The sequence below is a fragment of the Eleutherodactylus coqui genome, chromosome 1, assembly GCF_035609145.1.
Source record: "Eleutherodactylus coqui strain aEleCoq1 chromosome 1, aEleCoq1.hap1, whole genome shotgun sequence".
NCBI lineage: Eukaryota > Metazoa > Chordata > Amphibia > Anura > Eleutherodactylidae > Eleutherodactylus > Eleutherodactylus coqui.
In genome coordinates, this window is record NC_089837.1 from 459,857,558 (window position 1) to 459,929,646 (window position 72,089).

The 72,089-nt window shown below is 42.7% G+C and overlaps 1 protein-coding gene across 1 annotated transcript; it reads right to left on the minus strand.

The window, feature by feature from the left end:
* Positions 1 to 14,366: 14,366 nt before the first annotated feature.
* Positions 14,367 to 52,193, minus strand: MAP3K12 (mitogen-activated protein kinase kinase kinase 12). The gene is made up of 13 exons (XM_066593809.1): positions 51,779 to 52,193; positions 46,986 to 47,169; positions 44,146 to 44,337; positions 39,731 to 39,889; positions 27,921 to 28,079; positions 27,413 to 27,521; positions 24,068 to 24,177; positions 23,105 to 23,221; positions 19,655 to 19,780; positions 19,118 to 19,550; positions 18,268 to 18,338; positions 16,258 to 16,531; positions 14,367 to 14,441 (listed from the first exon to the last, which is right to left on the minus strand). Exons 1-13 carry the CDS (start codon positions 52,191 to 52,193, stop codon positions 14,367 to 14,369), a joined length of 2,424 nt encoding a protein of 807 aa, XP_066449906.1.
* Between the last annotated feature and the right edge of the window lie 19,896 nt (positions 52,194 to 72,089).

Below are 72,089 nucleotides of genomic sequence, written 5' to 3' on the forward strand. Positions count from 1 at the left end.
GCAATGTTTTCCAAGACACTACAGACTGAAGGACTGAAATCTTAGCAAATTCTTGCTCCTTCCCTAGCCTGCTCCACTGTTGTGAATGTGTATTCATTCACTGCCTTTCCATTAAGCTATTACAGAGGGCTGTATGTCAATGCCAAGAAACTGACGAGATCAGGAGGGCAGAGAGCAGAGAAAGCTACTATTACAGAGGGATGTAATTCACTCCTAGGGAATTTTCTACTCTTAGCAGTGAGGAGGAGCAACCAGCAGGTATCAGAGAGAGGATGAGATAGCTGTGCAGTATTGAGTAGGTGTGGTTATACTACACAGCCTCTGATAGAAGGGAGAGGCAGCTGAGCTTGTGCATGCTCATGAGATAAACCAGCTGATCAGTACTAGGAAAGTACTCCAGCCAGAACCTTGAATGTAGTGGAACCTGCAAACTAAGTATGAGGCTGATACGTCTTTGTATCAACTCCTGGCATCATGGTGCTCAGAATGTCAGCACTGATGCCAGGAGAGCGAGCAGTCACCTGACTTCTGGTGATCACATCTGTCACAACAAACGTCTGACCACAGCCGTGGATCGCAGCACCTGTGAACAGGTCAGTACATTTCCTTTTCTTATTTTAATGCTGTGGGTGCTAAACTGGGTATGCTAAGCCTCAAACGCCATGATTGTTGAGGAAGTGAGACGCCACTTAAGCCACACCACAGTGAAGCTCACACATGTAGGGCTACTGCATTCTACGAGAGCTTGACAAAGGCCAACATGGCCGAAACGGTGCCTGTTTTTCTGTGATGGGGGAATAAAACTTTGGATATCAATTTGCACCCTGGATGCTGCCGAAGTCTTTTTTCATTGCAGTGTGTGATGCAGTAAATTTTGAACTGTCGATGGGTAAAGAGTCCTCCCGCAAGCTATAGAGCCGCAGCAAATTGTGAGCGTGGTGGATACTGGTGCTGCAGGTGGTGAGTAGAAACTGGGAGCTCTGGTGACTAAGGAATCCATAGGCAGGTTAAAGGAAGCACCTCCCGCAGAAAGAGACTACAAGCATGCTGTTAGGTAGATCCCCTTTGGGTGGCACTGCTGCATTAAGCTGGACTGAGATACCCCTGCAACATGCAGAATTGAAATAGTGCATCTAAGGCCTCATTCACATGGGCGTCGTTTTCACGCATAATAGGCGCGTGGAAAAAATCGCTTCTATTACAACCAATGATTTCCTATAGAAACGTTCAGAGGAAAGAATTTTAGCTGTGCAAAAAGCTCGCACCTTAAAAAGATAGGAGATGCTTGACTGCAATGCACATATTTAAGGTCAGTGCTGCGAGAAAAGATAGAACATGACGTATCTTTGGTGCGTGATGCACAGCAGTCTCCATAGACTACTGTGGGAGCAGGAGTTTAGCTCTGTCCAACACCCCCGAAAAGAAGGCTACAAGTTCATAGGGGGATTTCTGCTGACAGAGGAACAGCAGCAGCGCTGCTACACCCAGAAGTACATTTTAAATATCCCGCTGTAAACTCCTGTTAGTCCCCGTGGGGATGAGGGGAAGCCCTGAGGGTTCCATTCATCTCCCCAGGGGTACCCTTAATCCCCACAGGGACTAACGAGTTTACAGTGGGACATTTAAAATGTACTTCTGGGCAGCAAGTTTTAATTGTCCCTCTGTAAGCAGTGGGCAATTCCCCAGCAGCGGGGTGCAGTAGGGGACTCTCTCCACTTCTCTCCCCAGCATCGGGTTCCCCAAGGGATTTCTCTAAGGTGGGGAGAGAGAGAGAAGGGGGTGGGGTTAGAGGGCTACCCCGAGATCATGGGGAAAAATGATGGGGCTAGAGGAATCCACCCTCCAGTCCCACACCCTCTCTCCTTACTATGGGAAAGCCCTGTAGACCCACCCTTTTTTGCACTATGGGATATCCCTCAGGAATCTCCTGTAGCCTCGCCCTCTCTCTCTCCCTGCTATGGGTATATCCCGAAGCCCAGCAGAGCTTCATCACTCTCTCTCTCTTCCTGGAGCATCTGCGTTTTTTAAATGGGCAATTTTTCACACACAAGGAGCTCGGATCTTCTGCGCATGAAAAATTGCCCATTCACGCAATTTTTTCATGCGCCTATACTGCGCTGAAACACATCCATGTGAATGAGGCCTAAAGAGGAGGAACCACAACTGCCTCATATGGAACAGTCCTTAAAATGATTGTGCAATGTTTAAGTGCCTCTGTTCAGTTTAGACGATTTCTCTATAATTTCTCTAGCGGTCGACCCCTCTGTTACGGCCATATTTAATAAAAAAGTCTGCTCGTTGCATTTTCTAGCCACCTATTTCTGCGCCTATAGTCTGCACATGGCTGAACCCTTGGTTTATCACTGTACCCAGAAATGAACGTATACAAACAACAAAGTTATTAATCGTATAAATAGAAAAGAAAACACAGGAGCCTTTATTATTTTCAATACAAAATGCTTGATTTTAATAGGTAATGTGCAGGGAGAGTTGCTGGCAGCATCAGCGTCCTGCCATTATCATAATACATACACACTAAGATGTACCAGTCTGGTATGGAGTAGCACTGTGGGTGTAACATGTCAAAGGTTTCAACCTCATGGGGCGTGTGTACAAATCTCCTAAAATGTTAGTATGTCGTCTCTTAACTTGAAGAAGCAAAACGTCAGAATAGTACAAGACGGTGCAGTCAGCAGAAAGGATGCAAGCATACGAACGTCTAGTTATCTCTCTCTCCCTTCGTTGCAGATCTTGTAATGGTGGTTATCATCAGCATATACAGTATGTGGTCTGGTTGCTCTTTGGGCCAGTGAACTGTACTAATCAAACACATCGGAGTTATGGTAATGATCATGAGTATCTGGTTGGTTGCTATAGTTTCAGTGCCCGATTGTAAACTCTGCACCATGTTACAAAAATGGTCTTGTCCCTTCCAAATAATGGAAACAACCGTATTGTAGGCTTCACCAGTATTTATGCAGTTGCAGTCACGGACCTAAAATCCTCATTCTGGCCGGCCAATTTTACTCACACCCCGAAAAGATAGATCTTGTCCTATAATTTGCATGAATTTTCCGTCCGGTCCCATAGACTCCTATGGGAGCCTATGAGAGCAGCCAGAAAAGGGAGGCCGGAGGGAGTTTAAAAGCAGCTTGCGCTGCTAAAGACCCTCCCCTTGCTGGCAGCTCCCATAGACTGGGGAGGGAGGGGAAGAGACTAGCTTTGCTAAGTCACCACCCACCCAGAAAGTGGGAGGGATTTTAGCGCAGTAGCTCTGCTGAGCTACCGCCCCCTCCCTTTGCCGGCAAGGGGGAGGGAGTTTAGCATTGCTGAACTCTCTTCCCCCGGCCAACCATGTTCCAGGCTGTGGTGTATATACGCCACACCCGGACGTCTGAATGGGTGTTAAAAAGGGAGGTGCAGCCATGATCAAGTTGCGGCTGCCTCTCGCTAATGCGATTTTCACCTAGGACAGAATGATGATCGTTCAGTTTAAACGTGAAGCAATGACTGAACGACGAAGGAAAATCATGAGCTGCTCGTTCATCGTTCAGTTTCAGTTGGCTCGTTGGCTTCAAACACTGAACGAGAAGCTCACAATTTCCAACGATGATTTGTTGGAAGGCTGCACAACCGCGAATTGTGAAGTTTTCGTTAGGCGTTAAAGGGCCATTATAAGTCTAGAATCAGAAGACCGCTGTAGCGCAGATATGAGGATGCAACTGAGACAACCAGGATCTGTGCACCACAAAGCCACCATGCAACATATACAGTATCTTCTAGGTCTCCTTCAAAAAGATGTATTATACTAGATTTCAACTGATCTGGTTGTTGCGCTCAAATTGTGGCCTCATTGATATTCCAAGTAATTTATTCAAGCATAATGCAGGTTCAGCCCATAAAATGGTTATTTCCATTGCACTTAGTCTTTAATCACCTTTTAGTTCAGTTGTCTCCAACCTGACGTGCTGGGCGCTGGAGTTTTGCAGCTGGTAGGAGACTATTGATTTGATGTAATGGTTGATAACATATTACAATCCTACACAAGCACCTTTCATAGTGAAAGAATAAACATTTTGTGTGAGCTACGAGAGGAATACCTCCGTATAAAGGTCTTTCTATACATTAAACCTCCATTTAATAATATAGATATTTAAGTGACTTCATGCACCTGCAGACCAGGATTCATGCCCTGTCCAATCTACACTCCATCCATACACATAGCCCATAAGATGATTTAGCATTTTGTAAGCATTTGCTATTACATGCTGTCATTCTTAATTCAAACTATGCTTTGTCTTCTCTTATATATCTCCTCTTTGGTCTGCATAATAAATACATTCTTTAACACATCAGGTTCTAGTGATAACCACATTCTAGGTGAAGGGTCTCTTCTACTTTGTTCTAAATACGTTTTCTTTCAACCATAATATTTCATGCGTTGCTCAAGGATTCCACGTCGGAATGTCAATATGTCACTTTAGAGGCTACGTATGGCTTTCGGTATGGTTAGCTCTTATTTACATCGTAGCACTTGTGAGAATATATTGTGGATCAAATTAAAAGGGTTGTCCGATTTAAGAAAACCCATTTTCAAATACCTTATTAGAACAAATTGCTGTTAATACAGGGGAGACCCTCATTCAGTACCTTCATCAATTATTTGGGGCAAAAAGCAGCTTCAGAGAGCAAGGTTTGGAGGACAAGCACTACACGAACAGCTCATTGATTTCAATGAGAACTATGCAATGCATCACTTGTCCTGCGGGGGTGCTATAAAAAAATTAAACACAACTGATCACTGGACATCCTAGCAGCAAGAAACTCTGTGATCTGCTTACAATCATCAACCCTTTGAACTAAAAAAGGAATTATCAAAAGCAGACAACCTATTTAAGGTTAAAATGCTACAAAAACAGTACATGAAATGAATAGAATTGACTAAAAATGCATATTTAAATAAATTAAATAAATATTTAACAGTAATAAACAAGTATAAATCAAAGAATGATAACAACAACTTTCCTTAACAAATGGATATGGTATGTCATGTGTCCCATTGCAATATGTACATTTTGATATGTCTGGCAACAAGTTATCAAGATTAGAGCCACATTGAGGTCCATTGCTAAAATGTATTTTTTTCTGTGGGTTTGATAGGCAATCATTAGAAATGAAGTCAACAAAGTCTTATTCTGAATTTGAAGAAATTCCTTGAAGATTCCTTTAAGAGAAAATATTTCAATAAAGCTCTCTGTGGCAGGAAGTATTTAATTTTCACGTAAGGATCTATGAAAGTATTAACTTAATAGAAAGTCTAAACTAGGGCTCTAAATGTACAATGGGGTTAGATGCTGTAATCATATAATTATATGCTGTCTGATTAAGGCGCCCTGACCACACGCGTTGCGAAGTCCTGCAGCGAATCTCCGCCGCTCGGGAGCAGGAGTCGGCAGACAAATCTCCGCCGGTCAGCCTATCTGACAGATAGGCTGACCACGGAGAATCGCAGTGATTCTCCGCTCGCGGACACGGGGCCGGCGCTTTCCATAGCAACGCTATGGAAAGCTTTAGACAGCGTGATTTGCCGGCGAAATCACGTCCGTGGACAGCGGGCCTAAGGTTAGGGGCACATGTCGTAGAGTCAAAGATCGCACTGTGGCCATGCTGTATTGCATCCTAATATAAGTAAATTGTGACCCCCCAACTTGCAACAACACAACAATTGTAAAAAAAGGTAAATCTGATGGATATCTTGCAATTATTAGGTCACGACAAGTGCAACACAGCTACATTCACATAGTGCAATCTTTGGCTTCATGACATAGTCCATGGCCAATGTCACTATGTAGCCTTAATCTTAGTCTGATCACACCTAGCAATGATTACTACATTACATATATATATATTTTGTTTCAAGTTGTGGAGAGACACAGCTGCATGCTGGGAAGTTAGATTGTGGAAGCAACTATTTGATGCCCAAGGAGTATTGAGTTTAGTTAATTACAATATGACCCATGTGCAATACTTGCAGGCATTGGACAATTCCCTTGGCAACCCAACCACTTGGCATGCAGTTGTATCTCTAAATGCTGCATCTCAGATCAAGCAGAGAATATGTTTGGACAATCCCTTTAAGCTTTTTCTGCATTGAGGTCAATTAGCCTGAAGTCCATACTGCAGAGTCTTCAGATTGCTGTGTGCCACTGTATTGAGCCTCCATATGGCACAGATCCAATGAAATGTCGTATACCGCTGTTTGAAATTGGAGGCATATATAATTACAGCATTAACCCTTAGATTTCTATATTACAGCTCCATACAACTACGAGTTGTGGTATTAGGCTTCCATTAGTAACCTCCGTTGGTAGTTTTGACAGCAAGAATATTCCAGCATGCAGTGCTACTCTTGCCATTAAAAACGCCCCAAAACTCTATATGAAGGGAAACCGCCAAACAGACATAACTTTTTAGTTCTGGACACCCACTTAAATAATAATAGACCTGTTGCATCTTAAAATGCATTAAGAACATCTTCCAGAGTGCATTACAAACAAACAAGAGCAGCATTGAGTATAATCTGTACCTGGCCTGTGACATGGTCACTAAGCACAGTTCCATCAGCAAGCATCGAAACCCTGAAATCTAACGACTGCATAGAAAGTAACGGAGTTTCCAGTTCAATGGGAGGACTAGAGAGGTTCAGCTTAAAATCTTCATTTTAGAGTCTATTAATAAAAATAACCGAAGAAGTAGAAGTACAAGGCTGGGGACTGTACAATCATTTAATATGAAGCTTCTTAATAAAATGTTCTATTCATGACTATGTATGTTTCAGTGATACACGGAGGCCGCATAATTAAATGCTATATTACGGTGACAGTAGCTGCCTCTATGGGATCCGGATCCCGTTACTAGCTAGATGATGATATTTGGTGAAATCTTTCATTATAATCTAAATGCATCCAAGTGCTTCCTTCCTCCGTATATAAAAATCAGGACTCACCTATGGCCTACATATATAACTAAATAAGGGAGATGGAATACATCCTCCACAGTGCCACCTATTGAAAGGCAGCATTCCTTCAAGCCAAAGTCAGACCTTCCATACAAGTCTTGTTAAAATAACCAGGAAATAAAAAGATAACGTTTCTGACCCCCATCCCAGGCCTCTCACTAGCAAAGCCAGACTCCTACTGTACACTAATGAGGGGCAAAAACCCTGAAACAGCTGTATGTACATGGAGTCTGGCTTTGCTTTTATTTCCTGGTCATTGTAACAAGACTTGTATGGAAGGTCTGACTTTGGCTTGAAGGAATGTTGCCTTTCAATAGGTGGCACTGTGGAGGATTTATTCCATCTCCCTTATTTGCATATTACCCAGAGGAGCGTGCTTGGCCATTTGAGTCTCCTCACTTAGTTTATAATATAGTTGCTCTCCCTAAGGAGAAAAGATAGCATATATAACTAAGGCATAGCACCTTGAATGTGTCTGCTTTTTCTAGCACCCTTTGCAAAAATTTGCTCTGTAACCAAGTTCCTGCATAAAAGCCTCACGGAGCATCCCGAACCCAAAGAAATCTCTTGAAAATTGTACCCAAAAGTACATTATAATGTGCAAATCTATACCAATTTTTCAGGTAGAACTTTGCAGAGTTTGAATAGAAGAATTTGTCGGCACTTGTTTTTTGAACGAAAGCCAGGAGTGGATCCGGAAGTGTAAAGAAAAAACTTCTATGTCCCTTCTTTATTCTATCCATGCCTGTACTTGGCTCAAAAAATTGCATGCGCCAATCCAGTTCACACCATGCTTCCTCAATCCACCAATGAACGATAACTGGCCATTCACATTGGTCAACTATGGTTATTTAGAAGTGGGCAGACTAAATGAACCATATGGGTTTTTTTCTGCTTCAGTATTCTATGTTACTATGGAACTGTAAACAACTGGGTGTAATAAACCGTTGGCACATTATACGAGGATGAGTCAAAAATTATCCGCACTCTATTATATTAAAACTTCTGTTGGCCACATTGTCTTATCAAATCTTACTGTTGTAGCTAGCTGTCTACCCAGACCAGTGTTTCCCAACTCCAGTCGTCAAGGCACCCCAACAGGTCATGTTTTTTTGATTTCCTCAGTATTGGGGTCCATGAGGTCCATGAGGACTGGAGTTGGGAAACACAGCCCCACTCACTGCTGTACAGGTTTGAATGTGTTATGTCAGTTAATTTGTGACTGCAGTGCAAGAAAAAATGGCTGACCACCTTAGATTTGCACGAAAGAAGAGCAGCATGCAGTGATTTGTTTTTTGTGGTCTGAGGGTGTGTCTGGTGCTAATATGTATCAAAGACTTTATGCATAGTATGGAGAAAGTGTTTGGTTGTAAAGAAGTGTGTATGAATGGACTGAGAAATTCAAAGAAGGAAATGTGAGCCATGGAGAAGGAGTCGCCCATCCACATCCACATCTGATGACAATATTGAAAATTTGGATTAATACACTATGGAAGGTGAAAGTTTCTTAAAAAAAAAAATTGATGGCGAGACATGAATTCTTCACTACAAGCCTGAATCAGCGGTGCATTCGTGGCTCACAACTCAGCCGAAAACATTCTTTAATGAGGAAATACAAAAGCTTGTTGAGAATTGGACAAATTGTATTGAAAAGCAGGAAGATTATGAAAAATAATGTATTTGACTTTTCTGAAAGTTGCTTAAAAAGTTTTTTTGTCTCACCCTCGTAATTCGCCTTCAATCTCTACAGTGCGACAATATTTATTGTGTTATTGCTCTCAATAAGAAAAAACAAAGTAATCTTGCATATATGTTGACCTTGAATGGCTAACAGAAAGAGATGATGTTCCAACAAGCTTTGGAGGCGTCTTGGCCTCTTCATTAGGCTTGACAAATAGGTCAAGGAGCCTCGAAAGCTTGCTGCAACATCATCTCTTTTTGTTAGCCATTAAACGGTATCCTATATGCAAGATTAGTTTGTTCTCTTATTGAGAACAATAACATTTTGTTCTACTGGCTAACGGGGTCCGAAACTTTTTTTTGTTACAAAATTCATTCGATTGTAGAATGATCAGGAACTGTATGTGCCACTAAAAGGAATTTTGGTCCAGTCCACCAGAAAATCTCTTTCTCCTTGGCTGAGTATAATTTCATGTATGGGGGGAAAAAAAGAATCTCAATAAGAGTTTTAATGCAAGGCTGGTTTACAGAGCATAGCACCAATGGGAATTTGTCACAAGATGTCTATTGTACAGAGTGACTTGTAGGACATTTTAAAGGACTTCTAAGACATAAGGTCCATTTCTGTTTATATAAAAGACATGCTTGGAACAATCACAATTTACTTATATTAGCACAAAATAAATCGAAGGCAGTGATCTGTGTGCCTATAACTCTATAGCAGGACATAGTAGGGAGCCACTTGGGGTTAAAGAACAGTTCTGGTACTCATGCATAAATACAGAATTAGGGCTATTTAAGCTCACCTCCTTTTTTATGTTCCAAATATTGGCCTTTGTGCCACTTTCAAAAATTTCTTAAACTGAACAGGTCTACTGCCCAATCTAAGGGAGTTCCTAGACACTGTAACCTCTTCTGATATAAAACTGTCCCCCTATTTGCCCAAAACTTAACCCCTGGTATTGATGAACAAATCTTTGGCTCTGTGAGCTCTAAGTAAAATACTGTTCAAGCAAACCATAGTGAGCATCACGAAACCAGTGTTAGAAACCATTCGATAGTCTGACCAGTTAAGACATGTAGCAAATAATGATCCAATGCCTGTGAACCAGAGGCCACTTGGCATGAGCAAGACTTTACTTCGAGGTCTCTGACTGCTCAACTGAAAAAGCCCTTATTGTGAGTATACTTGCCAAAATAAGCTCTACAAGGTGTAGTAGAGAAATTAGAGTATATTTCTTAGTGCTGTATTTGTGATTTGGTTTTCCATAATGCAGTGATGTAGTTAGAATTTCATTCACCTGGAGCTTGCAACCCTAGCTTGTATCTAAATATACTTACCAAGGTAAAGCGGCTTGTTGGTGACACCCCTGGCACCCAGTACACGTGCCCCGCCAGCCCCCCCCCCCCCCCCCCCCACAAGCTAGCTTCCTGATGATGGAGATAAGGACAGTACGTAATGATGCAAAAGCATGTGCGAATTCTTATAGGACATGATGTCATAGCATGATCCTATCACAAATGACAGTCACCTCTTGCTTTGGTATAGGAGTTCTGCAGTTGACAGATATTGGCTTGTGTATATGATAGCATTCTACAGATCCAGGTGGGTAGCCAAACTGGTCAGGTCATGCAACACGACAGTCACAACAGAGAAGAGATTTACTTGACAAAGAAGCATTTGTTTCAAATGGAACCTGCATAAACTGGTAGAAAGCCCTTTATGTGAAACTGTTCATAAGAAAGCCAACCGATCCATCAGGAAGACTGAATCTCAACGAAATCGCTAATTCGCTATTAGTAGGCTAGATGGTGGAGAATATGGAATACGCACACAATAAGCACGCCCTGACTATGCAGGAGATACAGTATGTACACTTTAACCTTTAAGTATCCTACGTCCCCTGGTATTTGCCGTTTATCCATGGCAGCAAATTTTATTGGATAGGAAAAGGTTGGAACATGACCTATTGTTTAAATTTAGAATTTACGAAGAAAATTTGTGGCGAAAGTTTTATTGATTTTTATCTTTAACCAATTATTAAATAATTGTGTTTTTTTTTATTTTCCATGTTACTAGATATGGTTTAAAAAACATCCTAGCATGCAGTTTTCACTCTGGCCATTAAGGGTAATAATAGTCTGACACTATTTCTATATAACAGTCTCATGGACCATAGAAACAACAGACTGGAGGCGACTCATTGACTTCTAGCGCGTTCTTGTTTTTACAGTGTACTCACTGCAGGAAAAATGACATAAGTTAATGCCATGGGTCAGTCCAATTACAAGATACCAAATTTATTTAGTTTTTTTTTTTTTTGCTATACTACTTTTAATAGTTAGAATATATATTTTTTTAGATCATTTTCTGTTGCCATCTTCTGACTGCCGTAATAATAAGGGCTGCGTTCTTATAGGGTTAAACACACATAGTGACATGGAAAGTAAAACAGATACACCCGAAATGAAAAAAAAACAAAAAACAGTTTAACCCTTAATTAATATCACGGTGTCTCTCAGACACCTGCCCATCTTTGTTACCTTTTAAGAGACACCACAATAGTACTTAAATGCACTTTAGTGGGCTAAGCTGCATTACCACACACAACCTTATGGACAAGGGTGGCGCTGTGTTTGAAAGAAAGCAGCCATGTTTGTTTGTTTTTTTCAATCCTGGACAACCCCTTAAAGAGTTAACATAAAAACTTGATTTTTACACAATAAATTTAAACAATAGGTCACTTCCTGATGACACATTCCCTTTAAGGAACCTTTAAAAAAGGGTCATATTTTACAATAACTACATGTCATAGTCAGGATGTATTTCCTATCCCAAGAAATACTGTTTCAATTCACGTTGTGCTACCTGTTCCTATTCCTTTGGGATTAGATAAACCCATGTGAATGTTACACCTTTCCATAGTTTATCCACATTCATAGGAGGTCCAAGCCATTTAAAGTAGTAGTAACTCCTTACTATCAATCTCATTGAACCTTCTCGGTAGTACTACCCTTAGAAGCAGTAGTGACACCTATAGTACATTGTGCTGCCGCATAGAAGCCTTCTGCAAAGCAGCTCACAATAGAAGAGCTTAGTTACTAAAGGTACAACAGCTTTTCTGATACAGAGCTTCAGATCACAGGATACAGTTCTGAAATGTGTACAGCTGCCACTAGGGGGAGCTTCCTTCATAGCGTTTGTATATTGAACTCAATAAAGCTGGGTTCCCATTTGTCTGGCCATCAGGTTTTTCTTTCCTACTGATGTGGTTGGGAAATGTCAATGGAAATCTGATGCCAAAACAAATCGCATAGTTTTCTATAGGATCGCTTATGGCATCTGGCCCAATAGATGAAATGCCGTATATCTTTGTTATATCTACATTGCATGTAGCATTTGTCTGTCCAGCTATGGACCAGTGATAAAAATGGCATCAGTTGTGTCCAGCCTAGGCATAAAACAAGGGACATAACTAATGTAAGTGCATCCAGTCTAATCAAACAGTATGCAGTAAGATACTAAGTAACCCTTAGGATGTCGGAAATGCTATGGAACAGTTAGACTCGCTGTGGGAAGCCTGAAGTGAATGCGCCATATGTGAAGGTACCTTTAAGGGCCTTAATGTTTGTTTCACCGATCATTGGGATGTGTAAAATGCAAATGATCCACTGATGAATGAAAAACACTCATGCGTTGGCTGGTCATCTTGTTTAAGTTGCACAAAAAAATTCTTGTTATCGGCAGCACATCTCCCCGAATGAACAGTGGATATGCTGCCGATAATGAGAATACTGTAATGGAGAAGAAGGATAGTATTAACTATCATTCATCTCCAATACAGCCGGCATTGGACTATATAAAGGCCATTTAAAAGACTACCGATCTTGGTGATCAGCGCCGGTTTAAAGCTTGCATTGGCCTATGTTAACGGGCTGTTTGTAATGACTGCAGGCTGCCTGAACTTTAAAGTTATATAGCGCTACGTGGGACGGTCATCCGCTGCCGGAAGGAGCCAAAAACAGCCAACAGAGCAGTGAAAGTGCAAGTACTCTTTAACCCTTTGCAATTTAATTTTGGATTCTGGGTTTCCTAGGGGGCTTTCTCTTTCTGCCATTATACAACAGCACCATCTACTGGCTAGAGCCAATACTGCGGTATGGGAAATGCTGGAGAGGCCCCCCCCCCCCCCCCGACAACAGAGTGGCCAGTAATATACAGTAAGAATACCCTGCCGGATGTCTTCCGACATCGGAGCTGTACAGCCTTCAATAAGAATGTCTTTAGATGTCAGACAGTGGATTGGAAAGGGTTAAAAGTGATGTGGAATTTAGTGCAGATTGCAAATTCCACTAGTAAAATCCAAACAGCAACCCGCTACAAACTTTGGAGCACTTCAAAAATGTATCCATGCTTCCATGCCCCATAATTGTGTAGACAGAAATGTAAACCAAGGAATTAAATTCTGCTCTGCCCATTGACTCGACTTGCCTTTAGTAACTAAGCTCCAACCATTACATGTTAAACCTAAACACCATTAAATTGCAGTGCATATTGACTGCGGAGAACGAAATTCTAGGATTCCTGTCCATCTCTAGAGACCCTGAAATTGTGAAACTGTACCATGCAGTCTCAGCATTTAAATGTACACTATTCAACCCATAAGGAGGGGATTTAAAGGACCACTAATCCTAAAAATACAGGTTACTTACTATTATAAATCATCCAATAACATTCACAATTGTAGATCTTTGAGAACTCAACAAGGAAGAAGATCGTGCCATTTATGCTTCCTTGGACCCATCAGAGAAAAAGTATGAGGGCCATGCACAAAACATATCATTAGTAAAGGTTAATATGTCATTTGTGGATCAGCCCATACGAATTAGACCCTAGTTGACTTTCGCTAGACCTTTAAGACCCATTATTGTGTTGAAGCTTGGGCCGACTGGTGGAGCATCTGGTACTTCTGATACGTAAATGTATACAATCACAATGATATGTTTGTTGATGGTATTCGTAGTTCTTGACTTTGAAATTTAGATATCAAGTTGCTTTATGCGAAGGAACCACAAGAAAAATATACAGATGTCCATTCATGTCTTGCAGAATGTAGGATAATGGTAGTAATTTGGGTTGGTTTCCATTTTTTTAATACTCTAAACCAAAGTTCTCCACAATTTGTGAATGCTATAAGATGAAACTCCTTTTGGATCACCTTGTATTTTAGGGGTAGTTAGTGGTGCTTTAAGCCAAGTTACACAGTGAATGAACCACTTCAGCTTGCACAGTGACATTCTAAAGACCTGATGTGGTTCAATGAGGACCGGAGGTAATTTGTGAGATTATACCACACCACCCCCTGCAGGTGTTTGCAGAAAGGAGGCAATTACTTCATTCTGTGCCCTTTAACTTTTCATCTGCCAGTATGAAACAGACAGGATTAAAACATAAGAGTCTATTTCTCTAATATTTCCAGTGCATCCAAAACCTTGATCCCCTGCTAAGTGAGCGGAGACTGTGTGTGTTGTCGTTGGGTGTGAGAGGTCGGGAAGTATAGGTCTGGGGTGTGGCTCAGTCTATTCACATATTATGTATTATATTTATAGATTATATTTATATAAATATTTCCTCTATATACAGTCAGGAGGTATCTTTACTCGGGCATCATGAAGTCGTTGCAGCCAGCGAATGGTCAAGTTCGGTGCTGTCACAGTCGGAGTCATCGTACAGACCGACATTCTGTAAATAGAAAAACAAGTTTTTTTTAAATTGTATACTTCTCATTATTTATTACGTTTACGGTAAGTCATTGTATGCAATAATTGTTGTTAATGGATCATTTACATAAAGGTCAAACTCAACATCCATTGGTTATTCATGCATAGTACAGAGCGAAGCATAATATAATCTTGACTTCATTATGAACCATTGTAGCAAGTAGTCTCTCGTAGTTCTCCATTGTGGTGGGAAAATATTTGAGTATTGTTTGCATTCAAGCCTAGATATTTTCATATTGGAGAGCAAAGGGACTATTAGGGTCATGGGCGTAAGTAAAGGAGGTGCGGAGGGTGCGGTCGCAACAGACCCAGGCGCCATAAAGTCTCTCTTTCCCATATTGCAAACCAATACTATCAATGAAGCTTTGTAGTTGAGGGCCCAGTTCCAGACTTTGCACTAGGGGCCCAGCAGCTTCAAGTTATGCCTCTGATTAGGGTAGTTTCATACATGGTGTTTTTTGAAAAACTGCAGCGGCTTTTCTGGCAGTTTTTATGTAGGTTCTTGAGCCAAAGCAAGAAGTGGATTCAAAAAGAATGGGAAATATAAAGGAAGGACTTTAACCCGTTCCAATCCAATTTGTATCTTGGTCTTCCTAGGGGGCTTACTCTCTTTCTGCCATTATCGAACGGCTCTATCTGCTGGCTAAAGCCAGTATTGCATGAGGGGACACATTGGATCGGCTCCGACAGCAGAGAGGCTGGTAATATACAGTAAGAGAACCCCGACGGAAGTTTTCCAACATCGGAGCTGTACAGTCTTAAATCATAATGTCTTTAGACGTCAGACAGTGGATTGGAAAGAGTTAACTTCTCCTTCCTGCTGGATTAATTTCTGGCGTTGGCTCAAAAAAACTGCATTAAAAACTGCAGTTGGAGTTTTTTCCAAAAATGCTATGATTATTATAGACACTCTTAAGGTGCCCATGCACCTTCAACAACTTCTAGCCAAGTGTTCCTACGTTCAGGGAGGTAAGCTACAGCCACGCAGTTTTGGCAGTAGCTTATCACAGAGTAACACAACAATTTGTTGTTGAAATTCAAGTCCTCGATCCAATTTCCTCCCAACAACTGTTGGTGGAAAGTTGAGCAGCCCCCATATACATTGTCCAGCCCAGGACCAATCAATGGGTTCAAATGACTAAACGCTAATATGTATACGGGCCTTTACAATTGGAAATTTATACTAATAAACAGGAAGAAAGAGATACATATTCAAACAGTGTAATGTGGTACAAGGCATCATGGTCCTAATTTTTTGGACTATGAAAAAGGTATTTAATGCAATGTAGCTGTAAAATAATGTTTAAAAAATACCCATACCAACTGATTTTGACAGGGAAATAGTCTTCAGCAGCCCTCCACTGAACAGTGAAGTGCAATAGGTCCACAGTGGTGGGGTTATACACTAAGCAAAAGTTTGCTATGGATATGAGATAAGAGATAACTGTCAATTGCCCCTTTAAATAGCTCAATGGGCAAGTAACTTGCAAGGTAATAAAGCACTAAGCAATCTCCACAAATCTCTGACATCGCTTATCTCAAGGGGGAAACGAGGACATCCGATAGTTTGCAAGTCACCAAAGACATGTCCACCCTAAAAACACCCTTGTTAAGGCCAGTTCTGTCTTCCTCTAGTTTTTTCTTTCTTCTCTTTATTTCAAAAATGTGGCTAAACACTTAATGAGAAATGGTAGAAGATGCTTATGTCCTGTCTATAGGCATGGGCTATGTACGCATGTATACTGATATGGGTACGTAAAAGCAGATTCATATCTCACCTCTCCTGCGGTTTGTTCATTGCTGAGCTGAGATTTCACCTTCTGGACAACAGCTTCTTTCTCAGAGAGCCCATCAGACTGGGTCAAAAGATCCAGTGGAGGTTCTGAGCTTTGAGAAACAAGATCTTCAGATCGTTCATCAGGGCGTTCATCTGTATTGGTGCTGAGTACATCTGGAGTGACACTATGGGAGAGATCTGTAGTGTTCCCTTCTTCACCATCTGACAAGTTCTCTGAACTGGGCGACTGATGTTGAGACATCTCTGTCTGCCACCTGCGAAGGAAGGTAACATACAATCAATGACTGTTTTAATGTTCTGTGATCTTATGATGATCACCCAACCTGAAGATTGGCCATTACTTAGGTTGAGGGATCATCGTAAGATTGGTGAAGGTACAAGACATCAAACTGTGTCTCGTTCTACTGCAATTTCAGACTGGTGGAATATTTCCAAAGGACCCCTAAATAGGCTAAGCTACAGGAACAAGTACAACCACACCTGTATGTATGGCACCAAAGCCCCTTCATTGTGCTGATTGGTTTTCAGCCAAAAACATTTATCATCTTTCTACCGGATAGGTGATAGATGTTAGATCAGATGGGTTTGAATGCTGGAACCACCACAGTTTGCTGTAACAGGAGACCCCATTCCCCTAAGCCCCACAGCCAGACACCTGTAGGTAGGAGACGTTCAAATGCGGCGGCGGTCAAAAATGTGCGCTGCCCCTCCATTTAAAGTCTCTGATGGAAATAGCCAAGCACAGCAAGGAACAGGATCTAGAGTGCCCTTTTCAAGCGATCGTGGGGGATTCCAGCAATTAAACCTCCACCAATATAAAACTTATCACCTATTCAATGGATAGATGATAATTGTTTTAGGCTGGATTATACCTTCATTAAAGCAACCCTCCAGTCCTGGACAAACCAAGATGGCTGCACTGCTTCTCTAATTACCGGAAGCACACTGTGTATTACAGTGTTTCCCTGAAAATAAGACCCTGTCTTATATTAATTTTTGCCCCAAAAGAGGCACTAGCTCTCATTTTCAGGGAAGGTCTTATTATCTTTACCTAGTGGGCTCGGTCCAGGCCCCTCCTGCTGCTCTCCACAGCTCCAACGCGCTTCCCGCAGTCCTCATCCGCTCATACAACATCACTTCCTGGTTATGGGATTCATAAATCCCACCTCCAGGAAGCGATAGCTGTGACTGGTTCCTTAACCACTGATCAGCCAATCAATGCAGTGCTGGATGAACCAATGTGATGGCTATAATTGGTTTATTCAGCGCTGCATTAATTGACTGAGCAGCAGTCGAAGAACCAATCAACAGCCATCGCATTGAAGAGGTGGAATTTATGAATTGACTGAGCTGTGGCCAATTACAGCCATTGCATTAGTTCATCCAGCGCTGCACTGATTGACTGAGCAGCAGTCTAAGAACCAATCACAGCCATCGCTTCCTGGAGGTGGGATTTATGAATCCCGTAACTAGGAAGTAAGGATGTATGAATGGCTTGGGACTGCGGGAAGTGCGCCGAACCTCTAGAGAGCAGCGGGAAGGACGTGGACCGAGCCTGCTAGGTAATGTATTTTTTTATGTAGTGTAACTGGGGCTTATTTCAAGCCTCCCTGAAAATTAGACAAGGGCTTATTTTTGGGGTAGGTCTTATTTTCAGGGAACTGGTGTAGTAATGCATTGATAGTCTATGACTATACATGCTGCTGATTGGTTAGAGCTGCTCACATGTGCAGTGCTGACCAATCAAAGTAGTATGTAATGTCTTAGACTACCCAGGCATAGTGTGCATCAGGTAGTCAGAGAAGCAATGTAGCCATCTTCGTTTGTCCAGGACTGGATGGTTGCTTTAACCCTCCAGAGGTGAAAAGGATTTCAAATGCAGCATTGGTGAATCTTCCACTAGCAATTAGATGCTATCTATGGTAGACTGTATTTTGTGCATGAAGTACTCATAGATGTTGCAGTGCAGGTCATCATCTAATAAACTTACCTTTGTCTCCTCTCCAGCTCCAGCTCACTATCCACCTCCCCCTCTTCCTCCTCTGAGGATACACCTCGTTTCTGCAGGACAAGCAGACAAATATGTCTGTTATACATCACACAGTTATAGAATAGTATATTAGATGGCAAAAGTTTCCAATTTCTTCATAACATTGATTACCTTTCACAATGTTAAAGGTTGTCACTACTATATTAAAAACATTTCCGAGGGTGGTTTCACACACACACAAAAAAACTTTTTGCCTTTTTAGAAAAACACCACCGTAGTTTTTGATGCAATTTTTTGAGCCAAAGCCAAGAAGTAGAAGTCCTTCCTTTATATTTTGAATTCCTATTCCATATACTTCTGGCTTTGACTCAAAAAATGCCTGAAAACCTAGCACAAAAACTGCAGCTTTTTCTGAAAAAATGCTGTGTGACACCCTCTTAAGGGCTCCTTCAAATGAGCATATTTCCTCACGGTTTTGCATGTGGAAATACGCTTGCGCAAACCACAGACAACAGAATCCATTGATTTCAATGAGTTCGCTCACATCACTAGTTTTTGCATGCGCATTTCCAATGAGTGAAAAATTTCACAACATGCCTTCTTTTGGCCCCATAGCAGTCTATTGGGGTGCGCAAACTGTGCATGGCCATGCATGAACAGTGGTGTAATTGCGCAGCCACCTGTCAGGTCGCTATAAAGTTTGCAGTTAATTGCAGGGAAGGCATGGCAGCCATTTTGGAGATTGTTTAGGATCATCTCATTTTGGAAGCTCAACCGAGTGGAGATGCTCATAAATTGAGTTAGTTGAGCAGAGGCCGACACTCTGGGGCATCGGAGGATGGCTTCTTACCTGGCTTCTGGTGACAGCTGCTCTGTATAGCATGGCTGCTGGCGTCAAGTGTTGCCCCCCTCTAGATGATCTGCTCCCAGTTGCCCTCCCTGATGGGGATTCTGGGCTTGGCGGTCCAGGTAATGAACGAACTGGAGAGCATTCAGCACTCTGGCTCTCTCTACGAGCCTCTGCTTCCAATGGGGTACATAGCAGGTCTGGACTGGAAGAAGATAAGGGATGTGGGTCACGTGGAGGTGGTTGGCTCTGAGGAGTTGGTTCAGGAGTCACAGCTGCCCTCAAGTTGACCATGTCTTTTGCTTTTCGGTAACGTGGTTTTCCCCGGCGACCTCGTCCTGGAGATGGAGGCAATTTCTGGCAGCCAGTTGGAGTTGATGGAGACAAGACAGAGTCTCCTTTAGGTAGGAGAACTTCAGATTTCAAGATGTCTGGCCTGTAATCAAGAAACCATTTTCTTAGCAGGTAGAAAATATGTACGAGTGTACATTGAAAATGCTTACTCTCACTCAGCAGTGAGTTTCCTGGCTCATACGTTACCTCTTTCCATGTGGAGACAGTTTCTGTGGCACATTTCTTTTTTTAATAAGTTTTTCCACAGTGCTTGATGGCCGAGGCTGTTGGCGCAGAATGGCGGGATATTTCTTCTCAAGGATTTGTTCTCTCCTGCGAGTAGACAAGAACTTGAAAGGTATTCCATAGTTATTGCATACAGAATTTCTAAAATATGTGAGCTTTTCACTTTATTAAGGCTGGATTCAGACGAACATATATCAGCTGGGCTTTCACGCCGAGCCGATATACGGTGTCCTCATTTGCAAGGGGGGAGCCTGGAAGAGCCAGGAGCAGGAACTGAGCTCCCGCCCCCTCTCTGCCTCCTCTCCACCCCCTCTCCGCCCCCCTGCACTATTTGCAATGAAAGGAGGCGGGGCTAAGTTCCGAGAATTATCCCCGCCCCCGTCCCGCCTCTCCCCATTGCAAATAGTGCAGCAGGGCGGAGAGGGGGCGGGAGCTCAGAGCACTGCTCCTGGCTCTTCCAGGCTTCCCCCCTGCAGAGAGAGACGACGTATATCGGCTGGGCGTGAAAACCCAGCCGATATACGTTCGTCTGAATCCAGCCTAAAGCGTACACAACTGGAAATCTATGAACAGCTGCTAAAAACTGCTGAAAATTAAGAAAATGAAATACAGATAGGCTATTGTAGATTTCTTTAATAGTGAATAGAAGTGGAAATTGTATTTCAAATAACAAAATTTCAATGGCTCTACAAAAAGAATATCTTTTTGATTGAAAAGTAACCTTTTTATAGAGCCACACACATTTATCCCATATTATTTTAAGGAACAAATGTGGTAAATATACTGCGCCTGGCCCTGGGCTTTAATCCCTGCTGATAGCAGATGTATGGCGTGGAATTAAAGCCTCTGCTCCTGCAATCAAGCAAGAGCTGGTGGGGCCCTTAGCTGTCAGACACAGACAAGGACCCGGAGGAGAAGTGAGAATTAGTTTTTAACCGCTTCTACCTATTACTTCCAGGCAACATAGTGCTCAATGTGCTCTATGCACTAAAGAATGAAAGTGGAAGTATTATTTCCACTATGCGACCCGGCAATCATGTGACCACCGTCAGACCCTGATTAGCTCTGTTGGTAACTGATGTCACTACAGGGGGATGTTTTCCCCTGTAACTGGGGCTCCTATGGATGCCACAGCGACAGTGGAAAAGTGTGTGATTTTAGAGAAATACAATGTGAATGAACCCCAGAGGTCTTATATAATGTCATGGGGGACATAGATGGTAAAAAGAAATAGTTACAAAAATAAGTTAAAAAAAAAATTACAAAATAATATAAATATATACATAAAAAAGAAAATGACCCACGGCTGACGCCAACCAAAATCATCACTGTAAGCACTCTGTAATCCAAAACTGTACATATTATATATCAAAACGTCCGAAACAAAATAAGGAACGCATTCCCGTACTTTATTTTAGTGTAAAAAAATACAACTATAAATTAAAAAAAAAACGTAAACCTACGTAAATAAAATATTAAAAATAGCCCTATATGTCACGGAAAAAAACCCAGCAAAAATAATTTTGATAGCGGAAGGAAAAAAAATAGGGCAGTAAAACCACCACATGGGTAAAATCCCTAAATTATCTCGTCCTTTAGGCTGAAAACAGCCTAGTCCTCGGGTAATATCCATGTACTTAATCAGATATTCAGCAATGATTTCTACAATTTTTTCAGTAGAAAAGTATCCTATTGATAACACTAATAATTAGCACTATTAAAAGCGCCCACGGCCCGACACAGGAAGTTCTCTGTAACTGTTATACATAGTGAGGTCTATAAATATGTGGGCCTACATCATGTTCTGGTAGCTGTCTACCGCAGTGTATAGGTACTGGCATTAAAGGGGTTTTCCAATATACTAACAATGGTGGCAGTGGAGGGGGGGGGGGGGTAATTGTGATACAAATTTTAAAAAAACTCTTTGCTTGCCTTGCTGCTCCCCCGCTGCCCCTCCGGTGCCTTGTTTACTTGCTCCTGCAGCGGTCATGTATGTGGTTTGCTGACTAAACTGCTGCAGGAAATAGGAGGCTGGACAGGGACATCATTGGTCACGTCCTGTAAGCCTATCAGGAGCTTCTACTATACATTAGAAGCTTATGTGACAGGTTTCCGTATTTTCTGGCCCGATGATGTCTCCTATCAGATGCTGTGGTATTGGATCACAAAATGTTAGTCCGGCACCACAGTGACTATACTGATTTTATACAATTTTGAACACTGGGGACCCAAAACTATATAAAAAAAAAACTCGGAAAACCTCTTTAAATTATGACTATGATCTTAAAGTGAAAGGTTTAAAATGAGGGTATTTATATCCATATTGGGTGAACATGTCTCTTCTAAGACCATGCTTTTAAATTGCCTCATTCACATGGACAATTTCAGTCAGTGAGAAATGCAGCATTTTCACTATACATGTGAAGTTTTGATGCATATGTGCTTTTTTTACATCTGCGTTTCATCTCTATTACTGCATTTTTCAAGTGCGAAGAAAAAAAAAGCAAGAATGTTTAATTGATGTCACTTTTTCCCCCCACTGTCTTATGGCAACATGCATAAGAAACACACTGAGTACATTTGTTTTCACTGCGCTTTTTTTTACACGCTCATAGACTTTCATGGGTAATTTTGGTCCATAGTACGAAGCAAAACAGGACATGCCACGACAAAATATGTATGTAAAAAATGCACATCTGAATACACTAATTTAATTCAATGGGTCCATATTCAGGGCTTATTCACATGGGCATATGTGTTTATATTCGCCCACCAGCAACGTAAAAATGCATGAACAGGCACACAAATCTAACGTTTGTGCTCCCGTTCAGATGGCACGGGCCTGGAGCATATACGCCAAACCCGCAATGCCGTTGGGCGGGGGGAGACAGTTTAGCTCTGCAAGGGAAGGGGGCAGGCTTTCTGCAAGGGAAGGGGGCGGGACGGGACAGGAGTTAGTGTGCTAAGCAAGCCAGCAATGGGAGGAGGCGGGATGTGGTGGAAGCCTAGCAACTAGCTCAAGCCCTGTTCTGCCCCCTCCCATTGAAAGAGACGGCAAGGGGCGGAGAGGAGGAGGCAAGGAGGTGGGAGTTTAGCAGTCCCGCTGCTAAACTCCCTCCCACCTCCCTTCTCCAGCAGCTGTCATGGGCTCTCATAGGAGTCTATGCAGCCGCCGCTGGCGTAAGATCGCACTATCTTGGCCAGCCGGGCGCTCTTATGCCGCGGGAATACACCCATGTGAACGGTAAACCAATACATCAGAGGGACAGCGTATATCGGTTGGCCGTAAAGCCCGGCCAATATAAGCTCGTGAATCCAGCCTCAGTCCAAACAAAATACGGACTGAATATAGACAGTAAATACACCCGTGTAAATACTTCCTAAAATATAGTCGCTATGTTTGTTACTCACCTTAGCAACTCTCTCTCCTTTAACTCCAGCTGAAGCATGAGTGAATTCAGTTCCACATACAATGTATTTGCTCTTTGTAACTTGCGCTCATAGTGTTCTCGGATATCCAGGGCATGTCTGTAAAAAAAAAAAAAGTGAACAAGTAAATTCACCACCCAAATAGCAACTTTGATTTCCTTTGCATTGAGCCTAAAACTTTTTTGGACAGGTAAAATCTTCCAGTAACCTAATTTAAAAGTCTAAAATTCACGCAAAACTTGACAATTGAATGAAATTAAGGCACATTTACACGCAAAGATACTCTATCAAATGAATGTAAGATTGAAAGATTTTGTGACCTATTTGCATAAAGTGTTAATGGCCATTACCACTCTGTCATCTTCATTTGCATATAAAAGGGCCTCCAGGAGCTGTTTCCAGAGTCCAGCATGTGATTAATCCCATGTGCACACAGCTGTATTGTTCTCTTCCAGGCTGGCGGCAGATTACAATGTTATCTGCCAGCTCCCATGGAGATAACAGCATGCGGTCTATTGAGAGATACTTTATCTCTCACTAGCTGAATGTTGGATTTTAAATTCACTTTAAAATTAGAGTTCAAATGAAAAGTGCACGATGCCCGCATTTACATGTAACGATTATCGCTCATTTTCGGTCTTTTGAACGAATTCTGAGCGATAATAGTTACATGTAAATGGGCCTTTAGGTACAATCTTTGTTGTTATCTTGCAACATGCAGGATGATAGATCAAGGAAATAAGGTCTAATGGGTTATTTTTTAATGCAACCTCTAAGAAATAGACCCCAGTAGCAGGCCATTGCCCCAAAGTCAACTCCAATTAGGGCTTTCTTCTACGGGGCCCCGTTGTATTAGTAGCCATTACTGTGTCAGGGCCTGAATACACCAGAGGTCTCCGCTTGTGTGTAGGTCTTTAATTTGGTGTTAGTCATTCCAGGTCTTACCGGAGCTCGTCACGGCGTCGTGATATCAACTCTTCTTCCAGACGCTGTAAACAGGTCCCTTCTGATTTTATTTTCTCAAAATGAAGCCGCACTTCTTCCCGCCACTCCGCCTGAGTCAGATGCAAAGAAATGTTTGATTATCGAAGCTATAGCATAGCAATGAGTGTTACTGCAATCTGTTTACACTTTGATTACTTTCTCTCATTTTGGGGGTTTTCATACTTTCATACTTTAGATCCACACACAGGTCCGTTCACTGTAAATTATTGGTTTATAAACACTGATGAGGTTGGGCTCCATTGCAACTTTATCCCTAAAGTTTCAAAGTGGCTTAAAGAAAGTGGAATGCAGTTGACTAAAACTTTTATGTCACCCAATAGCTGCACACTCAAAATGTAGCACTATATAATGGCCATTGAAATCAATAGATACCCATGTAATACACTGTTTAGCTTCACAGGACTGGGAAAACTGCTAAGTAGCACTAGGTGACCACCGAGCCTGGGGGCTGCATGTTTGATAGGGGCAACATTATGTTTGATTCTGAAGTTGCATTAATAGTTTGCAGCGTTGCATTACTGCCTTATGCTTATCTCCATACCTGTCAGCTCCACCACCCAACACTCATCATCAGTCACCCTTATCAATTAGTCCAGCTTTGGAGTTCAACACTGGGCTGCTGTTGGTCATTGCATCAGGCAGGGGTAGAGAGAGCACCAAGTGGGACAGTGGACTTACTGGAAGTAGATGGAACATTACTATGGTGTCCTGGCCTGGCCAATGAGCACTTTGCCTTTCCCATTGGACAGTGAGTGCAGTAATAAATGTTTCCATTAGGAAAAAAGTGCTAGTTGACTATTATTGGTGCTTTCAGCAGATTCAGCATTCATACAGATGTTTGGCCTGGGAGTCCTGGCTGCAGCTTTAATCTGACTGACTGAGAGGTGAGAGAAACGAAGCGCAGGGAATGACATGTGGTGGCACAAAGGAAGAGGGGGACATAGGATTTGTGGAAACAAGTCATGGCACAAAGGGAAAGGGGGCACAGGAGGTGACAAGTGCTAGTACAAGAGAAGGTACAGGGAAAGAGAGGAGGCGCAATATTCTGGATTACATTTGCTTCTAAAATCTCTTTTATTAAGGTTGCTTCAAATTATTTTTTATGGGAGGGTCACCATTGACTTCACCTGCCTAAAGGACCAAACTACCCGCCATGACTCAGGAGCAACAACCACTCTACACAGCCACTCTCCACTCAGCCTAACCGGACCAGGGGAACACCTCTAGGACATCTGACTGCCTTAATATGCAAGAAAGGACAACAGACTATTTAAATATAAATTTCCATTGTCATCAAAAATGGGATTTAAAACACTATTAAACCAAGGCCCAGGGCATAACAATAGGGTTATACTAACACCATTGTCACTTCTTAAGGCCCATTTACACACATAGATAACCTTTCAAAAGATTGAATGATCAGCGATAGTTTTGCGTAAAGTACTAATAGGCACTAATTGCTATTAGCACTTTATCAGCTTCATTTGCAAGCAAAAGAGCTTCCAGGACCTGTTGCAGAACTTATCAGGAGGTCTGAGCTCTGCAATTAGCTCCATTGTTCAGCCAGGGGCTACTAAGAGAAAGCAATGTAATCTCTAGCTCCCCGTGGAGAATTCAGCACCATGGACAACAGACACAGCCTGTGGTCCTGCTTATCAGCTGTTCTGCTGAACAATGGTTTTCAAGCAGAACTGAAAACCGTTGTTCAGCAGATAACTGAAAGATGGGCACATGGGCAAACGATGCCCGACACTCGTCCCTGTATTTTCTCGCCCCCGTGCTCCTGCATGGGAGCTAGCAGAGCTGGAGGGTTCATGGAGTAGCCAGCAGGGGGGCGGGGAAGTGCAGGAGCTTTTTCTCCTCTCGCTCCCCCGCCCCTCTCCATTGCCATAACACAGCGGCCGTTCAGTACTGGTCTATATATTTCAAATCAAGCACTGGACTATATTAACGCTGAGCCTGAAACTATGTTAAAGTCAAGGTTGGGATTTGTGAAGACTAGTGATGAGTGAACTTTTGAAAAGTTCGAGATGGCTGGTTCTCGAATTTCAGCACAAAGTCCAGTTCGCTTCTGAATTAGCTCAAACCAAACCCGAACTTTACCAATACACCTAAAACTGGCGTATAACACTGTGTAACAGCCATAAAAGTCCTGTACAACTCTTAGTTCAACAAGGAGTGTATCTAAGTACTATTTGAGCTGTTTTAAGGAAGAAAAAGAAAGAAGAAAAAGAAAAAAGAAAACAGGAGAAGGTAAAAGTAGAAAACAAAGGAAAACAAAGACAAAGGAAGAAGAAGAAGAATGAAAGAGAGGAAGGGCTAAAAAATATTTTTGCCTTTTTCTTTCTTTTACCTTCTTTTTTCTTCTTTGTACTTCTTTTAGCTTCTTTTTTGTACTCCTTTTCTTCTTTTAGCTTTGTCTGCTTTTTCCTTATTTTTTTAGTTTCTTGTTTTTTTTAGTTTTTTTTTACTTCTGTCTTCTTTTACCTTCTTGTTTTTTCTTCTTCTTTTTACTTCTTTGTTTTTTTACCTTTGTCTTCTTCTTCCTCTATCTGTTTTCTTCTTTTATCTTTTTCAACCTTTTTCCTCTTCGTTCTTTTCCTTTTCCTTGCTCATTCTTTTTCTTTCTCCTTCTTCTTCATCCTTTCCTCCTTCCACTTCTTTTACCGAGTTAAACCGAGATGAACCACCTGAAGTTCGCATTCTCACCCAATCAAGCTTTTAGCAAAGTTTGACCTGAAACAGGGCTTAACTGTTTCAGTTCACTCAACACTAGCGAAGACCACCAGAATTACCTCAATGATTAAAGTCATTTCTGTAAAAATGGGTGTCTGGATCTCATAGGAGAACAACGGATTGGGACATTTTTAAGAGCTCTTCTATCCAGGCTCTATTACTAGTAATGGTTGGTCTTCAGATCTCCAGGTATACATTATAAAATGTATACCTCTAGATTTGGAGCAAATAGTGTATACAATGTTTAGCAGAAGCCATAATTATGATTAAAATACAAGTAGGGATCTTAGTGGTGCAAATTTATACAATTGAGAGCATTTTAGCAACTACTATATTTATACATAGAGCAGCATAAAAAGCAAAGCCCATTAAGACGACGAACATGCAATTAGGGACCTCTGTGGTGACTGCCTGAATAATGCATAACAAGCTTTACATTTTCTCTGCTCTCTTCTGATTTTTTCTGACTCTAATCCTTTTATACACTGCCCACCATCACCCTCGTTCTTGCACTGCGCACGGATCACTCTAGATTAACTATTCACTCACCTGAGATTGGAAGTACGTTTCCTGCGGGGTGGATAACACATCGGCAGATGCAATATCTAGGTGCAGCAGAATTTGCCTAAATGAAGGCCGATTCCTTGGTTTGCTGTTCCTAAGAGAGAGCAGATTGAAAAAGTTGAGAAAAAAAAGCCAAAATATATTTATCAAAAATTCTCACTTTTATGTCGTCCACACTTATTAAGATCCCAAAGCAACAAGCAACACTTCCGAAGGGCTGGGTGAAATAAGATCAGAGAAACTTGATTCCGTTTGTGGGCATTGTAGTAATTGTTATGAATGCAGAAGACTTAATTAATACCCCTGTGTAACAATTAATGTTCATGGGTATGGAATAATATTTTATTTATGGCATGGAATTCTCTCTCTCTATATGAAAGGATATTACGCTACTTCACAATATATACAGGGGGCAATAAGCTCTTCATCAGGACTAGTAGACTCTCTAATATATACATATAAATAATAGCAATTTTTCATATTCGGCACTAACCAGCACTGTCGTAGTAGAAGCTTAAATCCATCAGGACAACTTGATGGTACTGGAAGATGCAGACTATTGCTGCCAACACCCCAAATGATAGCTGAGGAATCCACATCTTTATAGGGTATCTCCCCCGTTAGTAGTTCCCAAAGAACCACACCAAAAGACCTAAAAGTAAGGCAGAGAAAGAACAAACACAGTTCCTTATCCAGACAGTACACATCAATAGTTCAAGTAAAAGTATTGCTAAAAACAGATATGAAAGCATGCTGGTTATAGCATGTAATAACTCAATGCTCATAATACTAAACCTAAAGGAGGAAATACAGTCAAAATGATCGAATACAGCAAAAATACAAGTGAGAAGATCATTTTGATGAAGTCTTGTATCTCATACAGTCACTGTCTAGAAACCGGATTTATGAATTGGCCAGTTAATGCTGCAGCTCACACAATTCATAAATCCCGCCTCCACAACGTGATGGCTGTGATTGGCTGTGAGGCGCTACATTGATTGGCTCTCAAGTGCTGCTCAGCCAATCAAAACCATAGCTTCCTGGATGCGGGATTTATGAATCCCATAAAGAGGAAGCGGTCTACTGTGGGCAGCCGAGGACTGCAGGAAGCCTGCTAGATCTCCAGAGAGCAGTGAGAAGGACAGGGACCGAGCCTGCTAGGTAAACATTGCTTTTTTTATGTAACGCAGCTGGGGCTTATTTTTGAGGTAGGGCTTATATTTCAAGCCTCCTTGAAAATTTCCCAAACTCACGGTTGTGGTTATATTTGGGAAAACACAGTAGTCGAGTGCCATTGCTGTCTAAGAGAAACAGAAAGGCATGATTCTAAAAGAATGCCAAAATTGCATCACTGAACAGTAGAAAAACATCCCCTGGTTAGATGTCTCCAGATTTCTATTGCATCCTGCTAATGGCAGGGTCAGAATTTGGTGCAAGCAGCATGAATCGATGAATACTTCCTGTCAACTGTTGAGACCAACAACCAGTAAGTCCATCTAATTTGTGACAACTACAAGGAAGTTATCTTGTCCACAGGGGCCAATATTCCTACAGAACGATTTCAACACCTAGTGGAATCCATGCCATGATGAACTGCTGCAGTTCCGAAAGACCAAAAAAGGTTCAAAGTGCTACTAGATGGGAATCTCTAATAAATCTTGTCTGGACAATGTAGATAGTGGAGCTATGGGTAATAAAGTGGTGATCATGCGGGCAAATATTTTTTTTGATCTTCCAGTTAATAATCTGGTTATAGAAGATGACAAACAATCTTTCTCAGATAGGGAACAATAGAATAATTCAACTCCATATATAATGCAACAGCAAGCGGGAGCGACTCTTCCTCACCGCCTATTGTGTCCCGGCAGTGCTGTATTCTCCGTGCTGTCGGACCGGCTCCATACGACATATTATCACATACATTTTATTAAAGGAAGTTTCTTTTATTGAAAATCAGATCCCCGTAATTCTATTATATAAATCGCACTAAATTCATTCCTGAGCCTAATGCGAGCCGGTGGTTCATCTTCTCTACATCTGTTAGTTCTTCTTATACCTTGTAAGGAAAAGTGGTTCAATAAGTCAAGGTTGGGAAATGGATTATCATTTATGATCTCACCAGCGGAGAAGCTACAGGGAAAATCCTTGCAGAGCGCTTTGAGTGACTTTGTGTGACATACAACCCATTAGAGTAACAAAGGATATGTGCTCAATGATTCTTCTCCCTCGTGCGGGGTCAGTAGGACAGATCTCCGGGGGACAGGGAAGATGCAGCTGTTCTATGGATTTACTACTTGCTTTTAGTGTTACCCATAACCTCCAAGCTGAATGCAGGCAGACATGTTGGGATGCAACGATTTCATGTCTGGAAACCTTCCGTACGCATTAAATGACACCGTTTCAGGCGAAAAATGGACAAGAGTCCATGTCAGGAAAGACAGTTCACTCCAACATCTTTAAGACGACACTGGAGCTGCTTATGTATCCTGATTTGATGAGTTCAGCGAGAGACTTAACGACTTATGACTGCAGCACTCCTAAAATGAATGCCTATGTATTCAGCAGTCTAAAGAAGGGAATTGGATGATTAATTCCAATCATTGTATGTAGATACAACAGATTAGATACTTTACATCAAAATGAGTAGGAGCCCAGCTGTTATCTGCATTTCAATGAAACTCTAGAGTCTTTAAAGCGAATGGGTCATCAGAAAATAACCTATTGTATAAATCGCATTTTTGTGTTAAACATATATATTTTTTTAATTTTTAATTTTTGGTAACAATTAGAGATGAGCGAATATACTCGTTTCAAGTAATTATTCGATCGAGCACCGCGATTTTCGAGTACTTCCGTACTCGGGTGAAAAGATTCGGGGGGCGCTGGGGGGGCGGGGGGAGGCGTGGCGGAGCGGGGGGTAGCAGCGGGGAACAGGGGGGAGCCCTCTCTCTCTCCCTCTCCCCCCACTCCCCGCTGCAACCCCCCCACTCACCCACGGCGCCCCCCGAATCTTTTCGCCCGAGTACGGAAGTACTTGAAAATCGTGGTACTCGGGCGAAAAAGGGGCGTGGCTGAGTAGGTTCGCTCATCTCTAGTAACAATCTATATAAAAAATCCTGAAATGCTGCATTTTCACTCTGACCACACTGTCTAATACTAGTCTGTCACTTGTAGAGAAAACTTTGCAGCAATCATCTTCCTAACATCACAGGCAGGATTACACTAAAAGGTGACACCTATATGTAGATAACATAGAATCCACTATTTCCGAAAGGTATTAGCTGTGACTTTTTACTCCCCTCCCTGCAAAATGATCCCTGCAAAGGTCACAGAACATGTTTAGAATAGTCTCCCATACAAGTCAATGGGTCCCCTCCTCTCTATCTTGTGAATGGCCCATGAAGCTGCTGCAAATCATATCTCTAAATGCCCCCATAGTCATGTCCAGACAACAGAATCAAACACAATTCTATAATCAGAAATTAAAAACAGATTAGAAAAATGGAAAAAGTTTCAATATCTGGTTTTAATTAATTTAAAAAATGGTGATAAAGTCCCTTTAAAGGGAATCTTTCAACTCCTATGAGCCCTATAGACTAGATTTATAGTTGGAGAACAGCAGGAAAAATAAGTTTTATACTCACATCCCTGGATTTAACATTTCCGCTTAGTTTAGCTCATGGGGCTCATAGCAGGTGACAAATTCCCGGGACAGAAGAGGAGGGGGGTATATTACCTGCAGTTGTTCTCTGCCATCCTTCCAAATTGCAAATTCTTGGTCTTGTTTTTGGCCTTCCAAGATTACTGCTGCGATTTTCTAACTACATAATGCACACTGTGTACTGCACTCTGATTCGCCATTGCTGACCATGTGATCAGTGCCGGCCAATCATAGAGCAGGTATAGTGCATTTGTAGTCTAATACTACCAATGCACTGTGGGGATTAGGTAGTCTGAAGATTGCAGCAGCCATCTTGCACAGCCAAAAACAGGACCAGGAATCCCCAGATTAGAGGATTGGAAGAGAAGAACAACTGCGCCCCCCAGTTCCCTGCTGTCCCAGAGTTTCTTTAAAGGGGTTGTCCCGCGCCGAAACGGGTTTTTTTTTTTTTCAACCCCCCCCCCGTTCGGCGCGAGACAACCCCGATGCAGGGAGGTAAAGAAAGCTCACCGGAGCGCTTACCTGAATCCCCGCGCTCCGGTGACTTCTCTACTCACCGCTGAAGATGGCCTCTTCCTCCGTGGACCGCAGCTCTTCTGTGCGGTCCACTGCCGATTCCAGCCTCCTGATTGGCTGGAATCGGCACGTGACGGGGCGGAGCTACACGGAGCTACACGGAGCCCCATAGAAGACTGCAGAAGACCCGGACTGCGCAAGCGCGGCTAATTTGGCCATCGGAGGGCGAAAATTAGTCGGCACCATGGAGACGAGGACGCCAGCAACGGAACAGGTAAGTATAAAACTTTTTATAACTTCTGCATGGCTCATAATTAATGCACAATGTACATTACAAAGTGCATTATTATGGCCATGCAGAAGTGTACAGACCCACTTGCTGCCTCGGGACAACCCCTTTAATATAGTTCTATAACTTGAAATATATTCATTAAATGTCTGTTATTAAGGGCTCTTTCCCATGAGTGCATATATACGGTGACGGCGTTTTTACGTTTTCACGCTCACTCCGTATAAGCGCCTGTATGAATGTTTTTCTGTGATCACGGACAGCATTTTCTCATCCATTCACACGACCGTGAGCGTCATTTTTAGCGAAAAAATACGCTGCATCCAGGAAAATCTTCGCTCTGCCAAAATTCTCGGGATACCTTCCCGTGCCTATATAGAGGCACCTGTAAGCTTTTTGCAGCGTTAGACACTGCAAAAATGCCTCCCCCTCCCTTTTCTTTCCATGCTCCAATAGGAGTCTATGAGACCCGCCGGCGTATATTGGCCAAAACATAGTTCCAGAACTATGTTTTGGCTGAGTGTATATGCGCCGCCTGCGTATATGGTTTTTTTTTTCATGCTGCTGTCGTATTTACGCACCGTATAATCGTCCTTGTGAACGAATGCTTTATATGTGCAGCGTAAATACGCACGGGGTGAAAACGCGCCATATATGCGCTTGTGGGAATAAAGCCTAAGGCTGTATTAACATGGGTAATTTTTCCTTGAGATTTTAATTTGATTTCAAGATGGACAGAATCAATGTGGGAAAGAACCAATTCGTTTGAATGAGTTAATTCATAAACGCGTTTTTTTTCTCCTGGACCCAGACTCAGAGTTTGAAAAATTGCTGCATTTCTTATTTTTGTGCGATTTTAATTCAAGAATCGCCCATTATTTTCTATGAGAGCATAAGAAAACAGACTGGAATCACATGCCATGCAAACTGCATGCATTTCTGATTTATTTTTAATGCATGCTACTATGAGGATGACATGAAAGAAAGAACTAGGATGTGCAGAGCCCAAAAAAGGTGTGATAAAATGCATAAAAACCGCATAGAAAATGGTTAGTTTTTTACTAACCCAAATCGCACTCAGCCGTGTGAAGAATTGTAGTTAAAAAATGTATTCCCTCTATTGGTAAAAAGTCCTTGCTTTTATAACGGTGCAGTACTGCCTAATAGCCTGTAGATGGTGCTGTATGCTTTAAATGCTCCTGGTTAGACACAACTGCAGTCTCAGGACAGACCAGGACTACAACTAAAGAATCACATTTTACTGCAAGGGGTGCAGAGGTAGGAGTGACATAGGGGTGCCAGTGCAAAAGGGACCCAAATGCCCCTCTGCCACAGAAGACACCAGTATTATAAATGGCACATGCTAGTTGGGGGCTTGCTACAAATTTAGCATTGGGGTCCAGGAGCTTTAAAGGGGTTGTCAGGGACTTTTACTAATGATGACCTGCCCTCTTCCGGCTGCCGACCTCTATTCACAGTCAACAGGCAGTCGATCATAGATGAATGACTGCATGTTTATACGGGTCGATCATCGTTTAGTTTTTATGCATGCAGAAACTGAACGCCCAACAATAACCGACTATGGGGGGGCGCAAATGCGCAATGGGATGCGCAATATGCCGCATAATTCCGTGGAAAAAAAAAACTAATCTGGAACCCATTTAAATCAGGGCATGTTTGTCTTTTGCCACGCAAATTTGCCCTGTGTGCACAAAAAGTACAGTACAATACAGCAATACACGCGCAAAAAGGCCTCGTACATAGCACAAATACATTGCACTGCGAAAAACACATACGCCCGTGTGAAGGGGGTCAAAGTTGACGATGTCTGGCGGCTGTAGCTAGAAGTCTGACATTAAAAAGCTGTAAATTTTGGCGCAAGCCTTACTTGTAAAAAAATAATTTTTCTGGGTTTTATGTCACCCTCGCCACTTTCCTGAAAAGGGGCGTGGCTTGTCAGGAATGGCCGTCTGAACCAACGCATTTATGTATAATTACTGCATGCCCAATAACTAATATCATTAGATTGTGTATATTTGTTTGCATCTATAACAGTAGATGCTGCGTCCGTCAGCTACAAGTCCCGTCCCTCGTTATGAGTCATTTCGTAAACCCGATGAAAGAAATCTCTTCTTTGTCCACAGGAATAATCCCAAATTAAAGCCATTAGCGATTAATTTTCTGTAAGTTTATTTACCGCTCCTAATAAAAATGACTCATCTCAGTCTTGATTAGACGGAGCGGCAGGAGATGAGGTCCCATCTGCAATGTGTCCAGGGGAAGATGATTTAGTGCAGAGCTAAGTGTGCGCGTGCAAGTATGTGCGCCTGTGTGCCGGCAGCGGGGGCTCTAATGTGATGTTGGCCTATTAGGAAGGGTCATGCACAATGACAGATGGACAATAATCCCACACCCATCTTATGGCTCATCTCCATAGTAACACTGCCTACCCCTGTGTGCCAATGATAAGAACCCCCTCCCCTCCGAACCGCACCACCATGCACAGATTAACATGCACTGGTACTGCGGAGGCTAAACAAAGACATGGAAGGGGTGCGGGACAAGAAGGGATGGGAGCAAAAGCTAGAGCAAAAGAGGAAGCACTTACACTAGTGGGGGCATATAGTATTAAATACAATACATGCGCAATATTAGGATGGATGAAACACAATAAAAAAGTCATCAATGTCTATTTAATCATCCAGGATCACCTTAGGATAGGCAATCAATATCAGATTGGTGGGGGTCGAACTCACAGCACCCCAACTAATCACTTTGTTCCAGCATAAACTGCATCCTTTTCATTGCATACTAGGCATAGTGCTGCACGTTGCATAGTGGCGGTGCTTGGTATTGCAGCTTAATTCCACATACTTCAATGGGACTGAGCTGCAGAAAGGCCATGTGGCCAATGAACGTCACAGGCCAAAGAGGCATCATCTTTGTGTACTACAGGTTGAACCTTCAACCATCTGATATAGATGACTTATCCTAAGGATGGGTCATCAATATTTAAAGGGGTTATCCGGGGATTTAAATTCCTTACCGGGACCTGCTGTATTGGACCAGTCACTTCGGGCTGCATTCCGACAAGGCGTCACATGGTATTGCGGGTTGCCGGTGTCATTGACGTCATAAGTGAGGGACAAGTTGTCGGCTCATGATAATAATTGAGCGAGCCCCTCTTTCTATCACCAGACAGCCGGACCCCTATTTTGATCACCAGACAGCTGGACCCCTGTTTCCACAGGGGGCCCGTGCTGGTATTCTCATGCAGCACCATAAAAAAGGCACTGCATCAGAATAAAGCCCATTAGTGGCCCCAGTCAATAGACTAAGGGGTTAATATTAAAAATAGGTTTGCAATCCATGTTGCTACATATTCTTCTAGAAATGGTTATGGCCTGTACAATCGCCTCTTTTCCTCTTGTTCCTTCGCCCCCAACGCCAGTTTTGTCTTGTTTTCTGCGTCATTTTGGTCTCAATACATCTTAGGACATGATATATATGTACAGTACTGTGGAAAAGTTTTAGGCAAGTGTGGAAAAAATGCTGGATAGTAAGAATGCTTTCAAAACTAGAAGTGTTAATTGTCAATTTACAAAATACAAAGTAAATAAACAAAAGAAAAATCTAACTTCAATCGGTGTGACCACCCTTTACCTTCAAAACAACATCAATTCTTTTAGATAAACTTGCACACAATTTTTGAAGGAACTTGGCATGGAAGTGTTTTCAAACGTCTTGGAGAACTAAGCACAGATCTTCTGTGGATGTAGACTTGCTGAAATCCTTCTGTCTCTTCATGTAATCTAAGACAGACCCAATGATGTTGAGGTCAGGGCTCTGTGGGGACCTATTGGTTTCTGCCAGATTTAAACTGATGGCACTTCTAGACATCTTCTAAAGTGATAAATGGAATGGGCGGACTACAATAGGAGAGGTTATCAAAATTGGGGTTTTTCACTTTAGAAAAAAAGATGGCTGACGGGCGACCTGATAATTATGTGTCAATATATCAGGGAACAATACAGAGATCTCTCCCATCATCTGTTTATACCCAGGACTGTGCCTGTAATAAGGGAGCGTCCTCTACGTCTAGAGGAAAGAAGGTTCCTACACCAACATAGAACGGGGTTCTTTACTGTAAGAGCAGTGTGACAATGGAACTCTTTGCCTGAGGATGTGGTGATGGTGAATTCGATAAAAGAGTACAAGAGGGGCCTGGACGCCTTTCTTGGGCGATACAATATTACATGTTATAGTCACTGATTACTTCAGATGGGTCGGTCATCCAGGGATTATTCCAAGTGCCAGGAGTCAGAAAGGATTTTTTTTCCTTAAATAAGGAAAAATTCTCTTCTATCTCATTTTGACTTCCTGTGGATCACTATTTAATAGGCTGGACTAAATGGACAGATGTATTTTTTTTAATCCTAACCATGATTTTGAAGGGAAGTAAGCATGATCTGTCTTTCATTTGCTGCCGTAAGTTTTCTTGGCTGACTACTGCGTCTACAGTCCTAAACGTTGCCCATTTCTTTGTGCTTCTTCAAAAGAGCTTGAACAGCACATCTTGAAACCCCAGTCTGCTTTAAAATCTTTACTTGGGAGAAACCTTGCTCATGCAGTATAACTACCTTGTGTCTTACTGCTGTTCTCAGCTTTGCCAGTGTGTATGACCTGTTACTTAAAACTGTCTTCCACAACCTCACCTTTGTAGCAGAGTTTGGCTGTTCCTCACCTACTTTTAAGCCGCCTACACAGCTGTTTCTGTTTCAGTTAATGACTGTATTTCATGATGATCATTTTCACCTATTTGACATAATTGGTTAACCATACCCCCGACTAAAATCCTACAAAATCCCTGTGATTTAAATTTCTCTTTTGTTCATTCCCTTTGCATTTTGTTAATTGACAAAAATAAACGATTTACTCTTCTATTTTTTGAAAGCATTCTTACTTTGCAGCATTTTTTGCTCACCCACCTAGAACCTTTGCACAGTACTACATGTATTGGTCCCTTGTTTGGCATTTACTTGCCTTTTTTTCTTCGTGTATTTGGTTTCCTTTTGAAAAATTCAATGAAAATTACAGTTATAAAAAAATGTTTGAAATATTTTTCAAAAACAGCGTGTTACCAAATGGCCCTTCTTGCACGCTCTTCTGTAGCCCCGCTCTCTGTTTCCTGCTCCACTACACTTATTGGAAAATATGACTAATATAATTAAGTGGAAACACCAAGTCTTGGGCTCTCTAGACCCTCCGCCTGGGTAATCAGCCAGATGTCTGAAATGTTATTTTTCCCCAAGGAGTGAATTTCCAAGACTGATGCCTGTGAAGAAACTGCTGGCTTATGGTTAAGCAAGGCTTTCAGCGATCAGGATACACTGCATGAAATGTCATTATACTAAGAGGGTTACACAATCGCACCCCTGCTGAAACATACAATAATTGTTTATTGAGTTCTACACTATTTCATCTTGTCTACACGTAACCGTAATCCCCACACGTGTGACGCCCAGATGTGACATAGAAGCCGTCTTAAAGATAAGGTGCAGCTTTTGAAGACACTAAAAATTGACAAAGTCTTAACTCGGAGGCCTTACAGCAACCCAGATCCCACAACATAAAAGGGAAACAACTGCATGATCCAAGCTACACGCCAAGTAGATATATGGTCTACTTATGAGTCCTGTCATAGTATTGAAGCTATTACACGCATATGTCTGAATGATACAAGATGCTGGGTCATAAGGAATCAATTTGTATGTTACATTTACGGGTTTTTGAGAACATATTTGTACATACTGTGCTCTGGCATGTGACGGATTACAGCTGTTCCTATATGGAGTTATGAATGATACTCAACAACACCTGGTAGATTAAATGGTGGATGTAATCCCTGCCAAATACTTGTGTCCAAAGCAAAAGAACAGGAAGATGAAGCAATAAGATAAACGGTCTCACGTGTAACATATTAGTTACATATCATGTGCACTGTGTCAAGTTTTAGAGAACTTCCATGTAGACCTGACAGATGTCAAAAGATAGTAGATCAGTTTGTCAAAGGACAGGACAGTCGGAACCAATGTTGGGTGTGGAGTTCAACCACAGGTTGAATGGTCAATGGTGGTGTAAAATCTGGAAGAAGACACCACCTGTATGTGCATTCATAAACCGGTGGCTTTTTCTGTGGCCGAAGGGCTTTGGACCTTTTCTGGTATATGATCCTGGTGCAAATGCTACCTTTGCATCCCTATAAGTATAGACTAGACTGATGGAATTAGGTCATGCACTGAAACCGATGAGCAATGCAAGGGCTTAGCAAAAACATGATGCAATAGTTGAAACTAGAATGTTAAGGCCAGCTGGACAGAAAGCGCTACAAACCCAAAATGAACCAGCTTTCTCTGGCTAGTAAGGGAATTAAGCAGAACTAGAGATTGCTGGTAATCCAAAACATCTGGCCCCATAATACCAGACCGAGACACAGATAGAACAAGGATTGAGTCACAGCATCTGCTCCAGTAACCCAATGACCGAGGAGCAATCAGTGAAACAGACGATGTACCCTCCAGACCCTACAGATCCTTACTATAGGATTATACTGTCATTTTCCATGTAGCACTTTGACCTATAAGTATGTCTGTTGTAGGTAGGTGAACACTTGCCGTAACTGCGGGTTGCGCTTAAGAGACTCAAGGTGCAACTGGCATTGGACACAGCATGCGTTGCCATGTCCTATTTCCCGTCCATGAGACGGACAGGAATAAGACATGGCATGAGTTCTTCATGCAGACCATGGATCTATGTCAAAAGCATCCTTGTATATAGCCCTATAGGCTATAATGTGGCCGAGTGCATGGAATTATACAGACAGCACATGGCCCCGCTAGTGTGCAACTTGGCATACTGAGATTCCTTGTTGTCCTCCTGTATTGATATTCCTTAGAACAGGTTGTAACATACAGTTATGTCAAAGGTTTTTGGGGGGACTTTGGGTAGTTCATCAATATCAAATTGGTGGGGGTCCATCTCCTGGCAACCCTATCAACTGTTTGAAGGAGTTGTGGCCTCTTCATTATATACCAGGCACATTGTTGCACACTTCATAGCAGCTGTGCCTGGTATTACAACTCAACCTCATTCACTTGAACGGAACCACGCTGCAAAAACGCCATGTGACTGATGAACTGAGAGCCATAGACTCCTCATACAGCTAATCACCTGGGGTGCTTGGAGTCAGAATCCTACCAATCTGATATTGATCATTTATCCTAAGGATAGGTAGGCCATCAGTATTTATGTCCCAGAAAACCCCTTCAATTATGTTCCAGTCTCCCAAGTATAATTAGGGGAATATTTGAGTTTTTAGACATAATATTGAGAATATTCAAGACAATCTGAAGTTTGTAATAATGACATAATGACAATATGGCATTCTTTTTACAGGGGTTGTTCAGTTATAAACTAATGATGGCCTACCCTTAGCATAGTCCATCAGTATTGGATCAGTGAGGGTCCACTACCCAGGACCCCTACTGATCAGCTGTTCACCTGGCTGGTTTCTGCAGGAAGCAGACAGCTCCATTCCCACTGCAGTGGCCAGGCTTGTTATTACAAGCAAAGTTCCCTTTCAGATCAGAGGGAACTCTGCCTGTAATACCAAGCCTCACCACTGCAGTGGGAATGGAGCTGTCTGCATCCTGCAGAAATCAGCTCAGTACAGGAGCACACCGGCCCAGAGAACAGCTCATCAATGGGGGTTCCTGAAGACAGATAAGTCATCAATAGTTTACAACTAGACAACCCCTTTAATACACTGTTTACTTACCAGATGTCCACCTTTTCAGAGACAGGCTCATTTCGTATGACCTCTGGTGCCATCCAGGCCACTGTTCCCGCGAAGGACATTTTAGTGCTTTTGTCACTCAACTCCTTGGACGTACCAAAGTCTGATATTTTCACCAGGTCGTCATATGTGATCAGCATGCTGTGTACAAGATTAAACATGTGAGCTGGAGAAGTTAATGTTAACAATTTCATTGCAGCTCCTATATTTGTAATACTGGTAGGTCCATATACTTGCTTTCAATGTACGCAGGTAAAACAAGTATAAGATTGACTTTATTTTTCACCTAATCAAAGATGTACACTAAACCTGAGCCGTGTCTGGTATTGCAGCGAAACTCTATTCAAGGGGCTGATCTGCAACACCAGACAGTACATTAACAAGATTGGCATGGCGGTATAAGAGAGAGAAGTAGAGATGAGCGAGCATACTCGGAAAAGCACTACTCGCTCGAGTAATTTGCTTTATCCGAGTATCGCTGTGCTCGTCCCTGAAGATTCGGGTGCCGGCACGGAGCGGGGAGCTGCAGGGGAGAGCGGGGAGGAACGGAGGGGAGATCTTTCTCTCCCTCTCTCCCGCCTGCTCTCCCCTGCTCCCCGCTGCGACTCACCTGTCAGCCGCAGCGGCACCCGAATCTTCAGACCCGAGCACAGCGATACTCGGATAATGCAAATTACTCGAGCGAGTAGTGCTTTTCCGAGTACGCTCGCTCATCTCTAGAGAGAAGCCATGTTTTTCTAATCTAATGCTGTATTAATGACCTAAGGTGGCCATACACACCTGATTTTGGCAGGTCTGACCAACCATCTAAGGTGTATGCAGCCTAATGGCAGATTTGAGGGAGATACAACCAGGTAGATGGATTCCAAATGTCCCATCCTTTTGTTCTCGATAGATAAGCCACTGCTAGGACTGTCTGGCAGCTACTTTCTCTCCTCTCTACATTTAGAACCCATGTAAGCTTGGCTGAGCCGAGTATGCATGTGTATGGTGGTTTCTGGTGGGAAAGCAGTCAGTTGAATCTAAGGTATATTGATGACTAGAGAAGAGCGAGTATACTCGCTAAGGCATATTACTCGAGCGAGTAGTGCCTTAGCCGAGTATCTCCCCGCTCGTCTCTAAAGATTCGGGGGGCGGGGAGCGTCGGGGGAGAGCAGGGAGAAATGGAGGGGAGATCTCCCCCCCGCTCCCCGCCGCAACTCACCTGTCACCCGCGCCGCTCCCCGAATCTTTCCGACAGAGCCCGATTGACTGATGGCATATGCATAGTACATTGCATTACATAAGTAATGCAGTGTACTATGGTAGCGATCAAACGATTGTATCTTCAAAAAAGGCAGCAATGCAAATTGAATTATTATTTATTTAAAAAAAGGGTTTTAATTGGTTAAAAATAGTAAAACATTTTAAAAAACTGCATAAATTTAGTATCTCTTTAATCATATTGACCCTGCAGAATGAAGAAAAAACGTCATTCATGCGACACAGTGAATGCCATAAAAAATAAACTAAAAAAACTATTCAAGAATTGCTGCTTTTTGCTACGACTACCTCCCAAAAAGTGGAATAAAAAAAGTGATCAAAAAGTCATATGCAGTCCAAAATGGTATCTATGAAAATTACATGTTGACCCACAAAAGGTCCTTATACAGCTCTTTCGATGAAAAATAATTTTATTTTCAAAGTATTTTTATTGTGCAAAAGCAGTAACAAATAAAAAAACTATATAAAAACTTGGTATCGCCATAAGGGCTTATTCCGACGTGCGTATATCGGATGGGTTTTCACGGGTGGCCGATATATGCTGTCTCTCTCTGCAGGGGGAGGAGGTGGGCTGGGCCAGGAGCAGTGCACTGAGCTCCCGCCCCCTCTCTCCGCCCCTCACCAATATTTGCATTGGGAGTGGCGGGGCGGGCGGAACTTAGCTCCGCCACCGTCCCGGGCCTCCTATCGCAAACAGTGGCGTGGAGTGGAGAGGGGGCTCAGAGCACTGCTCCTAGCCCAGCCCGCCTCCTCCCCCTGCAGAGAGAGACAGCATATATCGGCCAGGCATGAAAACCCGTCCGATATACGCACGACTGAATAAGCCCTTATCGTGCTGATCCAGAGAATAACAGTCATGTTTTGTCTTTTTTACCGTACGGTGAACGCCAATAAAACAAACACCCAAAGAGCAATGGTGGAATTTCCGGCTTTTGTTTACATTCCCCCAAAAAAACTACTAAAAGTTTTGCAACGTATTACATTTGCCTCAAAGTGGTGCTAGTAAAAAATACAGCTTGTACTGCAAAAAACAAGTCCTCATATAGCTAATGTTGACAAAAAAAAGTTATGGCACTTTCAAAACAACTGTGAAAAAAACTAAGAAAATAACTTGGTCATTAAGGTGCAACATAGTAACTAGGGGGTTAAAAACTTTATTTCAATTGTTTGTTAAGTTCCTTATATTTTAGCTAACTTTGTACAAGTAATTTAATCTTCTAAAAGTATCTGGAAATCCCCCTTTTTTTGAATATGACTTCAATCAATTGATCAATCAGTATTTACTGGAGGATGCTTGTATGTGATCATGTACTTGAACAAAGCAAGACTGTAATAATTGGAACAGAAGGAATTATAATCCTTCAATCTGTTACATAAGCATTTACTATAGCAACCATCTCCAATATGCCCCAGCCATTAACCATAATAAGGAATGGCAGAATGTGGGTGTAAATCATCCAGCGGAAACAACTGACAGTAATTAATAAGAAAATAGCAAATATTCTGATAAGTGTCATGTTTAAAGCCACACTTGTAAAATTAGTATCTCAGTTGCCACCATAGCTAATAATACATTCTCAAGGCTCTTTCCAACGAGCGTATATCGGCCCGCTGTTTTCACGGTCGGCCGATATACGATGTGATCTGATGCATTGGATTCCAATGCATCAGATCAGATGGTCATATTCCTGCAACGTAAAAACGCTTGGCAGGCCAATATAGCATCAGGCGTTTTTACGTCGGGCCCAAAAGATAGTCCTGGAACTATCTTTTGGGCCAGAATATGTTGGCCACTGCATGGGCTTCTATGGGAGCCAATGACAGCAGCCGGAGAAGGGAGGTGGGAGGGAGTTTAGCACTGTGACTGCTAAACTCCCTCCCTCTTCTCTCCTCCCCTCCGGCTGATTCCCATGGGACGGGATGGCCCAGGGCGAAGCTAAGCTCCCGCCTATCCCCGCCCCTTGTCCGCAGCCAGCAATGGTAGGAGGTGGGACGGGGATGTGCTTGGCTCTGCCCCCGCCCCGCCCCTCCCATTGCAATCAGCCGATGGGGAGGATAGAGGAGGTGAGACAGCGAGTGGGAGGGAAGGGAAAGGCTCAACAGCACGGCAGCCTCGGCGTATATGCGCTGGGGCCCATGCTGTCTGAACGGGCACACAAGCGTTAGATTTGTGCTCCCATTCACGAGGTTTTACACCTCACATCATGGGAATAAAGCCTGAATGACAACATTCAAGGTGCAAAAAAATTTGGTGTTCTTTATTCCGCTATTGCAAGTACAACGTTTCGACCACATTGGTCTTTGGCAATTACGCCAAAGACTAATTTAGTGAAAACCTTGCACTTTCAATGGAGGAATAAGTGGGCAGTACAAAAAAGGAAGTACAGCAAACCAAATGGAGGAATAAAAATCATCAACATTTTTATACTTTGAATGTGCCTATTGCGAGAACTTTTTTGCCTTCCTCTGGATCAACATTGGGAGGTAATAGGCTGAACTGGATGGACTATGTCTTTTTTTGGCTTTTCATACTATGGAACTATGTTATTACTGGATATATGTTTCTGTTGATTCCAGGCCTTGCTGACTTTACATGTGGGCTGCACTCCCACGAACGTATATCGGCTCGGTTTTCACGCCGAGCTGATATACCTCATCCTCATGTGCATGGGGGGGGGGAGGATGGAAGAGCCAGGAGCAGGAACTGAGCTCCCACCCCCTCTCTGCCTCCTCTCCGCCCCTCTGCACTATTTGCAATGAAAGGAGGCATGACAGGGCGGGGCCAAGTTCTGTGAATTAGCCCCGCCCCTGTCTCACCTCTTACAATTGCAAATAGCGCAGAGGGGTGGAGAGGAGGCAGAGAGGGGGCGGGAGCTCAGTTCCTGCTCCTTGCTCTTCCATCCTCCCCCCCCCTGCAGATGAGGACGACGCATATCGGCTTGGCGTGAAAACCGAGCCGATATACGTTCGTGGGAATGCACCCTTATCCTCATGCAGCACATGTTAAGAGTGCTGCTTGTTACTTCTATTTTTTGAATCTGCTACCATGGGTCGGTCAAGAAAATACTCATTTTAATTTTTGCTTGCAAAGCCAAGATATGTTAATAAATACACTACAGAAAAAAAAGTCTTACTTCGGTGACTTAAGATCTCGATGGATAATTTTGTGGAGATGCAGATAGTTCATTCCTCCAGCGATCCCCATAGACCAGTCCACTAATAAAGAGGGAGTGACTTTCCTTCCGGCACGCAGAACTTCATACAACTGCCCTTGGGCACAGAACTCCATTAGGATACAATAACAAGGAGCCTGGGTACAAACACCCCTACAAGAGAGGGCACATAAAAAATGGGTAATTGAGAAATGTGGGAACGGAAAAGCTAGTAGTAAAGATTGTAAAATACTATAACAGTAACATAAATTAAATGATCATAGTAAATGTACAACAGAAGGTTCTCTGTCACAGAGTTAATTGTAATTTGTTAATTAATATGAATGTACAGCTTGTAATTACTATATTTCTACTTTTTCTCTATTATCCAGTAATCCTTATTAAGACCCATTGATCATCATCATCTCTGCTCCCACTCACTAATTACAGTATTCTTACAAATTGTACTTCTTTCTATATGTAGTCTCATTAAATGGTCCATGAAATCATTACTTGGCAAACGCTCATCTCAACTCTTGTTTTCATTGTTCGTGATATTTCAATCTCTTCTTTGACTTCGCTTCCCACATTATAAATTATCAGAGCATTATCATTCAACAGCAAAACATATTTGGTAGTGTGCAGCCTCTCATATGAACTTGTCGTATATTCCCTGCAACACGGCCGTCGTCAGTGCCCAAACTAAACTTGGATTAGTTGTTGAAGATGACCCGGTTCCACTCCGCAGAAGTCCAGTTTCGTCGTTCATGACACCACTGCAAATGTAGGCGATGTTGGGTGGGTGTAAAAGGCAGTACATGTAATGGGCGCCGTGAGACCAAATATCCTTCAGCCGAGTGCCTGGAAATGGTTATGATAGACACAGGAGTCTGTAACAATGGTGCCACCTATCTCTGGATGGCGGACAACGAAATAGCTGGAGCTGCTCATACTTGTCAGATGAACCTTTCTACTGTTGTTCTGTCAAGGGTGTTCTGCGTCCAGTCACCTTGTGTGCATACCTTCACATATCCCCTGGTCCCAAACATTCTAAAAGTCTGATCAGAATGTCAATTCGTCGATATGATCAACCAGCTTCTCGTATTCTAATTATGGGCCTCTCTCAAACTTTGTTAACTGGGTGAAATCTCTTTGATTGTGTCGTAGAGGCATCTAGTGGTCAAAAAGCTCTACACAAGCTGTAAGAGGTCACTCCACACAAGGAGCCTCTGAGAGCCTTTTTATGGGCCAAGGGTGGAACCATTTTTAGGGCCTCAGGTGACAAGACCGTTCATCTAATCACATCATAACTCTAATCATTTTACATATTTGCTTGAGATGTAACTGCATGTCGGATTTTGCAGCAAAACAGCAACTCCTTCTAGGAGCTTGATTTTTTTTTACAAAGAATATATATATATAGTCATGGCCAAAGGTTTTGAGACTAACAGTGGATTAGAAATGTATTTGAGCTGGAGATGGCAGGAGGCAGTAAGGGTTTAGATGTGTAGTTTAAGGGACACAACAGAATCAAAGGTTACCCCAAGACAGTGAATTTGTGAGATTGGGAAGAGTTTGGAGCCATTAATGCCATTAACTCTGACTGTCTGGGGTATAAGTGATATGGAGGTAAGATTGTGCATTTCTTTTTCTCTGATGTTGAGTTTTGGAAAGGAGAAGGATAGATTCCTAGATCACCATTTTACATTAACACACATAACCCTGTATGTTGTGTTTTTCAAAGGAGATCTCTAACCTTGTCAAAGTTCGACCTTGGCAAGTTGATCCACAGCAGGTTTGTCCTTGCAAGCTTCCCCATAGATGAAGTAGCTTTAATAGGATGCACTGAAACTAAAGGCCCTTTTACACAAAAGTCATCTTTTGAACAATAATCGTTGTGTGTAAATGTGCGGCTATCGTGCTCTTACTGTGCACTTTTTGTCCATTGTTGAATTTAGGTCAGCATGAAATCCTCATCCCTGATAAGAGGGACTGCATGCTGAGTTCTCCATGATCAGCGCTGATAACATTCTTTAACAGCTGTCCCACTGGAGAACAATAGCAATGTTCTCTAAATACATGCAAATGAAGTACTAAAGGGCTGATTAGCCCATTACTACCTATGCAAAATGATCGCTCAAAACTGTTATGTGCTGATGAATTTCGAGCAATCTTCTGTGTGTGTAAATGCATCTTAAGTGGCAGCTAAGGTTCGAGCATGAACTCATGTGAATCGAGGTGACTGCAATTGTTTACTACAGGGAAAATCTCAAAGTACCTTAGACTTTTTATGCTGCGTACCTTGCCTAACTCCAGTACGATATTCCCTTCATGTAAACTGAGATCAGGTGAACTTTATGGCCATATCTTTACTTTTAGTAGTAATTTGTGATTGCTGCTAATGTTCTTTGGCTATAGCTAGGATAGCAGCTCTACCAGAATGAAGAGTTTGATCCTGCAGCATTACTATGTTGTTGGACAGAGAATCAGTGCAGTCAAACACAAACTCATATCTCAGCTTCCTCGGAGAATGATATTGTCATGGTGTGCTACTACCATGACTAAATGAAAAAAAAGTTTGGTACCGTGTTAGCCAGTACAGTAATGTATGATTGTTCTCAGTGAGAGAAACCAAGTAATCTTGTAGAAAGGTATCATATCTACAAGATTACTTGGTTTCTCTCACTGAGAACAATCACACATTACAATGGCTCACCTGTCACTGAAGCCGTGGCCGGAATTATGTGCAATCTAGAAGAAGCCAACATCCACCTCGAGTACAGTTGTGCGATATACTTGTGGAACCTTAATAAGTTACTTACTTGAAGGTGATAATATTGGGATGCTTCAGTTTCCGGAGGTGCTTGATGTCTGTCTCTTTTATGTCTCTCACTTTCTTCACAGCAACTTCTTCACCGTGAAACTTTCCGAGGAAAACAGCACCTTGGGCACCGCTGCCCACCCACTGCAGATCCTGAATCTCCTCAAAGGGAACTTCCCAGGAATCTTCTAGGCAAAACGAAACTAGATTATAAATGTACATACAAGTAGCATGGCAATCACCTATTCTACCAGCCCAATAGAACTCCAATCATTCGGCCTCTGGCTCCGGCACAGTAATGGATTTAGGGCCATGTGCTCTTTGTGTTAATTCATGGGCAGCACACAACCTCATTATTGCCTATGGGGCTATGCAGAGTAATGTGGGTATTAGTGGTGAAAAAACTCATGCCATATCCTATCCCTGTCTGTGTCACAGATGAGAAATAGGACATGCATGTCTTTGCGCTGCATCTGTGTGAATCAGACAAGTGTCCATGTGCTGTCTGATGCAAGTTACATCTGAACCTCTCGAACGCAACTCGCAAACGTGGTAAGTGAGCACCGGCCCAAAGCTGAATACTTAGCTAGAGTCATAAAAGGATTGTACAGGACAGAAAATAACGGCTGCTTCCTGCTAAAAAAACAGTGCCACATTTGCTCATGGATTGTGTGTGGTATTGCAGCTCTTCCCTCTTCTATTCAACATAGCTGAGCTCTATTGTCTGATATAACCAACTGGCAATTGTGATGCTATTCTAGAAGAAAGCAGTCTTTTTTTAAATTATATGCAATTGTTTAATTACTGTTATAAATTATTAAAGTGGCCCTCTGATTCTGGGTAAACCATAGAAGGCTGCACCGCTTCTCTGACTACCTGATGCACATTAGTATGTCTTAAGAGTCTAAGACACTACATGCTGCTCTGATTGGCCAGTGCTGTTCACATGACAGCTCTGGCCAATCAAAGCAGGTGTAGTGTCTTAGACTAATGATGTATACTAATACACAGTGTGCATCAGGTAGTCGGAGAAGCAGTGCGGCCATCTTTGTTTGTCCAGGACCGAAGGGTCACTTTAAATTAGCCAAGTTATTGAGTCCTAGTAATTATATATTACTGGACTTACATGCATTTAGGACCCTTCACATTAAGAAACATACTAGTAGAAGTGTCCCTATGAAAAGGGAAATGGCACTAAAAATCATTCATATCACATTTATGACAACGCTTTAATATCATGAACATATGGAGAACCTTGGGGGAGCAGTCATACCATATGTGAGATCAGAAGCAGCCCAAAACCAGGTGCCACAGAGGTAACAACAATGGCCCACATTTATTAATGTATTTCTGCAAGTTTTTGGTAGACAGTGCACCAAAAAAATAGTTTTTAAATCATCACATTTGCCAAAATTTATGCCACGCTTGACAAAAATTGGAAGCCCGCAGCGGAATCCGATCCTGCCCCCGTTGCCGAGGACACTGCTCACCCGTCCGGGTCTTCTGCGTGTCTATTTGTGTTTTCTATTTTCTTCACTGCGGATGTGTGCAGAAGCGCCTTCCAGCGCGCCGCCGCACATGTGCAGTGGAGTTTTTCTTTTTAAACTCCTACTTTCCCATGGAATCCGCGGTCCATCCGTAATTCAATTGCGGATGGGCGGCTGATCAGATGGCCTCTATTGACTTCAATGGAAGCCGTCCGTATGAGAACCGCACTGAAATTGAGCAAAAGGTCTGCAAAACAAATCTGCATGCTTTAATTCATGTGCGGGTGCCCATGTTTCCCTATGGGTGGCTTGATTTACGGATCTTGAATTCAGCAAATCAGATCTGCCCATGGACATTGGGCCTAAAAGGGGGTACAACCTCCATGTTTAAGATAAATGTATTAAGTTGAGAGATAGAAAAGTGAGCTTTCTTTGTTGCAAATCTGCGCCTGATCACAGCAAGCATAGATTTTATCATCTGACTTCAGGGCTCAGTCACACGGGCGACAATCCGCACGTACGAAAATCCGCATGACCAGCTCCATTGCCACCCATATGTTCTTTTTTGACAAGCGCCCGTGTGACTGAGCCCTCAGGCGGGTTAAATGCATCAGTTTTATTAAAAGATTTGCATCTTTTTTTAGAATATATTTGGCGCATTTAGACGGGTGTATAACACACCAGTCTTAATAAATGTGGGCCTATGACACCAGTTGTATATAACATGTCTACAACTTCCATCATAAATTGTCTCCTTCCAAGTTACCTGCGGCTGTCCATTTTTGTAACCAAGGACACAACATAGAACACATGAGGGTTGCTATATTAAAAGGCAACTTCAAATCCCAAAGAGACAAGAAGGTCTGGGAATACAAATGTATAACTATCTTTGATACTCTGAACACAGGTCTGAATATCTGTCAGGGTTTTATGGCGGACTACAACATTCGAGTGATCTGGTGCAGAGATAGTGGGGGCAGGTCCGTGAACCTACATCACTTTAGAGACCATAAAGCTGTCTCACTCTTATCTGTGGACTAATTCTGCATTTACTCTTTGGTTCATCCTCTTTTGTCATTGTTCTAAATGCACATTAATCACACTGTGTCTCTGGCCTTTTGTGTGTAAACATATGCTTCTTCAGATATATCCTGTTATAAGCCTGATGAAGAGACCTAGTAGCCTTGAAAGCTTCCTATAACATCCTTTCTTTGCATTAGCTATGAAAAAGTATCTACAAGATACTCCCTCGCCCTCCACCACACCAAACAAGTCTACTTCACCTCTCTCGTCTTCTCACTATCGCACAACCCTAAACGGCTCTTTGATACTTTCCACTCCCTTCTCAGCCCTAAACCAAAGCCCCCTGTGACGGATCTCAGTGCTGAAGAGCTGGCTGCTTACTTAAAAAAAAATTGATGACATCCGTCAGGAAATAACCTCCCAATCCCAGACTAGCCCTGACCCTAGTCTTGTCAGCACTGCATCTAGCTCCTGCTCACTGTCTGTACTCAGACCAGTGACAGAGGAAGAAGTCTTCAAATTGCTGTTCTCTGCTCACCCCACCACCTGTGCTAGTGACCTCCTCCCCTCACACCTCCTCCGATCCCTCTCCCCAGTGGTCATCTCCCATCTCCCCACTATATTCAACCTCTCTCTGACCTCTGGCATCTTTCCCTCTTCTTTCAAATGTGCAATCATATCCCCACTGCTAAAGAAGCCGACTCTTGACACAACTGATGCTGCCAACTACCGACCCATCTCAAACCTCCCCTTCATCTCCAAACTACTAGAATGCCTGGTTTACTCCCGCCTTGTAAGCTATCTATCAGAGCACTCTCTCCTAGACCCCCTACAGTCTGGCTTCCGACCTCAACACTTGACAGAAACTGCCCTTACAAGGGTATCCAATGACCTACTGACAGCCAATTCGAGGGGTGATTACTCCCTACTGATCCTCCTCAACCTTTCCGCAGCTTTTGACACTGTTGACCACAAACTCCTCCTCAGTATACTTCGCTCCATTGGCCTAAAGGACACTGCTCTCTCCGGGTTCTCCTCCTACCTATCTGACTGCTCTTTCAGCGTCTCCTTTGCTGGCTCTAACTCCCCTCACCTTCCCCTTGCTGTTGGGGTCCCCCAGGGCTCGGTCCTTGGCCCCCTTCTTTTCTTTATCTACACAGCCCCTATTGGACAAACCATTAGGAGTTTTGGCCTCCAATACCACCTGTATGCTGATGACACCCAGCTATACACCTCTTCCCATGACATCTCTGCACCTTTCCTCCAAAACATCACCGACTGTCTGTCCGCTGTCTCCAACACTATGTCCTCTCTCTACCTAACACTAAACCTCTCTAAAACTGACCTGCTGGTATTTCCACCCTCCACTAACCAACCTCATCCTGACATCTCCAGCTCAGTGTGTGCCACCACCATAACTCCTAGACAACATGCCCGCTGCCTTGGGGTCATATTTGACTCTGATCTCTCTTTTACCCCCTACATCCAATCTCTCGCCCGAACATGTCAGATGCACCTTAAGAACATCGCAAGAATCCGCTCTTTTCTCACTGTGGACACGTTAAAAACTGTTGCTCTCATCCACTCCCGGCTCGATTATTGCAACTCGTTGCTGATCGGCCTCTCCAATCCATACTGAATGTGGCAGCCAGGCTCATCTTCCTGTCCAGCCACTACTCGGACGCCTCTGCCCTGTGTCGGTCACTGCACTGGCTGCCCATTAAATACAGAATTCAATTTAAACTCACTACCTTCATCCACAAAGCCCTCCACAGTGCAGCGCCCCACTATATTGCCTCCCTCATCTCAATCCATCACCCAGCCCGGGCTCTCCGCTCAGCTAACGAAACCAGACTGAGTGCCCCTTTGATTCGAACTTCTCATTCCTGCCTCTAAGACTTCTCTAGAGCAGCACCGGTCCTCTGGAACGCACTACCAAAGGCTATCCAAGCAATCCAGGACTTGCAGAACTTCAGGTGTGCTCTAAAAACGCACCTCTTCAGGGAGGCATACCGCATTCTCTAAACAAACCCCTCTGTACTCCACCTGATAACATGCTCCCTGACCAACTGACTGCAATCCCTGCTAGCCATCATAAACCACTCCTGCAGTCATACCGTTTCTGCCGTCACACGTCTTTCTGTATTCCCCCTCTCTATGTAAGCGCTGCGGAATATGTTGGTGCTATACAAATAAAGTTTATTATTATTAATTTGTCTTTCTTAATGAGAACCACAATATTTTATTCTACGGGCTAATATGTTACCAGACAAAGGTCTTTTACCTTCATGTTGCTTGTGTTCAGTTGAATACGTTTTACCAATCATAGCCCAGACTGGCCTCAGACAGCCAAAAAGTCCACCCAAGAACCCAACTCCAGCCTGACACTGCATGCGGCTGTCTCCAAGGGCACGACATGGTCTGTCATCTCCAGGACCACCTGCTGCACCCCCACCACCTCTGTCCTCAGGTTCTTGTGGATCTTGGGGTATACTGTGCGTAAGGGGAGATGAACAATCATCATTTGGAAGAGTGACTTCTGTTCGCACCATATCACGCAATACACATTGTGTGGGGGTTAGTTCTTGTTCTGGGGTGCAGCCAGGTGGTGTATCAGTGTCCATACGTCTTATTGGTCCATCTGATAGAAGGCTGGCAAAGGAGGGTGAGGGAGTGCGGGTATCATGTAGACATGCCATGATAGTTCATAGAAAATATATGGAACTTAGATAAGGAAACTCTGTCCAGTTCTTGGTGTTAAGCCTAGAAAGAAAACATGAATACTCGTTAATCAACACATAGAATTTGCATAATAAATAAAGTCAAGGCAGTGCAAGAACAGTGTAAGATGCAATCTCTGGGTGGGAGGGGGACAGACAATATTTATTTGATCAGCATTAACTGGCAAGTATCTTCAGCTGTATTGGGGTATGTTCACACATAGCAGAAATGCTGCAGAATTTCTGCAGCAAAAAATTCCACAGCATCTCCACTTTAAAAAAAAAACACATCAAAGACATCCTGCTGCTTGTAGTAAGTGCCGAGCTGCTGGCCAAGTGATGCCACTTCCAAATCACCTGATCAGTCATGTCAATAAACCCAGTGGGTTCATTTTCAATGCGAGTTCTGTTCTTGTCGAGCAGGACAGAATTCATGCCATGAAAGAGGCCTCAAAGAGAATGTCTAGTTATTTGAAGGAAATGTCTTCTCCATTTCTTGGGCACCATTGTGAATCCTCAAGGAACTTGAGGATTTTAGTTATCTATAAACTTAACTGTAGCAGCCAATGTCAGGCAGCTGCTGCCAAGGGAAATAGGCAAATCATTGGAATAGGTGAACTTGACTAGAGCAGCGGGGTTGTTATGGAGTTAGAAAGGATTTTTTTACTCCAAATGAGCTAAATTGGCTCGTTGTTTTTTTTTTTTATGCCTTCCCCTGGACCAACAAAGGGGGAGGGGGGGGGGGTTGAAACAGGCTGAACTAGATAGACATTGTCTTTATTCAGCCTAACATACTATGTTACTATTATATTGTTGTTCATCTTTACAAATCATTGGTCAGACCACACAGTTATTTCCTCATTTTTAAATAGGACATGCATAGTCTGTAGCACTTTCTACAGATTGTCCTTGGTATCAGGCTCTCTCCCCATTGGGGTTCACATTCTAGAATCACTTATTAGTATGTTTTTGGAATGTGAGAGGAAACCCACGTAAACACAGGGTGAACATATAAACTCTACGCAGATGTTGTCCTTGGTCAGATTTGAACCCGATACCCCAGTGCGGCAGGGAGACACTGCTAAATACTGAGCCACAATGCTGCCCAAACATGGGATATTGTGTGCAGTTTGGGCACCGGTACTCAAGAAAGACATATCAGGGCTTGAGATGGTTCAAAGATGGGCAATTAAAGTAATAAATGGAATGGGCGGACTACAATACCCAGAGAGGTTATCAAAATGCGGATTATTTAGTTTAAAAAAAGATGGCTGAGAGGCGACCTAATAACTATGTATAAATATATCGGGGGACAATACAGAGATCTCTCCCATCATCTGTTTATACTCAGGACTGTGACTGTAACTTGGGGGCGCTCTCAACGTCTAGATGAAAAAAGGTTTCTACACCAACATAGAAAGGGGTTCTTTACTGTAAGAGCAGTGAGACTATGGAACTTTCTGCCTGAGGATGTGGTGATGGCGAATTCGATAAAAGAGTTCAAGAGGGGCCTGGACGCCTTTCTTGGGTGATACAATATTACATGTTATAATCACTGATTACTTCAGAGGGGTTGTTGATTCAGAAAATTACTCTGATTGACTGATTGGAGTCGGGAAGGACATTTTTTTGGCTTCTAAGTCATAGTGGTTTTTGCCTTCCTCTGGATCAACAATTGCAGTGCCATTGCTGTCTAAGAGAAACAGAAAGGCAAGACTCCAGTGGGCAAAAGAGTGCAAAAATTGAGTTACTTAGCATGAATCCAGATACCAGTTGCACCATGCTGATGGGAGGTCAGAATTTGGTATAAGCTGCATGAATCAATGAACTCTTCCTGTCAGCTGTTCAGAACATATCAGCACCTCCACCTATTTTGTGGCAACTGCAAGAAGCGATCCTGTTTGCAGGGGCCAATATTCTTGCAAATTCCACACCTAGTGGAAAATATGCCATGACAACTAGTTGCAGATCTGAAGGGTTCATCAAGCTACTAGATGGGTGATTCTAATAAAGGGGCCATTCAGTATATGTTGCTGGACTTTTAGGAACCTTCTTTTTAGGATACATGCTGTTCCGTTGCAGCAGAAGAAATCCTGGCATACTCTAACACATGCTACAGTCTGAAGTTATTTTTTCCTAGAAGCATTACCATGGGGGAAGAATACAGCTCCTCATAAGGGTACCAGACATTGGCAGACCTGTACATCTACTGTGCACATGGAAGCCTAGTATGCACCCAAAGGTAGTGCTGTATATGGTCCATACACGTCAATACTGTCTGCAAGAACCAGAAGGCATTTAAAATCTACTACAATACATAATACACAATAAAATCTTAGTGCCAAAGTCTACATTGTTATCAGTAAACTATATTGTATAATGCAATCTTATCTTCAGGGATTGACAACAAACACTAATAGCACACACACTGGCTTAAGCCTCAGACTCAGAGACAAGCACTATGGTATTATTTACCTCATAAAACTAATGCCTGTAATTCTTAGAACAATAATGCATTCTTACTGCAATAAAGCCGACATTAAAACTGCATAAGAAAAATATACTGTAAATGATGGGGTCAGTGAGGACGCAATCCCCGGGAAATGTAGTGAAACCTGCTAAATCCAAAAGTATGTGCATCATGTAAGAGTACCTTTACACGAGCTGAAAGTTGCCCAAGTAATTGCTCAAAAGAGAGATTACAATCTACTGTCACCCGATGTAATCATAGGACCCAATTGGGAAAGTGAGCAAGAATCACTCACTTATCAGACTTACTTGGCTTTTAAACCCACCGAGCAACTATTGGCTCGTGTAAACAGGCAGCCATTCAACTACGAACAACCTCCTGTTTACTCTGAATGGAGGCCAGCAGCCGTAAAAGATCTCTGGCATGCTCCGCCTCCAATCAGTGAGCGATCATTGCCCCCTTGTGAAAGCACAGGAGCGGTAATCACTGGGATAGCTGTTGGGTGCTTAAAGGCCCATTTAGACACAATGATTATCGTTTAAAATCGCTCAAAAGCCATCTTTTGAGCGATAATCGTTGGGTGTAAATGTGTCCATCTTTCACTTTTCTGCTGAATGATAAATTTCAGTTCTGCATGAAATCCATCGTTCAGCAGAACAGCTAATAGCAGGACCGAAGGCTTATGTTCTGCCCAGGGAGTGCTGATAACAGCTGATTATATTCTCTCAGCTGTCAACCCCGCGTCAGATGAAAGGGAATGTAATCAGGGAACAGTGGGTGGTCTGTTCCCTGAATACAGCTCCCAGCGGCTCACATGCTACTAATTGATACTAATAACCATGAGTACCAAGTAGTAGTTTAAGCAGAATGATCGCTCAAAAGCCATCTTTTGAGAGATCATCTTTGGGGTGTAAATGCACTTTAAGACAGTTGTAATGCGTATCCAAGACACATTGTAAAAGTAGGATCCATGCAGAAGGCTAAACTTTGTGAAAAGGCACGGAGGTCCTATAGTTCCATATTACTGGCCAGTAGACACTCTGTGTGGTGCCACACGTGGTCTCTACAAAGCTTCTTGGGGAGTGTACCTTTACTTTCAGATGACTTTCCAGAATAAGCTGCTATGTGTGTGCACATGAGAAATAACACTATTTCTGGGGATTTTATGACTGGTATCCTGGATCTTCACCAATTCTTCATTCTACATGCTGTTTCTGATGTACAGATATGCTTCTAGAACTAATTTTCAGTTAGCTCCAATAGCACATTTGTGTGAGTGCCTCTCCCTCCTCCTTCCCTTCCCCTCTCTATACCCTTCTATGGGTAGCATAAGTCATCACCCTCTTTCACTTCCTGTCTTCTGTCTTGTTAGCTCTGTTACTGGAGACAGATCTCACATGACAACAGGCAGTGAACAGTAAATTAGAAGGAAAATTTTGTGGTCATTATCAGAACCAACGTATTATTTTTGGTACATAAAGTTAATAGCACTTTTTCTAGTTATCAAACGACTGGCTATTATATGATCACACGTTTTCTCATTTCATTGCCCGTAATACCTAATAGTTGCAGTTTACCAATGTATTTTTTTAATGTAAAGTAAATGCTTCTGGAGGTTCACACAACCTGAGAAAAAAGCAGTGAGCATGGAAGCAATGAAGAACATCAAACTCAGCCTTTCCCTAGCCGAAATGGCTGGTAACAGAATAGGTTGCATTTAACTACACAGTAATGGAGATATGATGGACTCTCGGCTGAGTCCATAAGATGGCAGCTATGCTCCAGGCCAAGGGTGCACAGCCTTACTTTAAGGGGTCACAATACCATTTACAAAGGTATTCCCATCTTGACCCATCATGACTGCCATGGGAATACCTCTTTGCACTTTACAGCCAGGGTGACTGGGGAGTACGGGGACGGCCAAGCACACTGCGGCTTGCTGTTTTCAGAACTTCCACAGGAGTAATTGTGAATTGCAGAAACATTGTAGCACAGCGACCTATTCTGTTTCCAGAACTACTCTGTTTCTGTAACTGCCATCCACTTCTATGGGAGTTACGAAAACAGCGGTGGACAGCCTGCTTGACTGTTTCCGTAACTCAAGGTAACTCTGGACCAGAGGTGGTCACACAGTACCATGACTTCCCTTTATGTACTCCTACTCCCCCAGAACCATGTCTCCCCTCAATGCACAATATCCCCCTCCTTGCATGCAGCAATGCAGATTCTCTACAACCCTCCCCCCTTCCCTGGCAAGAGGCGCCCCTCACTAGCTAATGAGCACTTTCCATCACTGCAGACAGAAGCACTTATTGGTTAATACAAGTGCCTGTCACATAGATGTATTAACCAATGAGCACTTCCCTTCTCAGCCGAGGAAGGCGCTCATCGACTGCCTGTAGACAACAGCCCAAGCAATCTACAGAAAGACAGATAATCCCACAGACAGACAACCAGCTATTTCCTTTTAGCAGAGTGACGGCCACATGTGACCCGCGGGCCATGGGTTGTGCTAACCCGCTCTAGATGAACTAGGATCAAGAGAGGTGTCGTGTCTCCTTAAGCAGAGCACCCAAAAACACCTAGGGGGTGAGTGGGTTGGGGGATGGCATCGTCTCTCCCCAAGACGAGCACCTAGAAGGGGTGTGAGAAGACTTATAAGGCCATGCATGCTCCTCTGGGCAATTTATGCAAATAAGTAAGATATACTACAAACTTCACTAAAATGAAAATTTTGCAACCCTCTAAGGTGCTAAAATCCTTATTAAAGAGGTTGTCCAGTATTGAAAGAAAAATAGCTGTTTTGTTTTGCCCTACAAATAGCACCACGCCTGACTACAGGTTCTGTGTGGTATTGCAGCTCAGTCCCATTCACTTTAATGGAGCTGAGCTGCAACAGACATAACCAAAGTGTTGGTTGTGCTGCTGGTTTTGGAAGAAATCAGGCTTGTTTTTCCTAATCTTGAAAACCCCCTAATTCGGTGACAATAAAGCAGCATCTATAGGTAGTTAAACAAGTGTAGACCTACAGTATATTCATCCATAGAAACATGTAAGACATAGTCAGTTTAAAAAGAAGAATAAAGTAGTATGAAAATGGGCCAATTATGTCAAAGATAGATTTGTTACAGGCGATGTGTGAAAAACAGGCATTGTATAAAATGGTGAGGAAATCTATGGAATGCGTGAAGGCAAAGTGCAAAATGTGTTGTATTTAAATATACTTTCCGCAGGCATTGTATAGAATACCTAGGAGCTATACAGACGACTATTTAGGTAAAGTATGAAAAGAGGGTCATGAAGAGGCCTTTATGGGAATAAAGATGTATATGAAAATGAACAAGAAATACAAAGCTAGAAGTACAGGACTTTCTTACTCAAAAGAGAAAATAACAGTATTGACCTAGCGGCGTGCAGTGCTTGCATCTCCGAGCCCTCTGGGGCTCCGCACTAATGAATTAACCCTTCTCTGTCTCGCTCTCTCTTTTTCTGAATAAGTCAGATTTTTGAAGTGGTGGTAAATGGGGGAGATGAGGAGCTGGATAGGTCCAGACTCCTGACCTAACAAACCCCACCAGCAGGCATGGCACTGCTAGAGATACAGGTCCCTGTGTGGGCAGAGGGGTGGCAGCGCATAGGGCACTGAGTAAGGAGAGCCAAAGAGAACCAAATACCATGCGGCTGGCAGGCAGACTGGTCCAGCCTTGCATGCAGCCTGTAGGCACTGTGGTCTCCGGAGACTGGACTATCTGTCTGCATAAGTGCAGTGATGGAGCGAGACAGCAGGGGGCCCAGGCCAGCTCCGTCAGCGGGGACTAACTGTGGGACTGTAGTAGTGCACTTTGGAGGAGTATGAGGGTTGAATTGTGGGACATTGGAAGACATGGAGGGTTGGATTGCGGGACACTGGAAGAAGATGATGAGGGTTGGATTATGTAAAATTGGAGGGAGATGATGGTGGTTGATAGTATTAAGGGTGGAATCAGATATTTTGATGTAGGTAAAATATGAGGTGGCCAGGAGGGGGAGAGGGGTGTCCAGTAGAGATGAGCGAGTATACTCGCTAAGGCACATTACTCGAGCGAGTAGTGCCTTAGCCGAGTATCTCCCCGCTTGTCTCTAAAGATTCGGGGGCCGGCGGGGGCGAGGAGCGGCGGGGGAGAGCGGGGAGGAACGGAGGGGAGATCTCTCTCTCCCTCTCTTCCCCCCACTTCCCCCTTGCTCCCCGCCGCAACTCACCTGTCACCCGCGCCGGCACCCGAATCTTTAGAGACGAGCGTGGAGATACTTGGCTAAGGCACTACTTGCTCGAATAATGTGCCTTAGCGAGTATACTCGCTCATCTCTAGTCTCCAGTCGACTTCTTGGAGGAATATTTTATACTTTGCTGGTTCATCCTTTGGCATTGCATCGAAAAGTATAATTATTTCATACTTTGATGTCCCATTTTTGGCATTCTATAGATTACCTAGGTATTCTATGCAATGATTCATTTCACACATTGCCTAGGGCATGTATAATGTCAGAATAAAATTACATTATTTGAAACTTGACATGTTAGGCATTCTATAAAATGTGTTCTATACAATGCTTGCATTTCACACTTTGCTTGTAACATATATGTGTTAACAAAGGTTAAAAAGCACAGAGTGCATCACATGTGGTCCAGCAGTTATGCCATGTAAGCTGTGCAACTACTGAAACTCCTGATATACAGTGACATGGTCATGTCACAAATACCAAAATCATGGCATATTAATACAAATACCAAACAATAGATGTACTATAATAGCATGAAATCTCTAAATACATCCATGTTAGAAGACTTTATAAGAAAAAACTGTGAATAATGCAGAGAACCAGAATAAAGAGGATATTGTTGTACTACCTATCCATAAGTCAAGAGTACAAGGAGACCCCACGAGTCTCGCCACTGAGAGTGCATTACTCCATGCTTTTTGTATTTGTGGCAGGATGATGTCGCTGTATATCAGGTGTTTTGATGGCTGCACAGATTAGAGTGCATGATCGTTGGATCATATGTGTTGCCCTAATTATGGTGCCCTAATTCATTACATGGTGGTGCCGGTCATCCATCATGGTGCTCTACAAGACTCCCTATTCCACCTAACCCTTGTCCTGAACCTGGATCCCCTCATTTTATATATGTATGTAAATTCCAATATATATCTCATGTATAGGTGCAGCGTCAGTGCTGTTTCCAGTCTGTGATGCTACAGATCAATGAAAACTCAATGAGAAGACAAATCCAATTTCTACACTTGTCTTATAAAAAGGGCTAACGATCTAACACAAGAGTGTAATAGAAATACAAAACACATAATCTCATGTATATAAAGCAATTCCGTGTGCATTCTAATAAGTACGACTTGACATTGGATCTTCATTATAAGCCCATATAGAAGCCTGTGCATCTCCATCTGCAGCGGTTCTACAAGACCAAGCGCTCTCCATGGTGCTGAAATCATCGCTGCTTTAATCAGGGACTGGAGTCTAGACAAATGCTTTGCTATATAATCTTCTTAAAACCTACTACAGTACTAAAACTACACATACTAAAACCATAAGGGATTCTTAGATACACAGCAAATCGGTGTGCATTCAACTATGTGTTTTGTGCAAATTTAGCTAAATGAGACCTAAAGACAGAAGGCTATGAGAATGCCCTGGAGCTTTGCTATATGCAAAATGTACAATACATGGAAAATTATAGCAATCTGTGAATCCAGCTAGTGGAAATACAAGACCAAGTGCTGCTCTCCCTGGTGCTCAAATCCCCATTACCTCATTCAGAGACATATGATAGATAGGGCAGAATACACAATTTCATTGAATGGCACTCATACATATCACTAGAACCAGAGGTTCCTAAATGCATAGAATGTAATAAGATGCCCTTATTACATTCAAATATGGACCAATGTGAGTTCACTTAATGACAGAGGTGAATGAGATGGCAATGATTTAATACATCTACATCCTTGCACCCGTAGATTTGCAACCGCATTGGATCTACAGGACTCAATGCTGAGCTGCTCTCCGTGGTGCTGAAACCTTCATTAGCTCAATGAAGGGGTAATTAAAAAGGATGAGGATTGATTTAGTACAATTGTATCACAACTACACAACACCGTACCGAAATCTCTACTACAGCAATCAAAAACAGATTCTTGGGTACATTGTATTTTTTTGCAAATATGTGACAGTGACCCAAATGCTTTCCTAGAAAACCTACACACACTCACTTGAGTAGAGTAATGTTCACAGTATGCCCGGCACCTGCTACCTCCCACTCACTGTGATCCATTCACACGCAGAAATATGCCTACCATCTGCACAACCCCAGGCAGCTGCACAAAAAGGGCCCAGTGTGGGGAAAAAAACACTCGGAGCCGTGGCAGGCTGGGCACACTTGTGCTGTTTACACATGTCAAGCAAATAACAACAATGAAACAGCACGCATGCAGTGGTTTAGAAAAAAAACCTAATTACATCATCGGAAAAGGGAGTAAATGCGCATACATTAAATATACTCCGAGACTTACTATGGGACTATTTCCTTTTTTGGTGCTTATGTTTTCTTTATGAATACAGAGAGACATTAATATTAGATTTCTATATTAATATTGATTACGTCGTTGACACTAGCTGTAATGTTGCTGATGAGATTTAATAATGTATGATCATGTGAGATCTGCATACTCTAATCTACTGGATGTCTATGAAATACATACATTATGAACCAGTTGGTAGGTTGAAGACCACATATAGCCATAGAGGTTAAGCTTAATCCTCCAAGGTAAACATCACCCATAGCATTCTACAATCTAGCAAACTACAGGTCCCAGGATATGTTCACCATTCCTATATTATCTTATTAGGTTACATCAGCACATTATATATACATGTGGGGTCCACAAATCACACACAAATATATACGTACAAGTATAAAGCCTGCCGTATACAATGTACACATCTCCAATGAATGTAAGCCTGTCTTATACGATGTGTACATATCCAATGACTATAAACCTGTCCTATGCAATGTACACATCTCCAATGAATGTAAACCTGCTCTATGCAATATACACACATCCAATGACTGTAAACCTGTCCTATGCAATGTACACACATCCAATGAATGTAAACCTGTCCTATGCAATGTACACATCTCCAATGAATGTAAACCTGTCCTATGCAATGTGCACACATCCAATGAATGTAAACCTGCTCCATACAATATACATATCTCCAATGAATGTAAACCTGTCCTATACAATGTACACATCTCCAATGAATGTAAACCTGTCCTATACAATGTACACATCTCCAATGAATGTAAACCTGTTCTATACAATGTACACATCTCCAATGAATGTAAACCTGTCCTATGCAATGTGCACACATCCAATGAATGTAAACCTGTCCTGTGCAATGTACACACATCCAATGAATGTAAACCTGCTCCATACAATATACATATCTACAATGAATGTAAACCTGCTCTATGCAATATACACATATCCAATGACTATAAACCTGTCCTATGCAATGTACACACATCCAATGAATGTAAACCTGCTCTATGCAATATACACATCTCCAATGAATGCAAACCTGTCCTATGCAATGTACACACATCCAATGAATGTAAACCTGCTCTATGCAATATACACATCTCCAATGAATGTAAACCTGTCCTATGCAATGTACACACATCCAATGAATGTAAACCTGCTCTATGCAATGTACACATATCCAATGAATGTAAACCTGCTCCATACAATATACATATCTACAATGAATGTAAACCTGCTCTATGCAATATACACACATCCAATGACTATAAACCTGTCCTATGCAATGTACACATCTCCAATGAATGTAAACCTGCTCTATACAATATACACATATCCAATGACTATAAACCTGTCCTATGCAATGTACACATCTCCAATGAATGTAAACCTGCTCTATGCAATGTACACATATCCAATGAATGTAAACCTGCTCCATACAATATACATATCTACAATGAATGTAAACCTGCTCTATGCAATATACACATATCCAATGACTATAAACCTGTCCTATGCAATGTACACACATCCAATGAATGTAAAGCTGCTCTATGCAATGTACACACATCCAATGAATGTAAACCTGCTCTATGCAATGTACACAAATCCAGTGAATGTAAAGCTGTGCTATACAATGTACACAATGAATGTAAACCATTTGCACGTGTCTCAGCATAACATATTTGCACCATGGACAAGGCTTTTATTGCACGCATATTCACATATCTCACCGTCATTTTTCTGCACACGGGACAAAACATGCCACAATTTAAATGGCTATTCAGCCTAATGACTTCCAGACGTGTTCTTTTTGCAGAGGACTTGTGCAACATATTGTGCGTCTCCTTGCGTATTGCGTGCACATTTGCGCCCCCCCCCCCCCCTTCCATATACTACTATGTGGTTCTTTGGTGCACCAATATGCACGAAAATAGAGCATACCCTGTGTTTGTTTTTGCAATACAGAGACGTGTATAAACTCATTTAAATTAATGGGTTCTATTCTCTGCGTATTGTGCATACAGAAACATACGCAAATACATCTGTGTGAAGGAAACCTTACAGAAACAACTATAACATCTTATTCTTATAAATACACAATTAGCAGCTGTATTGCTATAATAAATAACACACACCTGTATATAACATGCTTGCCAGTGTTGATAAACACGCACACTACGTTACACACAAACAATTCCCCCTGCCAGTTGCACAGCACATTGTCAGCTCATGATGCAATAACACGCCAATACAATATACAGCGGCACCATCGCATACACACTGCATTACCACAATCACAGGCTGCAGTACCTGGTAATCCAGATGTGTGGGCACAGAATCCTTCCCAGTCAGAGCCTCATATCCCTAGTGCAGAGATTGCTTCATCCTGCATGGACACACACTGCCCACCCCAAAGTGGAGATGTAATCCATTTACCAGCCGCCTCTGGTGCCAAACAATCAAATCCTCAGTGATGTATTCTGCCTGGACTCATGATATATACTCCCCTCCTGTATAGTCTACATATGAGATGTCATACTTTTCTTTACCTGTTCGCCTTATATGTAGTGTTCCTGTTTGCAACTATGTTTGCCAGCTTTCCTTTTAGATCTTCTGTGCTTTTCTCATTGAGGGTGCAGGTCCAGGGAATATATACAATGTAACGTCATTCTGCTAGTATGTAGCTCTAGTCAGTCATGGCTCTGTCTCTGCAGCCACTTCTGTGCATTTTGCTGTAGACTTTCTATATTATTTCTAATGCATCAATTGTGCATTTCCGTACTGCTGTTTCTCATAGAGATCCCAGTACGTAGACTACCTTCCCAATACATCCCAGTCAATGTGACATGTGTGTATATACAGCACTACACATGAAGCTGATGTGTTATATATTATCTTGCACAATCCCCTAAACATTTATCATCTCTAGTGCATCAGTCACTCATGCTTATTCTATATACTGCTGTCTGTGCTATGCCTGCCTTGTATTGGCTGGCTACAATGTCCAGTGCATGTTCTGTGCAGCTCCCTGTCCTTACATGCCCTGCAATCTTAGCCCTGTTATTTTTCTGTGCCATGTGCCCAGTTTACCCATCCTAACACATGTGATGAATTCATCCTCTGAACTGAATGTCTACAGTACCTGTTCCTTCACTGTGGTGTCTTTGCTGTATGTTCTTCACTCCCTCCTCCTCCTCCTCCTTGTTTTCCCTCACTACTCCCCCCCTACCTCTACCTTATTATTTTATCAATTGTGCCCCCTCTGTTATCCCTAGCAGCCTATCAGCAGTTCAGGAAGGAAGTTGCACTGGGCAAGGAGGCTGTCTGGTCCCTGGTTGGTATCAGGATGGCACATCTCAGCTGAAGGTGAAGGAAAGAGAGGCAGCTGTGTCTGCACCCCTCTGACATCACCATCTTACAGGACTGCTGTGTAAGAGGAGGGAGCTGGGAGGGGGAGAAGGTGGAGGGAGAACTGGAAGTGGAGAGAGGAGGAGGAGAAAGGGACAAGGAGCCACACACAGGAGAGCTGAAAGGGAGGGGGAGAAGGCTGCGCTCAGCCTACACTACACACAGGTCTGATCACTTGCTGGTGAGGGAGAGGAGGGATTCTTGGACAGGATCTAGATTATTGGATGTAGTAGCTTGTAAAGCTTCCCATCATCATGCAAGTTCAAATTGGGTCACTGAAGGATCACTGTGCAGAAGATTTACATGTTGTTCTACGGACTTCCATTTACACATTTTTAGGAAAGTCAGCAAAATATACAGATTCATTGGCACATACCTGCCAAGATATGCATGATGGGATAAGTCCCAGAAGAAGAGAATAGTAGCACTTCTCTGGATTTCTTAAACATGGTGCTACAACCTAAGCCAAAGGCTCATATATAGCAAATGTCAAAGAAATGATGAACACATACTCAAGGATCGGATGCAAAAATTGAGATTTTTTTTTTTAACAAGTCCAAATGCAAGAAAATGTAGAATTTCAAATTTGCAAGTTTTTGGGCCAAAAACCATTTTAAAAGCCTTAGAAGGGGTATAGGAAGGGACCAATGTTTGCATGGACAATCCTACATTTCCTCTTATTCCATCTGTATTTGTTCAATAAAGTATCACCATTTCTGCATGAGATATTTGAGAGTGCCCCCTCCCAATTTTTTTTGAGGTTCAGAAAAGGAACAAAAGGGGAACAGAGTCTCATGTAAGTCAGCAACCATGAGTCTTCGGGTACAATCACAAACTGCATAATTTTGCTGAAATTTCTGTGACTGTCCTGCTTGCCTGAATGTGGTTTTCGGAAATGCACAGCACATGCTGCAAAAACAACCCCATTCACAAATATGGGGAGGATTCTCAGGGCAGAGACACATGAGTGTTTGCGCAAATATGCTTGCCACAGAGCTGCGTATTTGTACATGAACGAGGTTTAGAAAGGGCTATAATCAGGGGTTTGTGCGCGTTTCTGCGCATATTACTGTAAGTTGTGCGTGCGCAGGGCCAGTTCATGCGCTCGCGGGACGCACCCTTGAATTGCTATTAAAGCCTAATAAGTGCCAGTTGTCTTCTTTTCCTGCATTTTTTGCAGTGCTTCATCCTTCCCCTTGCATATTTGCGCACCTCCCATAGGCTTCTATGGCAGGTTTGTTGAGCAAAACACAGAAAGATAGAGCAGGACACATTTTTTTTACACGCAAACTCGGCCATGTGACGCCGCCCTCAGTTCCAGAACTATCTGCAATAAATTTCTCGCATGTGAACTTGCCTTAAGGGTGATAAACAATGTGTGTGATCAGGGCTTCTTCAATTCTTTGTTATACTAATACAATTATTTACTTCCTGAGCTTATATAGTGCCAACAAATCCCCCAGCGCGGTGCATAGATGGGTGTCACTCACATCAGTCTCTGTACTCAATGGGACTCACAATCTAATTTCCCTGTCAGGACTTCCACAGACAAATGTATTCGCAAATAGTGTATAGAGTGTATTTGCCCATGAACACGGGTTGTCACAGCCTTCACCATGATTTTTTAAACCTGCTATAGACCAGTTGAATATTCTCTGGTAAAATATTAAATAAGCAATCACAACAAGAACCATTTGGTGGGAATTTTTGTGTGGATCTTTAATAGATTTCACCCCTTCGATTGTGCAGATCTATACCAGAATCCATGTGGAGTTTGGTGCTGATTTACTGCAGATATTTCTGCTGCAGAACATAAGCAGCTAAACTTCCATGCATGAATTTGCCTCCCCTCCCCCCCAAAAATTCTATATATTCTATAAGACATACTTTATAAGGGCTTATTCACACGCCCAGCCGATATACGGTGTTCCTTTCTGCAGAAGGAGGAGGTGGGCTGGGAGCAATGCACTGAGCTCCCGCCCCTTCTCTGCCCCTCACCACTATCTGCAATGGGAAGGGGCGGAACTTAACACCACCCCCATCCCACCCCTCTCATTGCAAACAGTGGTGAGGGGCGGAGAGGGGGCAGAGAGGGGGCGGGAGCTCAGTGCACTACTCCCGACCGACCCGCCTTCTCACCCTATACGGACGTGTGAATAAGCCCTAAGGCAGTGGGCTTAGATACAGTGGTTTAGTATACCTCTAAATAATAGTTAAAGGGGTTGTCCCGCGGCAGCAAGTGGGTCTATACACTTCTGCATGGCCATAATAATGCACTTTGTAATGTACATTGTGCATTAATTATGAGCCATACAGAAGTTATAAGAAGTTTTATACTTACCTGCTCCGTTGCTGGCGTCCTCGTCTCCATGGTGCCGACTAATTTTCGCCCTCCGATGGCCAAATTAGCCGCGCTTGCGCAGTCCGGGTCTTCTGCAGTCTTCTATGGAGCCGCTCGTGCAGAATGCAGGCTCCGTGTAGCTCCGCCCCGTCACGTGCCGATTCCAGCCAATCAGGAGGCTGGAATCGGCAATGGACCGCACAGAAGAGCTGCGGTCCACGGAGACAGAGGATCCCGGCGGCCATCTTCAGCGGTAAGTATTGAAGTCACCGGAGCGCGGGGATTAAGGTAAGCGCTCCGGTAAGCTTTCTTTACCTCCCTGCATCGGGGTTGTCTCGCGCCGACCGGGGGGGGGGTTGAAAAAAAAAAAAAGCCCGTTTCGGCGCGGGACAACCCCTTTAATCTAGTACCAGCATGATAGTGATTACAGCACAGTGACCTCTAGTGGTCACAGGTGATGTTGACACTGTTTGGAGTTGTCTGCATTCTGTTTTCTTGTCTCTGGGCCCAGACCACCATTGAGATTTCTTCCAGCCATGACTTGCCTCTGCACGCTTTCCTCATCATGCTGCTGTAAACCCTAATCAAATTTATAGTGCCCTTCTAAAGTAATTATGTTCCTGCTGTGGCCCAAATTACTAACAGTAACCCTCTATACCGCTCCACTGTGATGTCAATTAGTAACATGACCTTCTGTTGCCCCAATTAGTAATAAGACCCCTTGTACCACACATAGTACTAGTAACCCTCTCTCTAGCATCTCTTCGTAATATAACTCTCTGCAGCCCCAATAAGTAATAGGACCCCATCTGTGACTCACTTAGTAAGAGAACCCCATCTGTGGCCTGACTTAGTAATTGTGAACCCCTCTGTGGTTCCAAAGTTCTAGTGGAGCTCGCCTAAGTTCCAGTGTGGCGCCATCCCTATTGAGAGTCCTTTTTTGGGTTTTAGTTATCTTGTTAGGCCCCCAATCCACGGGTATGATTTTGCCGGTGGTAAATTGCCAGCGAATCATGCCGTCTGAAGCTTTCCATTGCATTGCTATGGAAAGCGCCGACCCTGTGTATATGAGCAGAGAGAGAATCATTGCGATTCTCCGCTCGCGGCCAACAATTCACAGCATGCTACAAATTGCCCCGATTCTCCGCGGTCAGCCTATCTGTCAGATAGGCTGACAGCAGAGATCCGTCTGCTGGCTCCTGCTCCTGGGCGGCGACTCCCACGGTGGAGATCCGCCGCGGGATACCGCAACACCCGTGGACAGGGGGCCTAGAGTAGGGACTTACAAGACAACGAGGAACCTTGACATGGGCTTTGTGAGTTTATGTATTTTGGCCAAAATACTAACCAATACCTCGTATGTAGTAACTTATTAGATTTATCCATCTGTCTGGGTGTTGTGGTAAATAGGTAAGTATTTTGGTGTCTAAACCACAACCTACATAGATGCAACCCAAATAAGGGCTGGGGGAAAGAAAGGCAAGTAAGGGACGTGCATACAAACAATAACAAGCAATTTGATTTCAATGGGTCATCTCACATTATGCATCTTCGCATGTGCAGTTCACACACATGAAAAAAACTCAACATGCTCTATTTTAGTGCGCATTTGCGCACCAAATATCCCTATAGGTGTGTGTGAGGTGCTGTGCATACCCGCGAACACCCGCACCTTGTTTGGCATAATAGCCATTGAAATTAGGGTGGGGTGATTCGCTTTCCATGTGAACTAGCGGGCACACATGCAAAAAAACCCACCCTTGTAAATGCACCCCTACAGACATATGGTATAAATAGTTTGCAATATACTACATGTAGCATATCATCAGAGTCTGCAGTATGGATGTGAATTCAGAAACAAACATCAGTTCCAAAAAGGAAGGTGAAGTCAAACTATAAAGGACGGCTAAAACTAGAGCAGGTAGAGCGTTCCACAGAAAATCGTCTAATGATATAGACCTTTCAACCTCTCCTTCCCCAGACAAGAAAAATAAAGCTAATCCATCATCTTGAAGGAACATGTATATATGGATGACCTTTCCTGAACCATGGAAAAATGCATGTAGTTTCAAAATAAGTTAACCATGTAGCTGATACTGCTCCGTCTTTCTTCTTTTTCATTGCCAAAAAGGTGACTGGTACATGTTGTGTATTTCATTATAGCCTAAGGCTGCCCATACGCATTAGATAGCTGTCTGCCAAATGCTCTTTCCGCAAATCGTGCAGAGACAGGAGAAGGTGCCGCCAGATTCCTATGGCAGCGACTTATCTCCGGAGAACAAAAGGATCGAACAGTTAAAATGTAACTGCCCCATCCTAATCTACCAACATCTGCCATTGAGGGTGAGTCGGGAGGCCCCAATACACATTAGCGGATTGTCTGGACCCAATTAAATCAGCAGGTTCAGTTGATATACATTATCCTACCAAAACTATTTGGACACCAATATCAGTAGAATGGACCGTCTCTAGCAGATGAATTGCTGCGGCCCGGATCGAATCAGGGATAATGTGAGAAATTTATTCTTGATCAGATGGTTACACCTTATGATGGTTTCAGTATAATGTTCTAATCAAATGGCAAGTGCCATTCTCTGTTAAGCAATGTTTACGTATCACGTACCCTACTATGGAGAAAAAAGACTAACTATAAATTAAGTTTTGTTTTAAGTGCCATCTCTATTTCTGTTTGTCACCACCATATCACCATCCTTGCTTCATAAAATGGCATAGTTGGTAAGAAGGTACCAGTGGTGAAGAGTGGTGAACCCCCAGTATGCTTGGTTGCCTGAGGATGGGCAATGTTAAAGCAAGGGACATGTAAGGGGGCTAATGCAAAAACATTAGTGAATATTAGCATTCAGGCACTTGAGCAAAGCCATGCCCCCTTATCGTGAAACTATCGGCAGCCCTACTGACTATAAAGGTTTTTGTAGCTGTGCCATTACAGGAAAGTGTGGGAGAGCAGCCAGTAGTGAGCAGCCATTCAGAGTGCAAAATGCCCAGCGGCAGCTAGTGGACTGACGTAGCGGCTGGAAAACCACATCAGCGCCCATCTCCCCATACCGGGGAGCGGCCAGATAGCAGTCCTGTGTGACTTGGACTGAGAATGGTGCAAGCTGCATGTGCGACCGTATGAGGAAACAGTCAGGACTGCTGTAGGATTGCGTCATGCAGGCATCTGTTACAAGTGGCTGCATTAGGAGTGACAAAAGGGTCCTGATGACCAAGGACCCAAGAACAGGTTGGGTTGCGATGACCCAAATAAGCAAGTATATGAAGCAGCGTTGCAAAGGTGGCAAGACGGGCCACCAGAGGACTATGGACACCGCTGCAATGCTAGGATGTAAGGGAGGCTCGGGCGCAGTTCAGTGTGCACACTTTAAGACTCGGAGTTATACGCAAGCCTGCGATAAGTGGAAACAGGTTTATTGGCTGATCATGTGAGGGCGCAGTAATTTCACCTGAATACTGATAGAAAATGTGTTTTAGTCTAGGATAGACCTGTGATATAGTAGTACTGTGATATTAGATGTTTACGACATCTCCGCGTCTCGGTAGGAGAGATGCAACCCCTACGGGGAGAAAAGGTCTAAGCTATGTGTGAAGAAGTTAATTACAGCCAACGGCCATTGAAGCTAGCAGGTGAATTGCTGCGGCTGGATCAAGTCATGCCGTGTGATGGGACTAGTGTAACGCTCTAATGAAATGGTAAGTACCATTCTCTGTTCAGCTCCATTTAAGTATCACATACCCTCCTATGGAAAAAAAAGATACTGACCATAAGTTAAATAAAGTTGAGTTTTGTTTTAAGTGCCTCCTCCGTTAATCACCATCCCTTTTTCACAGGGCATAATAGGTATGTCCCATTGTCCCTAATTAGAACTCTAATTTTCTGCTCTTCTTCTGCACCACTCATGTCCATTCAATGTCTACTATTGCAGCCTTTCACTCAAATGGGCTAAGATTGAATACCAGACACAGCCCAGGTACAAATGTAGCACTGTTTGTGAAAGAATAACTGAGATGTACTCTGTAATCCCTCTAAGTTTTAGTTGACTTTTTAAGGATTCTTGAGAGGAAACAAAAAGGTTAGTTTGAGGCTAGGGCTACACGGTAACTTTGGCCACAACAGAGGTCCAAACAGGATAGCTGCATAGAACTGCGACCTCGCACTGTTTTTGAAGTCAATGGAGTCGCAGTGCAAAACTTGGGTTGCCATGACTGCATCGTTGCAAAAAATCCATCGATGTTGGATTTTTTTTGTAACTGCAGTGTCGTAGTCATGGCAACTTGCGACTCCACTACCCCCATGAAAAGAATCTTCCTGTAACTTCTGTTATCTTGATGTAATTATACAATATATATACCTATACAGCACATGGGGTGGCGCATAGTATAAGGATAAAGGATCCAGTTCGCTGAGCCATAGGGCATTTATAACTTGCCACTAAGTTCTTAACATCAAAATAACAGTTTTTATTGGAGCAGTAAGTTATTGGGAGTTGGAGGGAGCATAAATCTTGCAAAAAGCCCTTTAAAAATGATATCAATATATAATTACATACATTTCCAACACACTTATTTTAAAGCATAAATAAAACATATGGCATAAGCTCCAGGCTTGTGAATGAATATAACTAACCTGCTTTATAATATGGCAGTGTGAATTATAAAAACTAATATGTATTTAAGTGACATCAACATCGGTACCCCAGAGGGCCTTGCAGAAGCTTCGGGGGGTTCAGGTATGAGAAATCCCATATAGATGTCTCTCATTTTATATTTAGGAACCCATCTAGTTTCTGGAACTTGTGTCCCTACTACATGTGCCGGGCTCACTGACAGATAAATGTAGTCACCGACTTGGACATGCAACATTGTGCTGCACATCTCTGCAAATAAAGGGAGGGAGGTCTATCTTGTATGTCTACAGAGCTGGGACTAGGATTATGTCCTGTAGAATACAATACCTGGACCACAATATTCACTTGTATCGTTGTTTAGTTTTAAATTCTTTGTTTTAACCCTTTCCAATCCACTGTCTGACCTCT

Coding starts and splice junctions, on each gene's coding strand:
- MAP3K12 (XM_066593809.1), bottom strand. CDS start 52,193: ATGGCATGTCTACATGATACCCGCACTCCCTCACCCTCCTTTGCCAGC. Junction 47,170..51,778: donor TGAACACAAGCAACATGAAG/GTAAAAGACCTT, acceptor TTTGCCTAGAAG/ATTCCTGGGAAGTTCCCTTT. Junction 44,338..46,985: donor CCCAATATTATCACCTTCAA/GTAAGTAACTTA, acceptor CCTCTCTTGTAG/GGGTGTTTGTACCCAGGCTC.